Source organism: Vigna umbellata, chromosome 1, assembly GCF_029865625.1.
Source record: "Vigna umbellata cultivar VRB3 chromosome 1, Vumbellata_1.0, whole genome shotgun sequence".
NCBI classification, from domain to species: domain Eukaryota; kingdom Viridiplantae; phylum Streptophyta; class Magnoliopsida; order Fabales; family Fabaceae; genus Vigna; species Vigna umbellata.
The window spans coordinates 41,808,513-41,880,601 of record NC_142165.1 but is presented as its reverse complement, the minus strand read 5'-3'; the positions used below and the strand labels follow the sequence as shown (position 1 = coordinate 41,880,601).

General features: G+C 34.0%; 4 protein-coding genes and 1 pseudogene across 8 annotated transcripts in view; 4 read left to right on the top strand and 1 right to left on the bottom strand.

Annotated features, from left to right (window-relative positions):
* Window positions 1-11,581, bottom strand: part of ISA1 (isoamylase 1) — a 12,321-nt gene extending 740 nt beyond the window's left edge. The window contains exons 1-17 of the mRNA XM_047324302.2: window positions 10,948-11,581; window positions 10,413-10,595; window positions 10,161-10,253; window positions 9,930-10,082; window positions 9,378-9,469; window positions 8,576-8,717; window positions 8,369-8,476; window positions 7,474-7,559; window positions 6,904-6,975; window positions 6,692-6,818; window positions 3,266-3,352; window positions 2,357-2,449; window positions 1,881-2,039; window positions 1,296-1,379; window positions 854-934; window positions 692-774; window positions 496-613 (exon numbers count right to left, since the gene is read on the bottom strand). Coding sequence (XP_047180258.1) covers window positions 496-613; window positions 692-774; window positions 854-934; window positions 1,296-1,379; window positions 1,881-2,039; window positions 2,357-2,449; window positions 3,266-3,352; window positions 6,692-6,818; window positions 6,904-6,975; window positions 7,474-7,559; window positions 8,369-8,476; window positions 8,576-8,717; window positions 9,378-9,469; window positions 9,930-10,082; window positions 10,161-10,253; window positions 10,413-10,595; window positions 10,948-11,295 — 2,109 coding nt within the window. The 5' untranslated portion in view covers window positions 11,296-11,581. The remainder of the gene's footprint in view (window positions 1-495; window positions 614-691; window positions 775-853; window positions 935-1,295; window positions 1,380-1,880; window positions 2,040-2,356; window positions 2,450-3,265; window positions 3,353-6,691; window positions 6,819-6,903; window positions 6,976-7,473; window positions 7,560-8,368; window positions 8,477-8,575; window positions 8,718-9,377; window positions 9,470-9,929; window positions 10,083-10,160; window positions 10,254-10,412; window positions 10,596-10,947) is intronic.
* A 9,725-nt stretch (window positions 11,582-21,306) lies between these two features.
* On the top strand, window positions 21,307-22,238 carry LOC124845739 (indole-3-acetic acid-induced protein ARG7-like). Its single transcript, XM_047322896.2, has one exon. The coding sequence runs from the start codon at window positions 21,469-21,471 to the stop codon at window positions 21,919-21,921; it is 453 nt and encodes a 150-aa protein (XP_047178852.1). The 5' UTR covers window positions 21,307-21,468; the 3' UTR covers window positions 21,922-22,238.
* A 13,140-nt stretch (window positions 22,239-35,378) lies between these two features.
* Window positions 35,379-56,178, top strand: GALAK (galacturonic acid kinase). Of its 2 annotated transcripts, XM_047322892.2 has the most exons (14): window positions 35,379-35,520; window positions 36,153-36,266; window positions 36,454-36,525; window positions 36,744-36,787; window positions 37,339-37,474; window positions 41,618-41,683; window positions 42,231-42,310; window positions 45,130-45,229; window positions 47,226-47,401; window positions 50,224-50,264; window positions 50,355-50,383; window positions 53,999-54,068; window positions 54,175-54,264; window positions 55,729-56,178. In XM_047322892.2, the coding sequence occupies exons 1-14, from the start codon at window positions 35,488-35,490 to the stop codon at window positions 55,971-55,973; spliced, it is 1,296 nt and encodes a 431-aa protein (XP_047178848.1). In that variant the 5' UTR covers window positions 35,379-35,487; the 3' UTR covers window positions 55,974-56,178. The 2 variants fall into 2 exon arrangements, with proteins under 2 accessions (XP_047178848.1, XP_047178849.1); XM_047322893.2 differs by lacking the exons at window positions 42,231-42,310; window positions 45,130-45,229.
* A 2,257-nt stretch (window positions 56,179-58,435) lies between these two features.
* LOC124845738 (nucleotide pyrophosphatase/phosphodiesterase 1-like) lies at window positions 58,436-60,415 on the top strand. Its single transcript, XM_047322895.2, has one exon. It carries the CDS (start codon window positions 58,633-58,635, stop codon window positions 60,106-60,108), a length of 1,476 nt encoding a protein of 491 aa, XP_047178851.1. The 5' UTR covers window positions 58,436-58,632; the 3' UTR covers window positions 60,109-60,415.
* Window positions 60,416-66,463: 6,048 nt separating this feature from the next.
* LOC124845240 (pentatricopeptide repeat-containing protein At1g77360, mitochondrial pseudogene) lies at window positions 66,464-71,557 on the top strand (annotated as a pseudogene). 3 transcript variants are annotated; one of them, XR_015783258.1, is made up of 3 exons: window positions 66,464-68,303; window positions 68,397-68,789; window positions 70,097-71,497. The product of XR_015783258.1 is annotated as a pentatricopeptide repeat-containing protein At1g77360, mitochondrial pseudogene, transcript variant X3 (transcript). The 3 variants fall into 3 exon arrangements; XR_015783256.1 differs by having other exon boundaries at window positions 66,465-68,165; window positions 70,097-71,557; XR_015783257.1 differs by lacking the exon at window positions 70,097-71,497 and having other exon boundaries at window positions 66,465-68,165; window positions 68,397-68,899.
* The last annotated feature ends 532 nt before the right edge of the window (window positions 71,558-72,089 follow it).

Below are 72,089 nucleotides of genomic sequence, written 5' to 3'. Positions count from 1 at the left end.
TGAGCGGGTATTGGTTTAAGTCCTGGAGCAGTTCAGCCTATAGTTTATACCATGTGCCAATATATATGTTCGATTATTTGGCACTTCAAAATAAAATTTGGGGCTAAGAGTAAATTTTTCTTCACGTGTTCAAATAGTAACCAGAGATGTAGCAAACAATCATAACAGGAGTTCAAATTCAACTCGCTACATTTGTTCTGCCAGCCAATCTTAATGTCCAGAGGAGACTGCTAACCGTAGATTCTTTGTCCTTAAGACAGAAGCACCATATTGATCATTCCTCAACCTAGCTAGGCAGGCACATACTGCCATTGCCAGATGCTGAGTTTCTCTGGTCGATTTCAACTCAGACTTAAGGTTTAGTTACTGGAAATGCGTCCAAATTCCACATTTTCAGGCCAGGTTAAAAGAAATAGATCCCAAGATTTGATTCTTGCTGTCTTTCACCGGTAACAATTCTTATAAACAGCAATATGGCCAACAAAATTATCTTACCATGGTAAAAGCCACAAAACGGCTAGTTTCGGACCAGTCTGGCATTCCAGGAAAATGACCATGCCACTGCAGCCTCGCTGATGTTGGGAAGTCATCTAAGCCCATAGATTCACATTCCCTGCAGGATTATAACATTGGAATATGATAAAAAAGCAAAAGTCCAACGACAAAACAATTAAACTGAAGAAGTACTTACTGGCGGAACTTAGTCACAAGGCAACAAAATCTGAAGAAGTCTGACGAGGATTCTTCCTTTTTGTCCCATTGGAAGTAATTAAGCTGCAAAAAGGTTGAAATCAATAGAATTGAAAATATGGTGGGGTATGCATTGAAAATTTTAAGTAGACAAGAGGATCACATAATTATCATGACAATAGGTATTGTTGTTTCCCCCTTTTGTGTGTCCATATTCATCGCCCATATATATCATTGGAACTCCCTGATAAGATAAACTGAAAGTCAGTCAGCAGAATTCGTGCTGCTAACATCTATATAAATAAAGAATAATTTGATCAATTTAAAAAGCCAACAACATTAAACTACAGTAATTTTACATTTTAACTGTTTGTCCATCTGCATTATAAAAGTCATATTACACTTAAAATCCAACTAATGACCACATTCTGCAATTATTGTCGTAGCAAACAATACTTTATTGTACCCCTTAAATGAATCTTTATATGTGCTTCCACATTACAGAGATGCACAAAGCAAAAGTTATTATTAATTGACACGCAACACAGAAATCCTTTCAGTCCAAACACATTTGAAAAGGAACTAATATTTTAATTGGGCCTTACCTGGGAAACCATGAGAGTGAGAAAAAAATTCCGCATTTGTCGCTTCCTCAATTTCTTCACCAAGGGACTCACAAACTCCCCCTCCTACATTAGTTACAAAAATGAAATTAACATTTAATACAAAGGTCATGTCATGTAACTTTCCATAAATATTCTAATACTTTAAGGTTTTACATTATGTGTTTTGCCTCTATATTGCGGATCCAAAGAAGAACCAAGAAAAACTTTCGAGAAGGATTCTAAGCAAAGTTTCGAATGATGGGAGCACACTGGACAAGTTTGTCTCAGTGTGCATGAAATCTGTGACTTCCAATAAAAGAAAGATTATATTACTCCCATGGATCCTCTTTATTCATTTTTTGTGAACAATTTTTACCTACACATTACAACTTATCTACATAAATCTAGTATGTCCATTTCCTAACTGCTAAAGTATTGGGCTTTAAATCTTGCCATGAACATTGAAATATTAATGGTATTCAGATTGCTTAAAAAATCTTGAGATGAAGTAACAGCATTCAGTGGAAGGAAAAGTAAAAGAAAATCACTTTAAATGCAACTCTGAAACAGGTTTCTAAACATTACCTGTCCACAGTTCCAGCTATTATTATGATTTTCTCCATCATTATTGTCCTCCCCATTTGACAAATTATGCTTGTTGTTATAGGTCACCAAATCAGCCAGCGTGAACCCATCATGTGCACATACAAAGTTAATACTATTCCATGGTTTTCTTCCTCCTCCCTGGACCAAAGATACAGGTAATGTAATGTCCACTACAAGAAAGAAGAAAGTACAAGAAAAGAAGACAGCAACAGAGCTAAAGACACAAAATTTAGCTGAAATAAATACCAATGTCATGAGTGATAATAAAATATATATCAAGCAAATCTGAACAGCCAAACAGGATATTTACTGTACAAAGTAGGAAAATAAAAACAGACCCATTGAAGCAATAATCACTGTCAATAAATCAATAATAATTATCACAATAGTAAGAGTATATGTGAGAGTTTATATACAAAAGAAACTATTGATATAGTATGAGACACCAAATAAACCTGATATAAATTAGGACTCCCACAAAGACATTCAGCAAATGCTCCAGCAAAGCCATCCGTACCCTTGATAAACTGGCGCACGGTGTCTCTATACTGCAAAACAATAGATAGTTCATAACTCATACACCCAACCACAAGAACACTATATAATTTACAATTTGTGGATCATGACCATATTGGTAAAGAGACATACATGGAAAGCAAAGAACTAACATTGGGATGGGGAGGAGGGGCAGGTGGCGGCAGAAGAGCTTGTACAAGGGTGAAAGCATTCGGTTAAAGGTAAAAACAGTCCATATATTTTGGTTAAATTCTCAAAGTTTTAGCTTGTATCAAGGAAATGAAAAAAAAACTCATTAAATGCATAGATAGGCAATTCCATACAACTGATAATTATCAATTATTGCAGACTGGTCTGGAAAAGAAGAGAATTCATTGTACATTAGTCATAAAAAATAATTGACCAGTTTTGTGCCAAATTCATAATCCAACATTTTATTCAAGATTGAACATTTGAAAAGCCATGACACTTTCGTGTGATTTACAGTGATCCACTCATTGTACAGCATATCCTGTCATAAATTCAAACTCCAGAAAGAAATATTGAAGAAAGATATAAATTACATACAAAGTTTAACTGCATTTCAGTTGACAAGATCATATAATTTAAAACCAGGTTATTTTCAATAAAAATGAAACCTGATGCAATTATTCTTGCAGTTTCATTTAAATAGGCTACAGGATGCATATGACATAATGCAATAGAATTGATGCAGTTATGATCTTTGTGTCTCTTGTTATCAAGTTCTCTTTTTCCAAAAGATAGTTCTACTTCAAGATGTGCTTCTACATGCTTTTGTTACAGCAAAATAACAGGGTTATGAATCCAACAGTTACATTTGCACTAACCTTCCCGTTCCATTCTGACCAAATACCCCAGTGAGGGAAAGTGCCAACTTGGTAGAGGCCTCCAGCATCCCAAGCTTCAGCTATAAGCTATACAAGAAGAAATTAAGTAACTTGAAATGTTAGCTAACTGCTTCCAAATGAGTGAAAAACTAATCTATAAAACCGATAACGATGATTACAATGACCAACAAAATACTAAAGCATGACCAAGTCCAACGAATTGTGCTATGCACTCAATATAGACGAGGTGAGGCAACAAGACAGTAAATGGTACATAGAAGGAAACACTACTTTAAAAGGCTGTCCTTAACCTGTGAATATTCTAATTCAAAAGTGAGATAAGGTAATAAGGACCAACAATGAGCACCTATTGCAAAAAAATAACGCTCAATCACCTAAATATCTATGACCAGTTTAGCCATCTCCTTTTAAATTACCCAATCAGTAAATTTGTCTATTTAAATCAATGGACTTTCACTTGTGATACAAGTTCTAAAGGTTAAGCGTTAGAATATGTACTTGGCGTTGAGATCTTTCAAAAGGGATATATTGGGGGGATTTGATACCAATGAACCATGAGCAAACCTATATAAGATGACACCACATTCAACCAAAAACCTTAAAATAATAGGTTTGCAGGTTTTTCTCGTTATATGTTGCTCTTCTCACTCATTTTTATCTAATGTGATACTTTTAACCCACATTTTCCTTCAACAATCTCGCCCTCAATTGTGAATCTCTTCCACATTAGTACACTTCCTCTCAAGTCAGGAAGATTTTTTATACAAGAAATCCATAAATCCATAATTCTTTACCTACTCCATATTGTATTCGTTTGAGTCAGTTACGAAGATGAGCCAATGATTTTGATACACTATTAATATTTTCCAATGGAGATACATAGGGGAAATTCGATACTAATGAGTCATAAACAAACCTATATAAGAGATCACTTAGTTATATTTTGTATGTAAATATTGTAGTTAAATAGTTAAGTTGTTAGTTATTACCAACAACTATCTCTTGTATCAATGCAATAAACACAGTCGTCAGCTACTCCCAAAATGGGTTCTTGGATTTTTGTCTCCAAAATTTGAACCAATGGCTTGCATTCCATTCCATGCTTATGAAAGTCACACATAACTTTTCTCTTGTGGTGCCATTCTGAAGCTGAAAGAATTTCTCCGCTCTTGCTATCCATTATAAAGGATCACTCCCCTCAAATGTGTGTAATTCCACCCTTTTGATCCAAGGACTCTGCCAGTCTTCTTCTTCCTCATCGGATCTGCCATTGTGGGCTCGCTCTGTTCATTGAGTTTTCACCTCCTTCAAAAAAATTTTCATTTTGCTTGAATTCATGCAGCATTTCTTTGATCTCTTAGATGTCTTGCAGCTTATCATTTATAATAGCCAAATCCATCCTCGCTTCCACATTCACTTTTTCTTTATCACTGGCCCATCTCTCACCAAACTGTTACGTTCCACATTTGAAAAGGTAAAAAGACAAGAACATATACAAAGTATATTGAATGTTCCTTGTGATATTACTCCCACGGAGAGCAAGGAGTGACACAACAATATCTATTTACAAAGGCAAAAATATGTTTCCTTTCTCCCAGGGTGATTCCTTGTCAACACTCTCAAAAAATACTAAAACTACTCTACACCCTAATCCTGCGTACCATATAAAGACTTTCTTAGAAAGTCTCATTCCTCTCACACAACTGCCCACCGAACTCCTTTTATTTCTTCTATAATATACATTCCATTTCCTCTCATTCCCTCGATGCCTATCACTAGGTACTTCATCTCATGGCTACATCTTCAACTTTCATCTGTCGCATAGTCTTTGTAACTTAAAGCCTTTTGTAATGTTGATTGGGAGCTTCATGTTGATGTCAAATGCTTTACTTCAGGAGCAGCCATCTATCTTGATCCCAATTTAATATCTTGGTGGCCTTGCAAGCAAAGAATTATTGCTCCCTCCGGTACGAGGCTGAGTACAAAAGTTTGGCCCAAACTTCTACTAAACTAACATGGATTTCTGCTCTGCCCACAGAGTTGCAAGTTCCTTTCACTAACCCAGTTCTTCTTGGTGACAATCAAAGTGTTGTGCCTATTGCTCATAATTCAGTGTTTCATAGCCACACCAAACACATGGAGATTGATATTCTTTGTGCTGGAAAAGATTATAGCCAAACAGCTTTTCATCTATCACATTCCAGCCCTGGATAAGTGTGCAGATGTGTTGATCAAACCTCTTTCTTTAACTCATTTGTCAGATCTTAGAGGCAAACCCAATTAGAAGAGTTTTTCAACTAAACAAATATTCTCCTTGAGTTTGAGGGTAGGGGATAATGTAATTAGTTATATTCTCTAAGTAAATAATGCATATAAATAGTAAGAGTTGTTAGCATTTCTAACTACTATCTATTGTATCAATGTAATTAAGCACTTAGTTGCTTACACCACAACTATCTCTCATGCTATAAGCAGTTAGCTATAGCTACAGTCGTAAGCTTCCTCTTTCATAAGTTAATAAAATCAAAATTCCCTCTCATTCAGTTTCTTTTACAAAGTAAATAGGTGTACCATACCAAGATAGCTACTACGACCAAGGCGAGTCCATCTTTCTGAATTATTTAATCATCCGTATACATATATTTGTTTAGATTAGTGGAATCTTTAAGCAATTATTGAAATAAAATTGTTTAAAAATTTAACAATTTCCTTACCAAGTGTTTGAGGTACTTAATGAATTTCTTGCAGAAACATAATGATTCTGCTGTTTCCCTTCTTTTCTTCTAAGTGACCCTTAATCCTTGTGTTGCCCACTGCCCCTTAAAAACGTCATTTTTCATTGTTTCACTGAAAACAATTTGTATTAATCACACACTGTAACCATAAGAATCATAGTCATGACCAGCAAGGAACACCTATCTTTCCTTTGATTAGTTTCTTGTAGCAAGAAATGTCAGAATTCATGCCTCTTTGCAGATACGAGAATAATCAAAGCAATCTATCCACTCTAAATTTCCATGTTGTGAATCCCAAATCATACAACAAAATCAACCCCCATTCAAATATCAGCAGAAAACTTAAATTCTATTCTTTAAACCCTTTTATCTGTCATGTAAACAGACAATTAGACAGACCAACCATATCTAGAGAGAGGTTGATTTGTACAATCCCAGATAGCTTACAGAGAATCCTAATATCCAATCCAACAGGGTCCATACAATCATTTTGGTGAAATCTGTTCATTTCTTGCAAATTACGTTAAAAAGGATTCCTTCATTTCAGATGTTACTTTGATACACTTCAAAAATTAATTTAGAAAGCACGGAATTGAGGATACAGTGTATTTCCAAAAACTGATAACAAACAAAGGTACACAATTGATTGTAAAGAATTAAGTTGGAAAACCTTCACTCCACGAAGTATAGGATCGTTACTGATCAAGTCAATTAATGGTGGACTGCCTAGAGGGGTTCCAGTTGTCAGAAAGTCACCTTCTATTGGAGCACCAAACACATTAGTTGCATCCCAGAGACTGGTAACAAGTAATGAGAGGTAATAAGAACAGTATGATCTACCAGTCTACATAAATTTTTTAGAAACAATGCACTTCATATTACCTACTACTCCTGGTCATAATAGAAGCAAGATCAAAGCGAAAACCATCCACGTGCATTTCTGTAACCCAATATCTGTTGCACAAGAGAAAAATAGTAAAACTCTTCTATTAGCAACTGTAATAAGCCCAAGTAAAATAAGAATTCAAACAAATCTGACCAGACAGTAGTAAACTGAAAGAATATACCATCATGCACTTTATAAGAGTGAAAGGTATGGCATTAAGGTAAATTATATAGGAAGCGAAATGCTAGTTGTATGACAGAAGACTCGAAACTTAATCCCTAATCTAGGATCTAAATTTCATATGTTCTCTGACGCTTTAAGGAACAGTCCCACACACACACCTGTACATCTGAAATTTATGATATAAAGCATGCATGTAATTGTACACCTATGCCAAGCATGTAAATGCCCATAAGCAAAAAAGTCAACAATCTTGTATTAATTTGACTATAAATATCCGATTTAAATAAAGAATTGGGACATATAATATACAGAAAGTGTTTTAATATATATATTTATAAACAAAATCCACGAGAAATATATTTCATATTTTATTGTAATCATACCTTAAGCAATCCACTATAAATTGTCGTACAACTGGATGACTGCAATTGAATGTGTTTCCACATCCCGAATAATTATAGAACTCCCCCTGAAAATTCATAAAAGTATATCTAGTAATCTAGTTTATATTATCCGCAATATATAATTAGAATTAGAAGAAACAAAAGCTCACAAGAATAAATTACAATGATTTGAAATTATTCATAGAGCTACAAAAACCTAATCTGCAAAATTAATTACAATCCTTAAGAAGTAAAGACGCAGACCTTAAACAAAATTTGAGTTTTATTTGTTAGTAATTAAAAAATTGGAAATAGTTTTACCAAGAATCCCCTTCTTATAAATATACTACCTTTTAGTGTAATATTTGAGTTCTTCCTCTTCCAACAACAACAAAAGCCTTTTCTAACTGGATGGGAAAGTTGAGTTATTACCAAGCTTGAAAAGTTCTAACTTATGGGCCATTTACAGTAAACAGGAGAAGGAAAAGGGGGGAAGGGACAGTTAAATCAGGCCAAGAGAGTCAAGGAGTTAGGCCTGACAATCAAGGCCTGTGAGTATATGAGAGAGGACGGCAGCTGGAAGAAAAAAGCAGGTTGTGGAGAGAAAGGAAAAATAACAGAAAGAACAGGTGGCATGAGAGGAGTAAAAGAGGGATTGTGCTAATAAATAAGGAGAAGCACTAAAGGAGGAGGAATGGAATGGCATGATAGAAAGTATTTGAGGATTTCACAGTAGTCTTTTGACTGACTAAGGGAATTTTCCCTGTAATTGGCAATTATCTCATATTTTCCACACTACATTTCTGTTTTGTTATCCAAGGACAGTTCTGTTAAAGAAACTCAGTCTTAACCCCAACTTACAAGTGGAAACAGGGAGCAAAAATATTGAACTCACCTTGGGTGCTACCATGTAATAGATACTGTTGTCGACACCTCTGAAAGAAATAATGGGACCATTCTCATTCCCTTCAGCTGTATGATTGAAAACAACATCCATGATAACCTGAAGCAGTAAAATAGCAATGAAAACATAATTTCATTTAAAAATAAAAAAGAAGCAGAAACCAGTGAATGAAATGATATCATATATATTTTTGGTGACCTCTATTCCTCGTTTGTGTGCCTCTTTGATCAGGAATTTAATTTCATTAATCCCATCACGGCCACAATTTCTTATGCCAGCAGATGAGTATCTGATCATTGGAGAAAAGAAATTGACGGTTGAATAGCCCCAAAAATTGACCCTACAACAAATGGATATAATTAAGATAAACTCTAAGAGAAGTCAAAAAACGAATTGTTAGAGCCAGTGATGTAGAATACTGTCCAATGAGATCGTGAATTAATCAAAATAAGCTATGATCAGGTTGGAAAGCAAATTATGATATACCACTTTGCAATATGTGAGACATCAGGGGTTAAAAAAGCTATCTCAAAAATGAATGAGTAGAAGTTAGGACTTCTCATGGATAAGTTATTTCAATAACTTAACCATAACCGTACAAAACCCAATATGACAAGTGGTCATTATGAGTAAACTATAATCAGTTATGAAAATCTGGTTATATAACTAGCTAAATAACTAGGTATATATCCTAAACCAGCTCCATAGCCAGTTCTAGGTATCTAATGGGTTTCAAAAAATATTTTTTATATTAGTACATCTTCACACCTAAATCTATGATTAATATTTCTTCATGTTTAATTAATATTCACTTGTCATAAGTTAATTTTATCCCCATTTTTAATTAACTGGTTAAGTCAAAACCAGTTAATTATGCTGATAGTTATTCTTTTATAACCGATTATTATAATCACCCTTACTATACGCTGACTTGAAGCTTTCAATATAACCTGAAGTCAATCATAATAGAAGTATTCCATGAACAAAATAACTCACTTACCTGTAGTCCCCTTGTACAGAATTGTAACTGGAGTACTCCAGCTCATTGAATTCATGACATGGCATTAATTCAAGACAATTTACTCCAAGTTCCTGCAAAACAAATAAAACCAAAGTTTCATATGGATTAGAAAACATTTTATATATTCATATCTGCTTTGTCCAGTAGCGCAATATAAAGGCAAAACACATTGTAAAACTCCAAGTTCGTGAAAAAAAATATATTGTAGATTCAACAGCATGGAGAATAGTATGGGTGATGAACCTAGATGAAAGTATGACTCAACCCAAAGTCTACCCCTGACCCTGAGTCCAATTCAAGTTCCTTTAAAATCATGCATTTTGTTATCTCGCTGAAAAAGTACCTCTATTTCTTAAATAAAGACACAATTCTTTCCTTATACTGTTGAGGATTTCATTACCATTAGTTCAGAAATGCACAATCTATTAGATTGAACAAAAAATTTATAAAAAGAATACTGGACTAGTTTTACATAATAAAGCTTCACAAGGAACTCTTCAAATTATCTTAAACAATTATCAGAAACTTCACCTTCAAGTGGTCAAGCTTCTCCACCACACCAAGATATGTACCGGGGAACTTGGTGTTGCTCGACTCATGCTTTGTGAACCCTCGCACATGCATCTCATATACTACAAGATCCTTTTGTGGATACTTCAGTGGCAAATCTCCTTCCCAATCAAACTAAACAAGTTGCACAAGTGACACATAATTTTCAAAAAGTTACAGTAAAAACTAAAAACCATTAAAACAATAAAGCACCTCATCATGATCAGAAGGTACCATGCCAGCCATCTGGGGCCAGCAGTTACCATTAGGCCCTAAAGCCCCAAATTCCCCTCTGCTTATAACTGCCTAGACAAATGAGTAATATATGATTAGGGTCCACTCAAATAACTAAAGAAATCACAAAAAACCAGAAATAGATGGAGTTTTGTTGCGCCACTCTTCGCCAGCGTTCCAATTTGAACAAAATAATCAAAACAAGAAGATGCAAACTGCAGAGGCACTAACTTTTGCATAAGGGTCCAACAGTATACGAGAAGAGTCATAGTAATGCCCCTCCAGAGGAGAAAACTTGCCATCAAATTGGTATCCATAAAGCATGTCACTAAAATCTCCTTTGAGGAAAACATGCCAAACACCTCCAGTCTTATTTATCAACGGATCAAGAGGAACAGACTCCGTCACTCGATTCTGCAACAAATAAACTCAAACGGTCAACAACCACAACTCCCACCGAATTAAGTTTTCAGAAGTTTTACTGTGTATTTGGATGATCCTTCGGAGAATTTATTTGGTTATTTTAAAGTGGAGTGATAATGAACGGATGTTCATAATCCTAAAGCAAGTTAAGAGTACTACAACTCAGTATAAAATTTGTCACTTAAATTGCTTGAGGTTGAGACCTAGAAACGTTTTGTGGACGTGAAACAAAACATGCAAACATTTTAAAGTGATTTTAGAGTACCGAACGTGAATCCAAACACACAATTGGATTATTAAACGCATTCTCGGAGATTGGGAGACGGAGAGAGGAGTGACTCACATTCTGAAAATCGGAGAGAGTAAACAAACAGAGAGTGGCGGAGAGTGCATTGAGAGAGTAAATGGCGAAATTGACTCCACCGTCTCTAACGGTGGCACCGAAGGGGGAAGGGTAGCCACTGGAAACTTGAAAGAGACTCTCCAGTTGCGGTTTTTCGACCACCGCGATTTCCGTGTCGAAAGCGCCGCCATTCCGAGCAGCGCGAGTCTTCGCCACCGAGCGAATAACGGAATCGCTCTCATGCAATTGGGAAAACCTGTTGATGAGAGAAACTCTAACCGTGACAGCGCATTGAGGGAGGACGGCGAGAGTGGGAACAGAGAGTGAGGGCAAAGAGAAGCACTTCATTGGAGTGAATCGTTGATCAAACAGGTGCGGTGCAGGATTTTCAAAGATGTGGAGTGTGATGAGTACTGGTGAGGGAGAGGGATACTACGGACATTGTTGAATTGAAATATCAGCATGCTTCTTCATCATCATCATCATTTCTTGAATACAGCACATTCTCTTTGAATGCATATTCGACACCTTTTCAATTCAGACAAAGGACGTGTTTGTTCGCGCTTTCTGGTGGGCGCCACCACCCTCTTTTCTTTGCCACCGTTTGTTTCTTACTCCCACTGCAGTCAGTGCTTCAGAAATTATGTTTGGATTTTTGTTCGAAGTGAAGTAGTTCTTATAAAGTATTTTGTGAGTGGCTCCTTCCTAAAAAATAAAATATAATAATGAATTACAGATTCTGTTACGAAAATAAATATATTACGTGGAGGATTTAGTTTGTTCACACACCTTGAAAAAGTCGGAAGAAATGTTGCGTGTGAAAGAAAAAAACAAAAAAAGAAGCCTTTGCGAAGTAACACGAGTAATTTTTAAATGCATTTAAAAAAACGGGTAAACTTGGAGGGAGAGCGAAACTCAATCTTGGGCCTGACTAGAAGGCAATTCAAGCCCACTATTTTCGTCCTTACTGGGCTATCATAGGCCCGTTTCTAAAATTATTTGATGGACAGAGAGAGGGTTTAGTTGTTTTTTACAAAACTATTCCACTTTATACTACAAATTACAAATTACAATACAAAACTTGAAGTATCGTACCCTAATTTATCCTCTTTTATTTTTATTTCAAATTACAATAAAAGTTATCCTCAATCATTTCAACCATAATCACTTTATTATATATTTAACATGTTTATCATTCATTTCTCTCAATTTATCCTCTTTTATTTTTATTTCAAAATTGAATTTCAATTGTCTCTCTTGTGATATTATTTTATGATTACTTACTTTCTATTGAGCGAACAAAAAAAATAAAAAAATAACTTTTTCATTTCACTATTTTACCTTTTTTCTTGTTTTTTTTATTTTTTTATTATTATTTCTTCTTCCCGTCCTGGGATCGTAACTAGTGTTGTGATTATCCTGTGGACCAAACTGTAAAAACTGCCAAGATTACGTCTCGGCGTTCTAGGCTAAAGAAGCATCACGCGCACAGAGGCGTCTGTTGGAAACAGCACAGTCCTTTGACGCTCGTGCCCTGCACGTGCCGACAAAAGTGTGGGTCGACGGTTCTACATGCTGAGCCTTTGATCTCACGAATCTGTACTTGGTAAGCGTGATTCCATTTTTTACCCGACACAAGCCTCTGATTTCTGCAACCTCCCTGCTTCTTCTGCACAAAACTACCACCGTTGCTTCTGCATGGCATCATGCTTTTCTTTATATATTAAAAAAATGATAACATTTCTAAATCATCGCTTTCTTATGTGTGCAAAGCAAGTTTAATTCATAGCATGTGCTAACTAATACATCATGTTCTCAAATGTTATGGAATCTTGTAAAAAAGGAAGTGAGTTTGGCAAAAATCTGTAGAGAAAAGAAAATTCTGCACATTTTGTAATTTTTTTTTAAATTGTACTTTGTGTATTGAATATGTACTTGATTTGTGCTAAATTTTGAATATTCTTAAAAAAGTTATTGTTATCCGTAAATTTAGTTCTATTTATACTTTGTCAAACCTAGGAGATATAAATTCGTTGTTAATAAAAAGAAGGTGGTCCTTGTAATTGTGAAGCATTGTTAAGTACGTCTTTACCTACTAGTTTTTTTTTTATTAATGACTAACGAATCTAGTTAGACAATTCTCTTAAGTAATGGATGAGTTGTTGAGTTTACCTAATGAAAATATTTTCACATATGGATTGGTATGTTAGGCATGTGATTAGAGAGATTATTCATCGTAGGTGGAGAATAAATAAAGTTTACTTTTCAATTTGGAATTTCGATTCGAGTGTTTTACTCTGGTGTAAAGATTTTGATAAATTCATTATCCAGTCCGTTAAGTTAGGTTGAAGTTTCGTATATTTTATGTTAATTTTTTGTTTTGTTTATGGGTCGAATCAATTCTATTCCAATATAGAGTCTTAATTTTCAAGGTTTTTAATATTAAAGTTAGTGTTTGTTTGAAGTACTACTATATTATAGGACCACTCGGTCAGTCAAAGATTGGGTGAGTGATCATCAAGTGAAAAAATGATTTATCGGTCTAAAAATTAATCTGAGTAATAATAATTATTAATGAACAATTAATGAAAATGATAGTTATAAATAAATAATTAATGTGAATAATGTCATTTATTGATAATAAATAGGTCAGATGTAATGGTAAGCTCTATTTGTAAATATATATCTAACCAGGGAGGTCAGTTAGTTAACTTTGATTGTTACAAGATTATTATCCAAAGTTATTAACTTGAGTGTCGGAATGCCACAAGGTTTAGACAAGAAAGAGAGAAAGCGAACAATATGGGTGTTGGAGGACAATGAGAAAGTTCATCCGATCTCCAGGACAACTTTAAATACTTTGAGTAAGGAGTATAAATGCCTTGTCCGAAAGAACTAATAATAAATGTATAATAAAAACAACCAGGTTAATTTTTTATAGATTTTAAAATAAGTTTCTTATTAGTGTTAGTCTAATTGCAGTTTAAATGGTAATCCCACCTGTGTTAATTCTGTTTGTAATCTAACCTACCAGTTTACTCACGGGCTCATACAAGACATGTAGGTTTATTAACCTTCGGTTTATGACTAATTCGTAGTATACAAATTTAATTTAAGTAAACTTAATAAACAGTTTGGATTGAATGAATTTAATAAAAAATACTATTTTGAATTATAATTTTTAGGTATGAGCATAATTAAAAATAGAATAGGAGGTACAGGAAAAAAGAGGTTGAGCGGTTGAAAATGGTAAGTAAGGAATATTTTAATGGTTATGATTGGTAAGTGTTGAGAGAGTGATTTGCGGCAAGGGATCCGTAAGGCGCGATAAAAAAGAAAAGGGAAAAAAAGTAAGGTTTAAGGAAGAGAAAAGTGATTGTGGAGAGAAGAGCGGGTGAAGAAATCACGGGTGTAGTGTCCCAATCTTCATGTGAGTGGTTAGTAACTAATCTGCATCACACCCATGTGAAGTGACTCAGAAGACTTGACCGGTAAAACTCTCTTTTTTTTAACTTTTAAATTCCTTCCTATATAAACAGTAACCGTTCTTCTTGGTTTCCGCATAAATAATAAATTAATTTATAGAAATTGATGTGATAAGATAAATAAAAGAGAATATTATAATATGCTGTGAATGCATGAGATGTGATGGAAGAGGAGAGAGAGAGAGCATACGGAAAAGTACTACGGCGTTCTCCCACAAACTCCGCCCTCTGCTGCACTAACTCTTTTTGCTTTTGTACGGTCACAACTTTCTGTTTGGCTTTTAATTTTTCATTTATTATTACTGTTTTTATTATTGTTATCAAAAAGGAGATGAACTTCTAATTCGATCCGTCACGAATCTGAGTCGCATTGGATTTAACAAAAATTTTAAATTTTGGTATGGGATGGGTTAATTTTTAATCTAATTTACTAAAAATCCGAACTATTTAGATTAAATTTGTATTAAGTTAAGTTGACTCAACTACTTATCTAATTTTTTTAATAAATATCTTTTTTATTAATCATTTTATAAAATATTAAAAAAGAAGTTCGTATGAAATTAGTTTTGTATAAAATAATTAAATAATATGAAAAAGTATAAATTTATATTTAATGACAGAAACAAATTTGAATTATTATAAATTAATAAAATCTTGATTGAGAAAATTTTATAATATATTTGTAAATAAAATATCATGTTTGATTATCATAAGTTTTAAGATTTTTTTTCTTTATTTAAGTTTGAATTAGAAAATTTTTATTATTTTTTAATTAAAAAAACAAGTATCTGAATCAATTTAATCCACCGATATATAGTGGGTTAAACTAAATTTAACTTTTTCGATTTTTTAATAATTGAATTGGACTGGGTTAGTTTAGCTAACTCATAATTAACAAAACTCCATGAATGACCTGATTTAATAGTACTAATTTTTATAAATGTTTTTGTTTAACATTTATAATATTATTAGTTTTAATTTAAACACTCAAATAATTAAAAAAATTGTATGTAACTTTACATAATCTGTTCTTCTAAACATTCATCAACAATAGGTATGTTATTAGTATTTTTTTGTTAATAAATAAAACCATAATTAGTGGTGCGTATTAATGCGAAACTTAAATAGTAAGATTTTTGTATTTGAGATAATATATTCTATTATTATTCGATTATTTGATTTTATTTTGGACTATATATACGTATGATTCTAACACAATTTAGACATGGAATTATACGTTTATATAAGTTATTTTACTATTATTGTTTTCTAAGCATCTCCTCCCTTAAAAGTAACGAAGATATTCATAATAAACATTTACGTGATTTATTTAAATATCTTATACTAGTTTCAAAACTTGTCATTGGTTACTCCTTCTGTCTCACATTTTAAATTTACGAAAAAATGGAAATGAACTAATGTTATCGATATTTAATTAATAATTAATTATTTGCTTTAATTATTTTCAAAAATAATTATCATCTCCGTCTAAATTAAACTAATGTGCTTTTAAAAGATTATGCATTTATTACTCTTCTTAATTCGTATAAAAGAATAATTTAATTGTAATTTTGGTCAACTTATTTTACAAAAAACTAAAATTTTAGTTTCCACCTTTCTTTTTCATAATTTCAGTATCTTAATTTGTGACTTAAAAAAAAAGCTAAATTTCGTGTACTTTTCTTAATAACTTAAAAACTAAAATTAAAATATATCCAATCTCAAACTGACTCACCCGTAACACCTAAATTGTCGCTGCTATAATCAGGGCAATTTCCATTAAAATAAGTAAATCTCAATTTGTATACCAAGTAAACATGATTCATTAGAGGAAAAAGTGAGATTGTTTGTTTTGAGGGGTGAAAATATGAAAGTAAAGAGATTTGAAAGTAAATTTTATAAAAATTTGTGAAAGATGTAATAGATAAAAAAAATAAATTTTAATAGATAAAATTGATAGACTACAATTTTATCATTATGATTAAAATTAATATAAAATAAATTATAATTATTGTCAATATATAATAATAATAATTATTATTATTATTATTATTAATGTTTCTAGTATTATTAGTATAATAATAGTTATTATTAATTATCTGGAAAGTTTAATAATAGTATTTATCATTATTATTAATTATTTTCAATAGTTTAAATTTCACAATTAATATTATTACAATTAGAATAAGAAAAAAATGATGGACATTTATGTAAAAGGGTAAATATTGAAATGTCTTTTTCTCTTCATCGTTTATCCGTGTAAAAATGATAATATTTCATTTTTCCTCAAATTTATCCGCACAAATCACTACTAACACTTGAAAACAAACATGTTTCGGTGGTCCTCATTCTTCGTCTCAAACATTAAATTCTCAAAATAAAAAACAACATAAATAGTTTAGTATTTTTTGGTTGAAATTCTTAACTTTAATAAGAACAGAAACTAAAAATAACATATATGATAAATGTGTTGTGGTGCAAATGCTTTTTTTTTTTCAAAACAATTGTTTAACCTTAACGTGGTTTTATTCAATCAATAAGTAGAAAAATATCCATAATGAAATATCGATGATTTTATTCAACTAATAAGACACTTTAAAAAAAATTATCACGGAATTGAAGATAGAACTATATAAGGGATTGTTGTTAATTATCATATAAAACTACAAACAAGTGTTTGAATTCAACTCGTACTTATACTTAGTAGACAATAAGATTCAATAAAAACGAATGTTATATTTGTGGCACTTTTAAACCGAAATATCCAGTTATTAAATGTGATTTAGTATATTTATAATTGTATAGTATAAAATATTAACCGAGTGGTTACAAACAACCAACCGGATATTCAGGTAATCTGTTTATATCTTATTCTGTTTATATTTTATTGGGCTTATATCAGCTCAGGATCCATGAGGTAAATTATAAATACAAAGCCAGGGCCAAAAGCCAGGTACGTTCCACTTACGCATTATTTACTCTACGTTACTCTCAAATACTCAAGGGTGATAACCACTCACTAAATATTCAACCAAGAGCCGAGGCTCTTCAAATCACACGCCTAACTTGGGCGTCGGAGTACCTTTTGCAGGTACATCCTCCCTCGTCAAGAAGGAGACCGATCGGTTTGTGCCAACACCGATCGGCCAATAGCAGGAGTTTGGAAGCAAGCGAGCGGCCTAGACACGTCAGCAGGTTAGTCTCTCGGTCCCAAAAATATCCACCGAAACATTTTGGCGCCCACCGTGGGACCGAGCGTCAAACCCAATGATGACCACGAGGAGCATGGAGGAACAACAAAGCACCAGAAAGGTTATTAGAAACCACAAGAAACCAAGACGAGCGTTCGGTCTCGACATCACTATTTCGGATCAACACGAGAAACTTTCGACAAAGTAAAAACTACACGTGAGACGTCGTCAACAAGATAAGTATTTTTTGAAATATGAATATTTCATGAAATATCTAATTGATAATAGATATTATAACAACTATTTTTATGTTAAATATATAGTATAATCCATAATATATTATATGATATATGATATATAATATAGTACATAACTATAAATATAGTTATCTAATTATTATAACCGAAACATTTTCTGGCATGATTCAAATAGTCAAATAAATTATTGTGTTAGAGATAACTATCAACAACAATATTATAAAATCTCGAAACGGTTTTGATACCTTGTTTATTATCTATGTTATTTATTCGGTGCAATTCATAATATCTGGTAACCGAATCATTTATTATACGGTTATATACCATAATATATATCATCATGAGAATTTCAGCAATGAACATCTTGAACAAATATATATCGAAATCCACGCCATCAACTATGCAAGTGCAAACTAAGATCTAGTCATAAACGAACTTCATGCTTAAAGTATCATGGAATTCAATTAACGAAGGGGAAGTCTCCTATTGCAAGCACTGATTGCCAATTTTGTCAGCAAAGTTCATAATTAACGATCAAGTCCAAGACCGAGCGGTAAATCCCTCTCGGGAGAGAGGTAAAGCCCTCTCAAAGACGAACGGTAAAGCCCGTCCACTAGGAAGCACTCCTAGCTCAAAGCAGAGGTAAAACCCTCTCAAAGACGAACGGTAAATCCCGTTCACTAGGAAACAATCCTAGCTCAAAACAGAGGTAAAACCCTCTCAAAGCCGAACGGTAAAGCCCGTTCCCTAGGAAGCACTCCTAGGTCGAAGACCGAGCGGTAAATTCCCCTCGGGAGAGAGGTAAAGCCCTCTCAAAGACGAACGGTAAATCCCGTTCACTAGGAAACAATCCTAGCTCAAAACAGAGGTAAAACCCTCTCAAAGCCGAACGGTAAAGCCCGTTCCCTAGGAAGCACTCCTAGGTCGAAGACCGAGCGGTAAATCCCCCTCGGGAGAGAGGTAAAGCTCTCTCAAAGACGAACGGTAAATCCCGTTCACTAGGAAACAATCCTAGCTCAAAACAGAGGTAAAACCCTCTCAAAGCCGAACGGTAAAGCCCGTTCCCTGGGAAGCACTCCTAGGTCGAAGACCGAGCGGTAAATCCCTCTCGGTTCATGTTGAAGGACGAGCGGTAAATCCCGCTCGGTTAATGTCAAAGGCCGAGAGGTAAATCCCTCTCGGTTCATGTTGAAGGTCGAGCGGTAAATCCCGCTCGGTTAATGTCGAAGGCCGAGAGGTAAATCCCTCTCGGTTCATGTTGAAGACCGAGCGGTAAATCCCTCTCGGGAGAGAGGTAAAGCCCTCTCAAAGACGAACGGTAAATCCCGTTCACTAGGAAACACTCCTAGCTCAAAGCAGAGGTAAAACCCTCTCAAAGCCGAACGGTAAAGCCCGTTCCCTGGGAAGCACTCCTAGGTCGAAGACCGAGCGGTAAATCCCTCTCGGTTCATGTTGAAGGACGAGCGGTAAATCCCGCTCGGTTAAAGTCGAAGGCCGAGAGGTAAATCTCTCTCGGTTCATGTTGAAGGACGAGCGGTAAATCCCGCTCGGTTAATGTCGAAGGCCGAGAGGTAAATCCCTCTCGGTTCATGTTGAAGAACGAGCGATAAATTCCTCTCGGTTCCTGTTGAAGGACGAGCGGTAAATCCCGCTCGGTTAATGTCAAAGGTCGAGAGGTAAAGCGCTCTCGGTTAATGTAGAAGACCGAGCGGTAAATTCCTCTCGGTTCCTGTTGAAGGACGAGCGGTAAATCCCTCTCGGTTACTGTTGAAGGACGAGCGGTAAATCCCGCTCGGTTAATGTCAAAGGTAGAGAGGTAAAGCGCTCTCGGTTAATGTAGAAGACCGAGCGGTAAATTCCTCTCGGTTCCTGTTGAAGGACGAGCGGTAAATCCCTCTCGGTTACTGTTGAAGGTCGAGCGATAAAACGCTTTCAGTTCCGCCAACGCAGCCTCCCTCAAACTCATCAGTCCTATAGTTAACCACGGCTAAAGCCAACCGCTTAACTCGGACTTGGGGGGCATAATGTATAGTATAAAATATTAACCGAGTGGTTACAAACAACCAACCGGATATTCAGGTAATCTGTTTATATCTTATTCTGTTTATATTTTATTGGGCTTATATCAGCTCAGGATCCATGAGGTAAATTATAAATACAAAGCCAGGGCCAAAAGCCAGGTACGTTCCACTTACGCATTATTTACTCTACGTTACTCTCAAATACTCAAGGGTGATAACCACTCACTAAATATTCAACCAAGAGCCGAGGCTCTTCAAATCACACGCCTAACTTGGGCGTCGGAGTACCTTTTGCAGGTACATCCTCCCTCGTCAAGAAGGAGACCGATCGGTTTGTGCCAACACCGATCGGCCAATAGCAGGAGTTTGGAAGCAAGCGAGCGGCCTAGACACGTCAGCAGGTTAGTCTCTCGGTCCCAAAAATATCCACCGAAACAATAATTATTTTATTTTTATATTGTAATGAATTTAAATATATGTTAATTTAATCTTCAACTTATTTTTACGTACAACACGGATATTTTTTATTGAGATAATTAGTTATTTAAAAGAATTGATTATAAGTTTATTGGTACGTAGAAACTGTGCCTTTGATGTAGGCGAAGATTTTCTGTAAAGAAAGTTTTAAGTGAGAAAAATGCACGTGAAATAAAGAAAAGCAAGGGATTTGGGAGGCTATTGAATAAATTATTGATTTAATTTTATGTCAATTATCTAATTGTTTAAAATAATATTATTTATATGGTTTTTAGTTTTAAACATTTATTTATAATTAATAAATAATAATTTTAAGATTTTATTTTAACTATATTTTAAATAAAAACTGTTTATATTTTAAAAATACATTTAAAAACAAATAATTTATGAATCTTGATTAGTTCAACTTACATATATTAACAAAAATTTAGTATTTCTTTTATGAAATAAAATCACCTCATTTTCATATCCCATATTGTCTAAATTGATGGTAAACTAAATTATGTGTAAGTCGAGTTGAATATTTTAAACGTTGAAAGTTAGACTAAGTTATAAATAATTTTAAAAAACCAAAAATAAAGTTATATAAAAAGAAAAAAAAAGTCAAAAAGGACAAAGTGTAGCAAATAAATTATAATTAAACCCAATTTACACTACAGTTATTATAGAATAGGAAGGAAGGGGAACTTATATAATTATTTTGTGATAATGTGAATTAATAATTAATTAAAGTGGTTTTTGAAAGTGATACATAAAGTTATATCACAATAATACTGAATTTAAATGTGGCTGAATAACGGAAAAAGTCAGTACCGTGTGTGGTAATTAATAAGTTATTGAAATTAATGATTAATTAATTTTGTGATTGAAATTAAGAAAAAATAGTGATATGAATGTGTGAATTATTATGGGGAAGATAAATGGGTATAGGGTTGGGTTAGGAAAAACACAATCATTCTCTTAAGCAGAGGATCGGTTCTCACTCATCACTCCCACACTATTTTATCCCTCTCACTCGCTTCAAAACTCTTTCAACTCAAAAACCAAAACCTCTCAAATCTTCTTCTTCTTCTTCATTCACCCTTCTCCAATGGCGGGTGCGATGAATAAGAAGGTCGACAAGATTCGCCAAATCGTGCGTCTCAAACACCTCATGTCGCGGTGGAAGCAAATGAGCATCAGCCGCCGCTCCGAGGACCCTTCCTCCACGCGCCGCCCTCCCTCCGGGTTCACCTTCGTGTACGTCGGCCCCGAACGCACGCGCTTCGCCATACCCGCGCGTTTCCTCAACCTCCCCGTCTTCGAGGGGCTCCTCAAACAAACCGAGGAACAGTTCGGACTCCGAGGTAACGGCGGTTTGGTCCTCCCTTGCCAAGTCCCCTTTTTCTCTAACGTCGTTAAATTTCTCCACAAGGACGAACACAAGTACGGGAAACTCTCTCTCCAAGACTTCCTCAACTTGGTCTCCGATGCTGACGTTTCCGATTCCTGTAAGGAAAACGTCGTCGTTTTCACCCCTCTGCTGCAGAAAGCAGAGGTTTGACGTCCCCGTTTCCTTTTCTTTTTCCCATTGTCAGAATCTGAATTTGTAAATGAACAACTACCCAGGAATCTTTTCTCTTCTCTTTTTTTGTTTTTTTGTAATGGGTTTTTGGTTCTTCTCATCCTTGGATCCACTCCTCAAATTTTCAAGGGAGGGTTTCAACGAGATGTCTTAGAACTTTTCCTTAGGCTCTGTTTTTTTTTTTTCCTTTCTTTTTGCTAGACTGGGTTGTCTTTCACTGTTTGTTTCAACGGATGGATGCCCAATTTTATGATCAAATTTTAGTGATCAATGAAGAATTTCATGGTTAGTGGTAACTCTGGATCTGTGTTTTTTTTAGAATATCTAGCAATTTTTTTGGCTTGGTCTTATCTTCATGAATGCAACAAATGGGTATATGTATATGCTAAACATATAGTAGTTTATTCCGTATACGTCTCAGGATCCTCAATTTGAGTGGTTATAAATGCAACCGGTTTGGTCTATTTCGCGTTAACTCTTTTACGTTCAAAAGTTGATACTTCGTATTCATGTTCTTCATTTTTACTTTGATTCATACATGTAAAAATCAAACTTTGAGTGAACAAACCAGTAACAAATATTTGTTCATTCGAATGTGTTTGTATAATTATCTGATTCGAATAAGGTTTTTTTCCGATATGTTGTGAAAAAAACAGACACGTGATCTGCTAAAGAGAATTACAAAAGTCAATTTTTACTGGCACGCGAGTGTTTTGCTCTCTGAGTAAGATTTGCTGCATCAGCATATACAAGTTGTGCTGGAGAAAGTGTAGAATTTTTTGCAATTATAGCAGTAATGGAGTTAGCAAAATAAACACGCATCTTCAGGGCAAGCGTGCAATTTAGAGCCCTATTTCAGAGGGCAAAAGTAACATCAAAATCAGAATGAGGTGTATAGAAGAAAAGTCTTATCTAATCTAAATGATATTATGGGCAGCTATGGCTGCTTTCCTGTTTTTTATTATCACTCAAACAGATATGTTGTCATTCTCTATAGTCTTAACATGCGCAAAGAGATTCTGTGGTTTTTTTTCTCGTTGAATTTTAGCAAAGGAATCTAATCTTTCTGTTATGTTTTCCTAATTTTAGAATTATATTCTGTTTTCCTCCATCTGATGAGGCTTATTTAACCTTACCCCTCGAGCTTAGATTCCCCAGATATCAACAAAACACCGATACTTTTTTTGCCCTTTTCTTTTTGTTTCTTTTTGGAGAAAATATTGGGCATGTGTCAGTGGTTGGCGTGAGAGATTCCGATTATCTTTCTAGATTTTATAAAAGCGTTTTCTTCTGTTTTAGCTTAAATTGTTCAGATGCCAACCAAGTTTTTCCACATGACTTCAGGTAAAGCTGATGCATTTGAGCAGATTCTCGTTCTTTTGTTATGTGCTTGATTTATGTTGCTAGCCTTTGCAAAATAGCATGGATTTTGTCTCGGTTCTGGTTTGCTACCATAAAATTTTCTATTTCATCACTGTGGTGTAATTGTTGAGTATACTATCCTCAACAATTTGTAACCCATACTAATGATTATTGATTATACTATCCTCTCTCGTGATTAATTATTATTAGAGACAAGTTGTAACCCATACTAATTTTTAGAAATTTGTTTTCGTGAATTTTATAAATTTAATTTAATTCTAAAAATTATATTTGTAAGATGAAGTTTGTGTTTATTTGGATAGTATAAGCTCATTATAAACTTACAAGATTAAATAAAATATTATAAACTTACAAGATTAAATAAAAGATTATAAAATCAATAAAACAAAACGGATGATATTAATACACTTATTTAAAAAGTAAATAACGGTAATAATAAATATATTTAAAATAATTAAAGATAATTTAGAGTTTTTTTAAACTTCTATATAGGATTATTTTATAGTATCAACATTTTTCATCAGAGATGCATCAACATCTATTTTTCATCATCTCATACCAACAAGATGAACATTGATTAACAAACACCAAGTACACAAAAATGCAAGCTAATACAAAAAAGAGTTATCAATAAATGCATTTTGTAACTTTAATAATAATTAACTTATTCAAAAACAACTTTAAACATGAAAACTTGTACCAATTTGCTCAATTGCCTAAATTATAAATTCTCTTAGTCACATACAACTCAAGCACAAAAACTTTATAAAACAAGTCAAAACTAGCTTCCAATACAACTCATCCCTTTAAGGAGGTTCAACACACACATAGATCTCCATAATGGTAAGATACTGTCCGTTTTGGATAAAGTCCTCGCAGATTTACTTTTGGTACCATTCCAAAAATCCTCTTACCAAGGAAGGTATCTTATTTGTATATAAACTCATGTTCATCTCTTGTTTTATCCAATGTGATACTTTGTTTGTATCTTGACACTCTCAACTTGCATGATGGTTTATCTACACAGAAAAATCACAAGAACGATCAGCTTATCAGTTGAGACTCATATTGATGACTAAAATGATGCATGCAACTGAAAGAAAACTCACATGCAACAAATAACATAAAAAGATAAAGAAAAAAAGGTTGAAACCTAACTTATTGGAACAAATAACTGATTGGAACAAATAACTGATTGGTTTGAATTGAAGAATTTGTCACAAATATCAATTCTACGATCTCGATTCTTCAATCAGAAAAGTAGAGAAAAAAACTCTTAAAAAGAAGTTTGGGAACTCTATATAAGTGTTTTAAAATAATATTCATAATCAAAGTATTTATATTAAAACCTTTTAGTATTAAAATGATCGAATCTCGCTATTTTTAAACCACTATCACTTCTTAAATATAATTTTTTAGGTCTTTACATATATGATCATTAAAAAGCTTCCCTCACGTTGAGATCACACTAAGATGTATATACACTTCGTATGTGCGACTAGATATTAATGAATAATTCAATAATTGTTTAATAATAAATGACACGGTAGACTTAAAAAACAACCAATTTTGGTAGAATAAAATTCTAATAACTCCAATACCATATTAAAAAATAGACTTTAAATTTAAATAAAAGTTTCATAATTTTCCAATTGCTAAATATACAGTAAATTTTGATCATTCTCCGATTGCTGAATATACAGTAAATTTTTACTCATTTTATCATCTTTAATCGTTTTAAAAATAAAATATTATTGGAAGTTCCACATCGACTAGAGATAAGCCCAAATTATAATATATAAGTAGGATACAAACCTCACCTTACAAGCCGGTATTTTGGAGTTGAGTTAGACTTAAAACTCACTTTCTATATGGTATCAGAGTCTATCTAGCGATATTTCTTGTAAAGAAGTTGAGTTAGGCTTAAAAATCCATTTTTTAATAAATATTGAAATATTTTATCTTTAGCAATAATAAGAATAATAACAATCTTAATATAAAAACTTTAATTTTATTAATTTGGTTAAATTGTAATTATTTTATTCGTATGTATTCTAAATCAATATTTTCAACTATGTGTTATCATTATGAATGAACTTTAATTCAAATTAACGTAATTAATTTTTTTTACTAACTATTTATTCAATAAAAGAAATAAAATATGACGGATAAAAAACTTGTCAAATTATTTTAATATACGCTCACAAATTGACTTGCCTATTTTTGAAAGAATTTGATTTGATTCATTAAATTGTTTATTTTTATTGATTAATTATTCTCTTGATGTTACATACTATCTCGTGATAGATGACAAAAAATATGCATATGCTGATTTCCTCATTCTAATGAGGGGAATATTATCCCAATGTTAGCATTGTAGTCCACAAACGTCACCTTTTCTTCTAATAACAAAGTTCTTATAATTTGTGAGTTGTGATAAATCGATGCATGACATAACTTTAATGACATGGTGGTACACTCATGACGGCTACATGCATGATTAGAAGAAAAGAAACAATGAGAAAATTCACACGTCAGCTTTATGCAAGAAGAATAGAAAAAAAAGAAAAAAAAGAAAACAAACAATTAAACATAAAATATTATCAATAAAAGTTTGTAATTATTTATATTTCATTTATATTGGATTATATTAAGGTGTCTAATGATTAAAAATTATTTATTAATTTATAATATATACGGTTTAAATCGATTGAATGAAATACATAAAAAGTATTCTAATGTCAAAATTAATTCAACTTTTAATAAATAATGATTATTGGAGGAGTGTAATCTATGTTCTTATCTCAAATATTTATTTATAAGTTTTGTGGTAAATTTTTGAATAATTTTAATTTAATTATAATTTAATTGTGAAAGTTAATCAATTTTAAAGTTAATATATTCTGATATTGTTCATCAGATCAGTTTAATTCAAGATCAATATGTTTGGTAATTATCAATGATCGATGACATGTTATTTGAGTTAATGTTTGACTAATTCAGACTAATGCATAATTAATCGACTTGTTTAATAATTGATAAGATTTGTTTACTGAGATAGTATTTAACTATGTAAATGGATACATGATCGACCATCTTGTTGTTTGATGATGACTTACTTCAAACTATGAAATGGTAATCCAAACTGGTATATTGTTAACACACATATTTAATGTTTGAACTTGTTTGTTTGCTCTTTCAAATTGCATATTAACTATCCAAATTTATTCATAGGACCGACCTGTATAATAACTTATCAAACTCGTTGATTTACCACTTGAAATGTAATTGACCGTTCCAACTATTGTTGATGAGATCGTCTTACGATACAACTTACAACAAAAAAATATATTAAATGGTTGGTAGGTTCCTTCACTCATACGAGTTTCGATTTATGAGGGTTTGACCAGCAAGTTGATATTCTTATCCTGTGATGTTACTGAAAAGCTGACAGACACACTTTCGTCCCTACTTTTACTAATTAGTCATTTTAAATATATAATTTAATAAAATCATAAAAAACATATTATCTATCATACTCTTATTTTACTTAAATAAATTTATTTAACATTATTAAGAAACCACTTTGTTACCTGTGCCAATCAATGTTAATAATAATAAATTTGACCTAATCGGTTTTGTCTTAAAATTTTATTCAATTTAGTTTCTCCAAAGTCTTTAACTTGAAAAATGCAACATGTTTCAATACACTATTGTAACTCTCATTTTTTTTATGAATATAAGAATATAACTCTCACTTGAGTTATAAATTGTAATATTTTTTATAAATAAATAAATTTTTAGTGTTTAACGTCTAGTCTATTTATATATGAATTTTCCGAACGCTCCTATAGATTGTTTAATGTAACCATGCCAAAAAAAAATTATTTATAAAGATTTCAATTTTCAGCAACAATTTTCTTTTTTTGAATGCAAGAAAGAAAGAAAAAACAAATCCCAAAATTATTCAACTAATAAATATAATGTAATATATGAAATATACCGTCCATGTTACAATGAAAATCAACTTATTGATAAAGGTAAATGATCACTCGAGATAGCCGCTTTAGGTAATTTAAAACTAATTAATAGTGAAACAATTTGTTAATAAATATATTAGTCGTCATCAATGATTTGATTGGAGTATCAAATATGAATATATGACATTAATGATTTGACTGTTGTATCAAATATCAATAAACAACATTAATGGTTTGATTGTGGTATCAAACATGAATATACGACATTAATGGTTTGATTGTGGTACCAAACAAACTTATGGTGCCTCAAGGAATTTGGACTATTACGTGAAACAGAGTCAGCAACTGATCGGAGTAGGTCAAAGTCATAAAGGATTGTCGATCCTCGGTCTCTTTCAACCGAAACAATTTTAATCTTCCTTCTTTGTATCTTTTTGTTGTGTTATCTTCTATCCTTTGCTTTTTATAAGTGAGACAAAAAACAAGAAATTAAAAACTAAATAAAACACTGACTTTATGTGACATCCCAAAAATATAGCACACAACTATATACAGGTTTCAACATTTAATAATATGATAGAACAGTTACTACAATAAGAAAGTCAAACTTACAGTTATTACAAAAATAACCATAAAATTTTTCGTTTAACTTTACAAGAGCTTCCTATACTACTACCGAACGTTCAACATATAACCGAACGGTTATATTTACAGAACAAAAATGGTGAACGTTCGGTTCACCAAAACTATATATACTATACGACCGAATGGTCATCAACTATTCAGCAGGAGTCTCACCACCCAGCTCCTGCTCCAGCGTAAGCTCTTCCCCTTCTACTCACATCCAACAAGGATGATCGTTGCAATAGAAAATCGAACGGTAACATGGTTAAAACAGAAAACAAGGGTAAGCTACTATAATTCAATTAAGCATGTATTCACACATGTAATAAACTACAAGCCCTTACAGAACGAACGCTATAACATACAGGAGCATATATAGATATCACACATAACTAAAATATAATAATACTATACAACTGACACTTGACTTGACCATCCAGATTGTATAAATATGTAGCTTGAGGCCGTTCGTGCACTCGGGTGGTGTAGTAATTAGAAAACCATCAGCTGCCACTTGAGGTTAGTCCGTTATAACTCACCCAATTACCTATGGGCTAGGACCTCCTACCATTCTCACACAATGACTTACCCATCTCTACTTGAGAACTAGTAATCATCAGAATATCAGGATGAGCTCAATGAATTTCACTATCCGTATTCATACTTTACCACTATAATAACCTTTCACTGAGACATTCCTCTCCGGAATTCTTTTCCACATTACATAAAAACATAAAGATATACTTGAATACCCATAATGTTTCTCATTCATAATGAATCTTTACTATAATAAACAACCAACACCAATCCATAACATCAGCATAACAAGATCAAACAACATTTCATATAAAAAGACCGAACGCTCACATAATACTACCCTTAATTACAACTGGACAGGAAAGATCAATACAACAGACAAAATAACCGATCGTTCAAGTAATCGTGAGGACTTTGACATGAACCAAACCCATTTTTAAGAATACACACTCTAATTAAATCAAATTCTTAACTTAAGGTTGAACCATATTTAACTCTTCTCGCCACTAGAACGAACAGTATTCCACTATCCGACAAAACCGAACGCTTAAAGCTTATACTAAGCACTTATAACTACTGACACTTGGTGTAAGACCAAACGTTACTTCCTTATTTGACAAAGCCGAACGCCTAGAGCTTATACCGAACAGTATGATTACTTCTACAAACTATTCAATAAACCTAATACTTTTAAGGAAACCGAACGTTAAGATATTTTAGCTTAAATATAAATAAACTTATACACTATCATAAAGGAACATATTACTAGTACGAAGTTTACTAATAATAATATATGAACTATCACAAACCCAATTTACCTAATCCAATAATACTGATTAAAACTGTATATAACCATCAACACTTGATATATTAAGCACTTCCTATAAAACGAACGACTACAAACTGGTAAGGCCAAAATGCTAACTCTATTGATAGTTTATTGACTAACCATAACCAAATGGTTGAAACCGAACACCCAACTATTCTACGTAATTTTGCAGAATCCTTATCGACTTATGCAAAACCACCAACAACCTAGAAAACACACATTTCATACGCTCATATACAATTCATCAATCAATTCATTCCATACATACACCAAATCATCACATGCATAATTAAATTTAATAGCTTCCCTTACCTCTTAACAGATCGCTCGCTCACAAGATGGAATTTGCACCACGATCAGACACTCAACCTCCTAGATTCACTGTTTTTTAGGAAAACAAACCACCTAGAGACCAGAACCGTGATCAAAACCTTAGAATAAGAAGAAGATAAACACATGCAACAGAAACTTGGTTTGCATGTGCCCCAAACTAAACTTTATTAAAATCGGAAAGACCTATCGGTTCAAACCACTAAACGTTCGGTTGAAAGTAGAATCCTTGCCACCAGCAACCTTACATGCACTCTGATGGATGATCAGATGGAAGAAAACATGAGATTTAATGGAGGAAAAGTTGATAATTTTAGAGAGAAGTTAGAGAGAAGGAGGAGAAACGTGTTCAGAAGATTTGGAGGAGAAGATTGCATGCAGAGAGTGGAACGAGCTTTTGAAATTTTAGCTTATATACTTCCTCAGAAAAATCGATCGTCCACTTTCTGTCGCCACCTGTCTTCCACTTCCTGAGGCTCGTTCCCCTCTTGCAAACACCCGTTTTCCATTACGATGGGGAATTTAATTGTTCTGACACTTTACATCTCCATATTGATTATTGAATGTTGTGTTTTTATTTAATTTACTAATTTTAGGTTTCACTAAAATAAACTCATTTTATAGGTTTGCTTATTGCCCATACTTCTATTGTCAATTCTATGTGATTTATTGAAACCTATCTTTTATAATCTTTGAATTTAACAATTTCAAAACTACGTGAATATATATTCTTTTAGGAGAATGTTGAATAACAAAGCGAATTCAATGACTTCAAAGACTGGTTAAATATACTCAAACTCAAATACCATCATGCTATTGAAATGTTGAACTTTAGTATAAGTTATGCACATTTAGTATTCTAATATAGCATTGCATATTTATTGATCATACTTATATTATTTAAATAAAATTAAATATATTTATTATGACGAACACAAAATTTTTATTTAAGTTACCCGTGTTCCCACGGGTCAAAAACCTAGTTACATAACAACAATAATAAAATATAACATATTTGTGACTGGTATAACATACTGATTTAAGTATGTTAATTGAGAACTCTCAATATTTATTATCTAATCATAAATTTTATGCACAAAACTAACAAGTTCTAAATTACAATTTTTTCTTACAAAACCTTGCTAACTTATTTGGTGCTAGTCTTCTAGGAAAAACACGATAAACCTATTTTCATATATTTTCCATTCTCTCATATATATTAAGGATTACGGGTGTTTCTTTTCACTTCACTAAAATTTATTTCTAGATAAAAGGTAAAATCACATTACATTAAATCAACTTTAATAAGTTCAGGTTCTGAATTTTACTAACAAGAAAACATTTAAATCAGATATATTTACTTATTACATAGTTTTAAAAGGTTAATAACAATCATGGTTCCTATATTTATAGTATTTATTCAATGTTTTCTTTTAATTATTTTTAACTTGATATGATGTGTGTATATCCTTTAAAAAAGTTGGTTTTTTAGTTCAAAAATGGAGGGTGATGGTGATGCAAAAGTTCAACTCCACTTTCGAAAATGATTCCATGTAGAATGTGTGGAAATCACAAGTTGGCAGCGTGAGAAAGAACCATATTGAGTTTTTTTAAAAGATACGAGGACAACGTCGAGTTAAAAATAAATTAAAAAAATATATATTGAAAGTGTTACATTGAAAAAAGAAATTTCAGGTGTAATATTAAAATCTGGTTTGTCTTCCTGCTTAACTAAAACAAAAACAAATATCTTCCATTATGGTAGGATCCAACACTAATTAGAATAATAGAAATGTGTTAAAATAAATGGTAGGACAAATACTATTATACATTGAAATCTATTATAAAGTCATTCCAAATATGCATATAAAAAACTATTATACACGTTTCGAAAAAATTATTCAAAAAAATTATTTCTAAAGACATTTCATACGTTTTCAAAATTCTATTATAAAAATCCTGTCTCATATTTTATTCCCGACACCCTAAAAAGATTATTCTGAATTTTTTTCAAAACACGTCATCCCTAAGTTGCTTTTATAAAAAGTAATATGGTATTTTGAAAATTTGGAGGTTGCAAAAGAAGAAATTGTAGAGATAGATGAAGTAAACCAATGGAACAGTTAGGAAAAAAAGAGAGCCACCACAGCGCAATGTATTTTCTTCCTGTACTTCTATGTTTTCTTCTTACACCTCCATTGATGTGACAAAATAACCATTTTATCCTTACTGAAAAAATTTAAAACACATTCTAAATACATGATCTGAATTTTCTTTTAATTTTACAATCTAAAATACATATTGAAAAATTATATATTTCAAATCATATAATCTAAATTATATTTTCGAATTTAAAATGTACATTTCAAATTACAATATCCATATATATTGAATAAATAATATATTTAAATATATCACGGATGAGTTTGTTATTCTTATTCCCCATTCCTTTATGTATTAATGATGTTAATTTTTTGAATTGAGGAAATAAAGTAAAATGACGTATGCTGCAATAGTGTGATTAGTGATGAATTTACAAGAAATAGGGTTGTTTTTGAATTGTCGGTGATGTCTTCAATTGTGGAGGAGATACCATGAGGGAAAATGATACTTGAACAACCATTTTTGACAACATTTAGACACGCGCACACGTGTCAAAATCTGAGTGGTCCATTTTCATTTAATTTTTCCAACTGGACCACTCAGATTTTGACACGTGTGCGCGTGTCTAAATGTTGTCAAAAATAGTTGTTCAATTGTCATTTTCCTACCATGAGATATCCAAACAGTAAAGTCATCTTTCTCCCCTTTGTCTTCTATTCCACTTTCTCTCTTATTTATAATGTCACGTGTCGACACTAGTTTAATTGAAAAAGATTTAATTGAAAAAGATACGTTCAATTCTTTCAACACAAATATGAGATAAAATTGACAATATATTAAATAATTTAGACAAATATTGGAACCAAAATTAATATTATTAGATGAATATGGGGATTTTGGTGGTTGAAAAAAGTTGTGACGTTTGCAAAAAATAATTTACCAGTACAACTTCAATTTATATATTCATTTAATTGAGTTCAATTTTTATTAAGTTTTTAGAGTCAAATATCTATTAAGTCTTCTTATACATTAATGTACAATGATTTAAATATTTTAAAATATATTAAAAATTATGTTAATATATCAATCATTATATTTTAAAAGCAAAATAAAGAAAAAACATTAATAGTAAATATAAAAAATTGATATACTTATGCATCTTCCATCAAATACAGAAAATCTAGATTTCATTATATCACATACATTCCATCAAATATCATTCCTAATTACAAATAACCATGTGTAGAGTTGATATATTTATTGATCTAAAATTATTTCATAATTAATAATAATAATTATAAATATCAATAAAAACTAAATATAACGTATATGATATTAAAATATTGTGAAATATCAATACATTTACTATTTGATTTTGCGAAAGAATAGGACATTTTCCATATTACACGTTTTTATTTCCGTTTAATTTAAGATGATATGCATTGATTTATATTTTAAAAATTTGTGTTTTTATCTGCAAGATAGATATTTTAGTAATTTCAAATCATTATATTTTCCCAACAACAACTGATATGAGAAAGATGTAAAGTAACAAATTTTTGTTAGGTGAATACAATTTAAAAATATTGTTATGCTGTCAGACTTGACAAGACGGCTTAACAGTCAGCAGTTTAAAATTTACACGGCTAACACTCTTGTAAAAATGAAAAATACCTAAATAATCACTAACTTAATATATTTTATTTACTAATTAAAAATGGTTTTGACACAAAATACTTGACTAGTATATCTTACAATTCTAAATATTGTTTTACGAAGAACGAAAAAATTCATTATACTTCATGAGAATTAGTAGTCGAAGTAACAGTAACAGTAAGAATCCATTAAAAACTCCAAGTATTAGAAGTCAAGGTGTCAATGAAAGAGTTTAGATTTTCAGATAGTAGAAGACAGGTGTGCATCGTTGAGTGGTCAATCAGTTTTAGTGACGGTAGTATTTAAGGCTAAATTTCAAACTTCGTGTCATTTTTCTGCATTCACCATTCTTCTCCAAACTGCTGAACCTCATTTTCTCCTCTTTCTCTCTACAATCTCCACCTTCTCTCTAAGAATTATCATTTTTTTCTTATTTCGATCACCAATCAGGCACCGGTTGAACTCTCCCGACATCAAGGACTTTCATTTAAACCGATCAAGTTGTGGTTTAAATGGGTGAGTACTTCTCTTCTTAGACTGTTCATTTTTCTGTCACATGCAAACCCATATTCTAGTTGCATGAGTTTATCATCTCATTCTGAGTATTTCTGGTCTTTTGTTGATTAGTTTCATAAAGCGTGACTGTAAAATTCTAAGATTTCTGGTAGTGGTGAGCCAAATACTGCATCGTTGAGCGTTCGACTACATTTAGAGGTAAGGGAAGCTTGTAATTTAATTATAATTCTTGTCTGATGATGATTTATTGGATGATATGATGTTATGATTGATGAGTTGGTTGATGTTGTAATACTGCATGTTTGTTTGAGTGTATTGTTGATTTATGAAAAAGTATAACTGGATAGAAACATAGTTGATCGTGATTGTGCATTAATTTCCAGAATTCTGCATTAATAACGTAATATATTAAAAAATCAATTTTAATATAATATTTATACAAATAATAAAGTTGATTTCAATTTAGAGATAATATTATTCTATTTTTAAAAATGTAAGACTAAACTAAATAAAAAACATATATAAAAATTAAATTATAACATTTAATAATTACGTGAGACTGTATCATATATTACATCACACGAACTGATACGTGGAACATAAAAAGTTTTGAAAAAAAAAATGAAAATGAAAATAAAATTAAAGAAAAAAATATAAAAAAAAACTAAAAATAGATCCGTGATATTGATTTTAATTTACTTTAACTCTGTTTACAGTTTTATTTAGAAGGGGATCTTATTGCCTTAATTATAAAAAAACGTGACTCAACTGAAATAAAAAATTAAAATTAAGACTCAATTGAAAAAGTTTAAGTGCGGATGAATTTGAAAATTTTCAACTAAATTAATAATTAAACCTAAATTATATAAGGGTTTTCACATATTATAATATATTATAACAAACTTTTTTTCAAAATGGTTAGGCCAGAAAATGGGTTGTGAAAATATGATTATTATGAAGGAAAATAGATACTATTATTTTGAGTATTTTAATCATTATAAAAGTTAATTTTTTTAGGGTTAAACATGTTTTTAGTCCCTAAATTATTGTCTGTTTCTGGTTTTTGTCCCTCTTTCAAAGTAAGGTACAATTTGGGCCTCATTCTTTTCGAAACGTTCGTTTTAGTCCTCGGAATTTTGGTTTTAGTCCTTGTTGCTAAATGAGGACCAAATTTTTAAACAGTGTTTAATTTTCAAGGACTAAAACGAACGTTTTCGAAAAGAATGAGGACCAAATTGTACCTTACCTTGAAATAGGGACGAAATCCGGTCAATATTTTTTTTATTTATAAAGAAAAGAGAAATTGAAGAGTATGCTAATAAATATAAAAATGTATATAAAGATTTGTTGAGTGTGAAAATAACGTAATTATTATGATGTGAAAATAACGTAATTATTATGAAAATGACCTCTCGGACCCAGGCCATTAAATTCAACCAATACACGCACCACCTCACGGGAGTATATATATTATATAATCGTACATTCATACAGTGCACCACCTCACAGTGCTCATCCAAAGTGCAGTAGTTTGTGTTCGTTTTCTAAATCTCGGTGAATTTCTGAATCTACCCTGCAGTTGCAGAGATGGATGCGCAGGGTTGGCCTTCTTGTACCGAGGTACATTTTCGTTTTTATCTATATCCTGATATGCTCGTCAAATTCGTCGTCATTTTTGCATAGCTTAATTTAATTGCTTCGGCGTTTCCTGACGTTGCCGTTTCGATATTATTCGTGGTGCTGTGTTCTACTCTCTAGAGCTCTGTTTTTGGCTGAACTATTGGAAGTTAACAATTGGTTTATTTAGCTGGAAGTTGATATTTGCGTTTTCAAATCAATCAATGAAAGGATACTTGTTTTTTTGCTTAAACAATCGAGAAATGATCGGTATCTGCAAGTCATTTTTATAATTGCGTTGCTTTAGAAGGCAAAGTGTTTGAATCGGTTATGGATTGTATTCTAATAGTAAAATTGATTGATCGAGGGAGTTTCTGGTGAATCCTCTCCATGGTGGCTCAATCTAGAGGATGGTGTTCAGGATGACTATATTGTGCTAGCAACTTATTTAATTCATAACGAGACCTTCCCGATATTTGTCGTTGTTGAGATTTTTGAGTCATTTGGAAATCGACGAATGGAATGTTACAATGGAAATGGAAAATAACTGAAACATATCAAGAGGACCTTTCGATCAACTATTCCTATTTCCAATAACATTGCATATTTGCGACTGATCTACATGTAATCTGCAGCTAAATGAAATCAGAGAGAGAGTTTCCAAAATGGCGAATGTGAATACAGAGGAGGTTCGAGTTGTGGTATCTCCCTATCGAATATGTCCTTTGGGGGCACACATTGATCATCAGGTATTTAATAATCCTTCTATTATGTTACTGCAAAACACTTGAGTGAGCTATGTTATGTGATTGATCTTGAGCAGCGAGTACTAGAACAGTGGTGCTGGGCAGTTAAATCTCACCTATTCAGTTGCCAGACAATATTTTCTCAAATTGCATTTAAATTTGAGTGAGTTCTCTTTCAATATTTTTGCAGGGTGGGACCGTTTTAGCTATGACAATCAATAGGGGAATACTTCTGGGTTTTGCTCCTTCTGCTAATTACCAGGTACAAATTGATCTTGTTCTCAATCAATAATCTTAAAAATATATGGGAAAGCAACTGGATTTTTTTTGTCCAATTACCATCAGCTTAGCATGTGTATGGTTGTAAACCATAATTAACCTGTTTGACTGTTTTACTTGATATGTGCCCTATGCTCACAGACTTGTTATTCATGGTGCTTTCCTTTGTTTGATGAATGACCCCTGGGACTTTTATTTTAGGTTGTAATTCATTCTGGACAGTTTCAGGGAGAAATTAAGTTCAGGTCTGTGGTCAGTGTATAAAGCTTGCTGTTTATTAAATTTTTCATGAGTTATTTTCCATCTCTGAAAAAGTTATCTACGGTGAATGTATGCTAGATGCATTAAATTCAATATGTTCTATCTCTCACTAAATCATTAAGATTACAAGACATAACAATGGTTGGTGAAGATGAAATATAATTGCTTACTCTTAGTAATTGACAAATGATGTACAGCTTCAGTATCATCAGGTATATGGCTGACTGATGGGTCTTGTATGCCGTAATTGTTATATGATTTCAACTGCCATTCTTTATTTCTTCTTTTAGTTAGAAAGGAGGTGCGGGCAACTGGGCAGGGGAGGGGATAGCCATCCTGGTGGACATCAAACCTCCTATATCATCATCACACCCAAATCTTCAAGATTTATGGCCAGTGTTGATTGAGCTATTGCATACATTTCTACTGTCATTCTCTCTCGGGCTATTCTTGTTTGTTATTGCATGGTTTTGTTATCTAGAACATTATATAATCTGCCCAATTTTTGAGATATGAAGTGATCGATATTTGATAGAGTTGATGAGACTCAGCAGCCAAAAGATAAGCGTTTGGCCAAAGATACTTCTGAGCTACATGAACAATGTGACTGGGGGCGTTATGCTAGAGGAGCAGTGTATGCACTACAGAGTAGAGGAAACAATCTATCTAAGGTCAGATATAGGTTCTCTTTTCTGTTCATCACTTGGCTATGCTATCTTTTGGCTATATCAGATGGATAGCAGTTTCATATGATTTTGTATTTTAACCTGTCAATTTGATAATAAGAATGATGGTTCGAGACAACTTTTAAATTGAATACTTAAAGCTCTGCCGTATGGGTTACTTAGGGCTTACAAGTGGTTAACTAAAAGGCATAATTTCCCCTAAGCTCAATGTTCTGTACATTTTGGGCAAAGGGATCCATCCATTTTGATTCTGTATCAATATTTATTGTAAAATTCCCTACAGGTTCTTTTTTTTTTGGTGAAACACTAAATTAATTAGCAAATCAGATTGAAGCTATTTTTTTCCTGTGCTTATAATTTTAAGAACTCCTTGTTTTTGTACTTACAATCAATCCAATGAAAAGCGGGATTAATGTCTCCAAGAGATAAAAAGAAAATTAGCATTAAAATTTGAGTACTTTGGTGTCTTCTTAAGTGTAAACATTGTGCAAATGTTCAGCTTAACTATTGATTTGGTTAATTACCTAAAAATCAGCCAACCATCCATTCGCAGAGTCAAGGCTCCCGTGTTTGAGCTTGCAACAGTGGAGGTTAAACCCATTAAAGAAGTAAGTGGTGTGAGAGGCATTCACTGATTTCTACTGAAGTCTAGTCAAGCATTCAGTAAATGGTATGACCACGTTGCTTATAGTGGTTGCAAAGTTTCTTTGCAAGTAATATGGCCAGACTGCTTGTAGGGGAAAAATTAAACCTGTCTCATTTTGTGACTTTCATCTGTTATGGGCAGAATAGCAACAGATAATGTTTGGGACAAAAATTGCAGTCCGAATTAGTAAACTCTCCTTCTCTGAAGCAGTTCTCCAAGACAAATCCAAAGGAGTAGAGTCTGATAAAGTAAATCATGCACTACAAATTCGAGTCAAAGTTTAATAAGAAATTTGTCTTGTTTACTGACTTCATAGACTCGTTGAACATCAAGAAGCCAGTCTTGGGACACATCCGCATGAAAAATAATGGAATGTTCAAGCAACAAATTAAGGAACCCAGAACCCTAAATAAAAAGACTTCCTCTATGGTGAGTAGTTATTCCTCTGTTTAGATAAACTTCTAAACCTAATAAAGTAGAGATTAACAGGAGAAAACAATTTAAACTGCAATCACAACACAAATTGAAATCAACTTATGCTCTTTAACTTCTGGAGAAGTTAGATGAGCAAACTTGTATAAATGTGAAAGTGCGTAAGTTGATTTTAACTTAATTCATTTTCCTTATTATTGTCCTGGTTGTAGGCATGCTTTATGGCAATTCCACATATCTTTATTAGTAGAAAAGGGACATAAGGTGTTATTTGTTAATCATTTGAACTTCAATGGAAGTGTGAATCGAAGTTACAATTTAGGCATCCTTGGTCTGCCATCTCTCCAGTGTAGTTTTGTCTGCAACAGTAATTGATGTCCCATCTAGATAGCCCAACGAGCCTTCCTCTTCACAAACATCTTGAAATCAAACTCCAAAACTTCTTAATTTTGTGAGTAAAGTGGGCTCTAGGTTCTGTGTTGCCATAATGATACTACAACAATAAACAAGAAGTAGGGGCCGAAACCATAATACCACAAATAACAAGAACTAAGAATCATCCCAGTTGAGCATGAGACGAGTTGGATCATGAACCACAAACTACAACTAGGAATTGCAAACTGATTATTTTTGTAATTGATACAGCATACAATAGAAACAAGAAAACTAATGGGTTCCTTGACTAACAATGAGATTCTATAATGACTAAATAGGTACACCTAAGTACAATATCATAAATATATACAACTAAATAGGTACTGAGGATAAAATATTGAATAATCCAGCTCATAGTAAATTATCGAAAAACAATCCTAAATTTGTCAAACCAAGCCTTATTGTTTGTGATGAAGCTTAATTTAAAAAATGAAATATGAATGAAGATAGGGAATAAATAAAAAAAGAAAATGATTGAAGCAAAAGTTAATTGAAATATAAAATAATGTAGGTTGTTGATTTCATTAACCTTTCCCACAACAACTTTAATGTCCACGTGAGTCCTAATGATCATGACTTGCTCCTTGGAAGACATGTGCATATTGATAAAGTGACTCCAATTTCCGCTTGAGTAAAAGTTCTTCTTCAATTTATATATTGAATTAAAACTAAAAGAAAAAGAGTAAATTTTTAATAAAAAGAATCCCTATAAAATAAATCAAAAGCTACTAAAAGGTAACCTGAAAGAATGATAAGTGCCTTAAAAATTGCCACATTAATGATCGAAATATAAATATATCTGACACTCATAACATAAGGAACTGTTCTTTCTGGTGGCGTTGATTGACAGTCTGAGCAGTTTGTCCTTGTTGGTTGTGTATTTTTACAAACTTTCTTCTTCTACCATTGTTGGTTGCAGACTCTGCACCTAGCGTCTTGTTTGAACCAACAAAAGTTTTCAGTATGGTTTTTCCTTTTGCAGCAGGAGAAAGGTGGAAACTTCTTACAACTTTTACCCTTGCTGCTGTGTTCCTCAAGCTTCTTCTCTTTCTTATCACCAACATGTTTTTTCCATTGTTGGGCTATCCCTTTGGTCTGTGCTACTAGGGCACCTTCTATACTCCTTCATCTTGAGAGATCGTCCACGTCTAGTGGCTTGTAGATCATTCACCAACTCTATCACTGTTATTTTTGAGAAATCTTTGTTCTCTTTAGAGAGGAGATTTCTTATTCAAACCTCTCAGGAAGACGGATTACGATTAATCCACCACGCGTTGATAATTCAGTTCTTCTCCAAGTAACCTTATTGTGTGACCACTTTTAAAAGCCGATCAGTAAACTCTTTGATGGGTTCAGTGTCCTTCATTCTGACAACTTCAAACTCTCTGTTCATATTTAATGCCTGCACCATTTCTGTTCTATCACGTCCTTGAAACTCCTCCTTCAACTCATCCTAAGCTTCCTTGGCGGCTTCCAAAGTAACGATTTTAATCATGTAAAGCTGCTTATATGATGACAAGTGTTTTTCCTTTCTTTGCTATTTCATCATTGTGACTTTTGAGAGTCGTGCTGCTATCGGATTTTCAGGTAATGGAGTTTGAATACTACCATTTTCCACTATATCCTACAAACTTTGAGCTCTCAAGTAAGTTCTCGTCTTTTCAACCCGCAGATGAAAGTTCTCATAAGAGAAAATGAGAGGTGAAGGTAAGGAAACGCTGGAGGCCATTTTCGTTTGGAGGCTTTTTATGAGTTTTTTTATTGACTTTTCAGCTTCTCTCATTTTCTCTCATAAACCCTCTAAGAACATTCAAGTTCTTGGTACATTGTTAAAGTATTAACAATGGAGAAGATTATTAGAGTAAATGCGGACTAAATTTTTGGAAATACAGGTTAGACAAAAATGGAGAAGAAAATGTTTAGTATATTACCAGAAAATAATGTTTCACAATTACAAAAAAGTCCAACTTATACAAAATAAACTGCAAGAGTTGCTTTTGTAGGTAAAAGAAAAAATTGAAAACAAAGAGTTTATATATTCTCATCCGTTTTCAGAAGCAACGTATTTTAATTAAACGAACAGTAAATGATAAAGTAGATGCACCGTCTGATAAAGAATAACCCATCAGATGGTAAGCCCATTAGATTGTAGCTTCATTAGACTGGAGAAGTATTTTCAAATTCTAACAACGAAATTATTGGGAAAAAAAAATTACTGCTCTTTTGTATTTCTGATGTATTATTTATTTTTCATTTCAACAAAATCCTCCACATTTAGTTGCTTGAAATTAGCCCTCTGGGTTGTCAATAAAACCTTTATTTTCTTATGTTCTTCAATTAAGGCTATTGATGATGAGTGGTGACATTCAATTTGCTAGAAATAAAATACAACTTAGCTCTGCCAGCTGAATCCTGTTTAGGACCGGTTCTCAGGTAAATGTTAGATGGGTGCAAGTGCAATGCACCTGTAAATATGTTCTCTTCAGCGTCAGGGCTAGAAAATGAGAAACTTATCGTGTAGCATTTATGCTTTTCTTTCAATGAAGATCGCTACTTGCAATTTATTTCCTTATTTCCAAATGTATTCCCACCCATCTTTATTACAATATTTACAGGGTATCACAGGATACATATGTGGTTCTGAAGGTTTCGACAGTTCAGGCTTAAGCTCTTCAGCTGCAGTAAGTTAGTTATCTGTCCCTGTCTATTTTCTCTTCACTTGGTCCTTAAAATTACTAGGATTATGAACGACCTTGTGACGAAGAATGGAATGAAGTTCATCAGAAGAACTAACCAGTTTAGCTTCTTGAGCAAAATTCACTTTTGAGCATGGGTTGGGGACACTTGAATAGAAGAGCTAGGAGAGGAGAGGTTGCCAATGTTATTTGCTCTCCTTTGTGTATCCATCCATGTGCATTTTAATTCCCAGTAGTAAAAAGAATAAATGATCATTGTAGAAATTATCAGTATTTATTTATCTGACTGTAACATTATTGAAACTTTTTTAATCCTGGAATTACTAATAATACTTTAATTGCAAGCAAATTTCAATATATTATTTCACTCTCCAAATAATATTAATATCTGTTATTCTGATTCTGTGCTCATTTTTTGTTGTTTCTTAATAAGCTGTTCATTTTGTGAAAAGCACCATGATAGATCCCTGTTGGTAACTGCTCATGTATTCTAATATTTGTTGGGGGTATTTCAACTTTTGTTGCTTGGCAGGTTGGAGTGGCTTACCTCATGGCTTTGGAATATGCAAATAATTTAGTAATATCTCCCACAGAAAATATAGAATATGATAGGTAAGTCTATCCATGTTACGTACCTGAGTACGTAAACTAGCCAAATACAACCTTGCACACTCTCTCACACGTAATAGAACAATAAACACACGTAATAGAACAATGAACGAATAACAATGGATGAATGAATCTCTTTTATTGATGGTAATATCTGAATAAACAAGGGTAAACAATAATTGGGAGCATAACCTCCTTCAATTACTTTGAGAGCATAACCTCCCTCACAAGACAATAATGTCTGTCACAAAACTCAATAATCATAAGCATACCTTTAACCCTAGACTCTAACTTTATTTATATTAATTATTTCCAGCCCATCTCTTATTAAATATTCCTCTATCTGCATTTAATATAAATATCCTTATATTTAATATAAATATCCTTATATTTAATATAAATATCCCTATATTTAATATAAATATCTCTATATTTAATATAAATATCTCTCCGTATATTATCCTAGCATATATCCTTAATTATAAATATCTTATATTGAATATTTCCCTAAATATATATTTATTTACTCTAATTAACTTATACTATATTTATTTACTCTAATTAACTTATACTAAATATTCTCTCTGCTCATATACTTTCCAACCCTTATTATTGCCCCTACCTTAGATCATAACATTACTCCTCGCTGCAAAACAACCTTGTCCCCAAGGTTGGATTGGGGAGCTTGATCTCATGGCTCCTCATCAATTCAAGTCTGGAGGTTTGGGTGGTGGAAATTCTTCGTCGTCCTCTGCATATATCAGGACTCTCAAACTCCTGTCCGGACAACGGTGCGCAGGACCGAACCGCTCGCCGCATCTAAAGCACCTTCCTTCTTTCCTACGTTTTTCATATTCCTCATAAGGTAGATCCCTCACGTTTCTTTCCTTTCGTCCGGTCCCCACATTCTCCGTGATGTCCGCTCGGCTCTCCACGACAGTTACCGTTCGGCCTTGGTTCGGGCGACTGAGCTCCAGTCGCGTATCCAGCCCGTTCGGTTTTTCTCCAGATTGATTCTCGATCACACTTCCGCTCCCAGCCTTCACGCCCCCTTGGAACTCTTCCACATCCTTTGCCAGTCTCATAACGTCCATCAACTCCCGCGGATCAAGTAATCTGAGTTGATTACGGATCCCCTCCTGCAATCCTGCCATAAAGTACCCCATCAGCTGTGCGTCGGGCATTGTTTCCGTTTGGCCGACCAAGACTTCAAATTCTTGGATGTATTCTTCCACGGTTCCTGATTGTTTACAGGCCGCCAGTCTCTCGAAGACGGTTCCCCGGTTTCTTCCTCCAAAACGGATCACCATTGACTCCTTTAATCCTGCCCACGAACGGTTCCTGGCCTTCTCCCTCCAGAATCTGAACCAGTGTTCTGCGATTCCCTCCATGCTGATATAGGCTAGGTGCAACTTTTCTTCCTCCGACACTCCTTGTAGCTCAAAGAATTTGTCCGCTCTATTGATCCAATTCAAAGGATCGCTTCCTTCGAAGATGGGTAAGTCTACCCTTCTCCTCCAATATGGTTGCTCCTCTCGGTGTCCACCATCTAGCCTGCTGCCCTCTCTCTCGTCCTCCTCATTCCTTCTCCCATTGACAGACCCCTGACTTCCATCCGGATTTCCCTCATGTCGTCGACCTCGCTCTCCCATCACCTTCACCAGTTCCTGGACTGCTGCCTCCAGTCCTCCCATGGAGATTTCTATGACCTCCAATCTTCCTTCAATGACATTCACTCTTCCCTCCATGATGATCCGGCAGGTCGGACCAATTGTTACGTACCTGAGTACGTAAACTAGCCAAATACAACCTTGCACACTCTCTCACACGTAATAGAACAATAAACACACGTAATAGAACAATGAACGAATAACAATGGATGAATGAATCTCTTTTATTGATGGTAATATCTGAATAAACAAGGGTAAACAATAATTGGGAGCATAACCTCCTTCAATTACTTTGAGAGCATAACCTCCCTCACAAGACAATAATGTCTGTCACAAAACTCAATAATCATAAGCATACCTTTAACCCTAGACTCTAACTTTATTTATATTAATTATTTCCAGCCCATCTCTTATTAAATATTCCTCTATCTGCATTTAATATAAATATCCTTATATTTAATATAAATATCCCTATATTTAATATAAATATCTCTATATTTAATATAAATATCTCTCCGTATATTATCCTAGCATATATCCTTAATTATAAATATCTTATATTGAATATTTCCCTAAATATATATTTATTTACTCTAATTAACTTATACTATATTTATTTACTCTAATTAACTTATACTAAATATTCTCTCTGCTCATATACTTTCCAACCCTTATTATTGCCCCTACCTTAGATCGTAACAATCCATGTCCTTGGAGACAGTCAAAGTGCAATTTTCTTGAACCATGGGCAAATGTATGAATCAGTGCAGTCAAAGGCATCACATTGTCTTGTGTAATTGAAAGCATTTGATATAAGGTGTACCCTCGTTAGCAGAACCCCTTGTTAAATCCCTCAACACCTCTCAACTTAAACTAGCCTTATATGTATTGAATTTAATTTGTTAGAATAACGGCACTATGTTTCTTCAAATATCTGTTTCTTGCACTCTTGTTACATCTCTTTGTAAGCTGGTTACTCACCATGTTGGTGAGTAAAATGCTTGTAAAAAATGTTACTATTGAACTTGAAAAGTTGCCACCAAAGTTTAAAAGGAATTGAATCCTCATCCATTATAGATATGCTACCTAGTCATATCCTAACTGTATGCTTGTATTAGATCCACTCTTAAGTGTACTTTTTTCTCATTATAGGTTGATTGAGAATGAATATTTGGGTCTGAAAAATGGCATAATGGATCAATCAGCTATATTACTTTCAAGACATGGTTGTTTGATGTGCATGAATTGCAAGGTAATAACTGGATTAATGTGTTGCTGTCGTAAGTTCTGAATGCATTTTTATATTTTGAAGCATATCCAACTGTTAATCAGATTTGGTATATGGAATGTTGATCGTGGTCCATTTTGTCACTGAAGCTTCTTATTGTGATCATAAATATATGCATCTTTTTCACCTTTATGGAGAGAGTGGCAACGAATGGGCATGTGTTTGAAAAGCTAGTCCCTTGACCCTAAAACATTTATTTTTTTGGAAAGTGCAAGACTTGCTTCATAATGGGGTCATTGAATGAATCAACAAAAAACACTATACTCCAATAGTTCCTAACTTGTAGCATAAGTTGTCCTCTTTCAAATATAAGGATTTGCTTGTTCCACAACTTGGATTAATTGCTAGATCCGGTTCATGTAGGCATTTATTTTTTATAGCTGCTTAGCTCAGATACATGAAAATTAGAACATATTTTGGTTTATAGTGCATCATCCCTTGGATAAGGATGAGCTGGATATCTTTTATGTTGTAAATACCTGGTTGTTCTGTTGATTTTGTTTACAGTTGTTTAGCATAAAACTTTATAAAAAAATTTCTAAGATATTTAACTTGTCATTTTTAGCTGTTTTAGGAAAATAAGTAAAAATAAAATTTTTCTTTTAAATTTCCTATTGATAGACCATAGTCTTAGTGACCAATGGACTTCCTTCAAATGTATCTTATATTCATGTTATTAGTGTAATCAAAACAATTAATTAGAATGATAGACTAGTAACATATTGTCTACACAATGCAATCTGTTCTATCTTCCTACTTCCCTCCTTTCCTCCTTTAGTCTCAATAAGTCCAAAGTATTAGAAATATGGAATCCACCTCGAGAACAGTTTCTCCTTTCCATTGTGTTGATTTCATGGAATTTGATTTTTGTCAAACCCATACCTTGAGAATGGTGCGTAGGTTTGTATTTGTTGTACATGCTCACAAGTTCCAGCTTCTTTTGGCAGATGGATTCAATTTCATTATGTAAATTTTGCTGATAGATTTTGTTTTCAGTTTACTGCAGACTGTTTCTCTTCTAGCTTCTATTTATGCAATTTGGTTCTGTTTTTAGATGGTCTCTCATCATGTTGGTTATGTTTCAACCAATGATTTCACACATTGGATCCATTCTAACCCGCCTTTTCTCGTATTCCAGTTTGTCATTCCTTAGGTTGGCCTGATCCTAGATGCAGTCTTACTCTGTCTCATATTCCAAATGCAGTCTAGCTTCATCTCAATCCCAGATATAGGGGTCCCCTGTCACAGATCCCAAAGGTTGTTTGCCCTATCTGCCATCTGCCAAATTTAACCATGTGTACTTGAGGTAGGGGGATATGTTAGTGTAATTAATATAATTACATATTAGTATACTTATTAATGAACACCATTATTTGTAATTAATTGTCTTCCTTATTCCTTGTATTTATCTATTATCTTTTATTATTTCCTATGATTTTTTTTCTATGCTATAGTAGGACTATATATAGGCACTATAAATTGTTACCCTCGCCATCACATGTTAGAGACACTGCAAATATCATTCTGAATCTCTATTTGCTCTCTTCCTCTGTCTCTACCTGATTTCCCTTCAATTTCAACAAGTATATTTTTAGCAATTAACATGTTGGTCCGAGTGAAATTAAACTCAGATTCCTTAAATAAGGTCTCGGGTTTTAGTCTTGTAGATTGAAAAAATATGGTCGGAAAGAGATACTCCACTAAGGGTGGCCAGCTAGGTTTTCTAGCAGATATTAGTCATTGACAAAGTTGGGGCATGCTTTGCAGCATTAAAAGCCTGATGCAAGGCTTGATTCTTTTCATTCTTTCTTATTTCTTATATACGCATCTTCATTAGTTGGATCACTTGCTTTAACATCAGATACTGTAAACTTTCCTGTAAAGAAACGCATTTTACTTGCATGTAACACTGTTGTCTTTGTTATTTCTCTATTTCATGCGTTAGTTTGTCAATATGCAGACCAAAGATTATAAGCTCGTCTACCAACCAAAGGTTCTAGAATACAAGGAGAGTGAGCAACCGAAGGCAACTAGTATATTGTTGGCACTTTCTGGTCTGAAGCAAGCTTTGACGAATAGCCCTGGATATAACAAGCGAGTTGCAGAGTGTCAAGAGGCTGCAAAATTTCTTCTTGAGTAAGTTATTTTTTTTCCTCTTAAAAGTTTATTATTATTTTCAGTGGTTATTTTAACAAATAAGAACTTGTGTTTACTTTATATGCATTTCAAAATATTTAAGACAATTCTAAAATTTAGTGTCTTGAGAATTGTTGCTAAAGGTCAGCTTTACACTTATGAAAGGGTGTCAATAAGCTGAACTAGAGGATGGAAGTAGGTAATTGCCGAAGTGGATAAAATATCTTTTTCTCCTGATATCAATTAGATCTGTCATATAAATTTAGATATAGTCAATTTTGCATCAGTTTAGTTTTTTATAAGATGAGGAAGAGCCTTGGCACACTTAGTTGCTGCCCTGTGACCTGAAATTCAAGGGTTCAAATCCTTGAACAGTCTGTTTGTGTTGGCAAAGACTCATGGAGTTATTTGCTGTTACATGGAGTTATTTGCTGTTACATATGAAGGTGAGGTGTGTTGGCAAGAGAGTTGCTCCACATATTGCCACCATTGGAAAGGAACAAATATACATTTATTCAAGTTGTATTTGATCCTGGAGGATGAGAATTTGTTTCAAGTTGTTGAAAAATAAAATCCTTTACAAGGATAGAACAAACTTCTATAGTAGGAGAATAAAGCCTTAAGATTCAGGATGAATCTTCTCGAAGAAGGAGGGTATGATGTGAATCCAACCAATGATTGGGTGTGACCATGAGCAACGGCAAGGATCCACTTGAAAGACTTGGAGGACCCATGACAAGGGTCAGAGCAAGGAAAGCAAAGGAAGCTCTTCAACAATTGTTCTCCATATTAATTGAATATAAGCCCAAATTTCAAGAAGAAAAGACCAAGAGAGTGAATTGCATTATGGCCCAAATTGATGTGAACTATTTTTCCAAAAAGGCTAATTGAGGATCTTTAGCATTAGAACCTTGAAAGAAATTTCGAAATTCAGTAAGAGAATGGGAAACAAAATTTTCAAAACATCAATATCTTGAGTTACAGAACTCCGATTGGGATGTTTCCAAAACGGTGTGAAAGATCACGTTTAGAACTACAAAATAGGCTCAAGAAACACTCAATTTGGATGTGTATAACGAAAGTTATGAACAATAGATAAAACAGGACATAAATTGAGATTCTATAAATCAAAAAAAAGAAAGAAGAACAAAGAGACAAAGATAAACAGAAGGAAAGAATCACTCTTCCACAAGAGGCAACACACAAAGGATGGAAAGTCCTTTAATAAAACCAAGGATTCTTGAATCACTTAAGAACTTAGGAGAATCACTTTCACTAAGATAGAAGGGATAAAACCCTAATTTATGTGCATAAAAACCTAACTTGTGCATTTTGATGAAAATATTTAGGGTGTTGCTCCCTCCACCTCCACAGCCTTCTCCCTCCACCTCCCCAATTATCTTTAATTCCAATTATATCCTTAAAGTTAAAATTTTTTACTTTTATTATTTTATTATTTTAATATTTTAATATTTAAATATAAACTAATATAAATATATATTATTAAAATACATTAAAAAGATATTCAAAAATAATAAATCAAAATATTAAAATATCTAATAAAATAATAACAGAAACATAAAATTAAAACAAAGCTTAAACGGATGACATCCTTCAACGGATGTCAACATCCGTTTAAGGCAAAACGGATGACATCCTTCAACGGATGTCAACATCCGTTTAAGGCGAAACGGATGTCCGTTTCGCCTTAAACGGATGTTGACATCCGTTGAAGGATGTCATCCGTTTAAGCTTCGTTTTCATTTTACGTTTTAGGGTTAAAGGATTATTGGAAAGATTATTGGAAGGATTAGGGTTTAGGGTTTAGGATTATTGGAAGGATTATGACTACGTACCTGGAGAGGAACCACGACAAGCACACTACACCACAAACGCACTGCACCACGTACTGCACCGAAAGCAAGAGGAAGATTGTTTGATAATTATTTTCACGATCACTGAGCTTTGCAGAAAAATATTTTACTCATACAAGGAACTATGTAGGTTATCAGTGAAATATGTTATAAATGAGTAAAATTAAAAAACAATAATTCTAAAAATAAAATTTTATTGAGGGGCAAAATAGTAAAGGGGAGGTGGAGGGAGAAGGCTGTGGTGGTGGAGGGAGCAACACCCAAATATTTAAGCTTATAAGGGCCGATGTCTAAGTTTCCAAATTGGGCCCTTATTACATCTTGAAAATAAAGTCAAACTAAATCTTGCTAATTGATTGACCCAAAGACATAATTTGGTCAGCCAATTTTACAAAGATTGGGCTATTTTAAAAACAAACTAACTTATAAAATAAAACAACATCAAAATGGTGCTTTAGTTCTTGGTCTACCAATGAGAAGTACTCTCGGGAAGAGGTGGTGTGTGAGGGCGCGTGTGGTGACAGATAGGAGCAGTGAATGAAGCGTGATGGTCGTCGGAGGAAGACGGTCTCAATCGCAGAGGTCACTAGAGGAAAAGGATGCTCAGTGATAGAGAAAAGGAGCAAATAGTGGCCGCAGGTACTGTTCACCCGCAAAGAAAAAAAGAAACCAAGATCAAAATCCTAAACTATTGATACCATATAGAATTGTATAAATACATATAGTGTGTCTAATGTAGATCACACAATATGTATTTATACTATAATACAAAAGCAATTATAATAAAGACACTTAATAATTAGGAATGAATCATCGTAATTTCCTAGATCATGTAACGATTAATTTTCTACAAATTTGTAATAGCTGGCTACATTTTAATAGTGTGCATTATTTTGGCGAGATAATCATGGCTCGTGAAGTTTATATTTGTTTATATTCATTCCGCAGAGCATCTGGAGATTACAAAACCGAGCCCATCCTATCCAATGGCCAGTATCTTTCCTTCTCACATCTGAACCTAGTTATATCTTTTATTGAAAAGCTCACTCATTTATTTTTCTGTCTTTTCCACTGTGCAGTTGATCCAGAAATTTACGAGGCCCATAAGGTATGAAGCATTGGCATGTTAAATCGATAAGTATACACCCTTTTACATATTCTGGTTAATTTGTGATATTATGCACAATTCATATTTATGCTGATGATAAAATGTTTAACAAAAATGAAATATATAGCTAACTAAATAAACGGGTTTCTTTGTCTTAGGAATGTGATGAGAATTGTGTAACTGTAGAAAAGTAATAAATAAACTCAAATGTTTTATTTTTATGCAGTATTATATAAAAAAATCAACAATCTGTGTAAAGTTATGTGAAAGAAACTGAAATTCTGGAAAACCTACTCATGTTGGAAATTGAGATGCCCGACATATAAGCATATTGGATGGGCACTCATTACTTTCATTGCAAAAACTTATTCTGGGATTCTGAACTGTCTAACATATAAAGAGTAATTGCTAGTTACTAATTAGTAAACTTGTTAGGAGTTGGAAAGTATATGAAAGGAGGAGGAAGAAGAGTACTAAACGGTAAGGGAATAGGAGTAAGGGAGTGGGGTTTGAACGGTAGAGGAAGAGGAATGAAGGAGCCGAACAATATATACACTAATACCGAATGGTGACCCCTAGGGAGGAGGGAGTGAATGGCCGAACGGTATAAGGTTGATAATACCAAACGGTGGATGATGAATAAAAAGAGCGGAAAAGTTTGTTAGACTGTTAGGGGGAGAGAGAGTATAAATATACCTTTGATAATTTTGTTGAAGAGGTAGTCATTTTCTTTGTAGAAACAGGTCTTGGACCTTGGAGGGGGATTAGGCTCCCGGATTATCTTTGTATTACGTTATTCGTTACTGTAAATACATACAATACATACAAACCATTTGTCATCTCTTGTTTGTGTGCTGTTGTGCGTTTGGGTATTGTGAGAAAGTTAGGTTTCTAACTCAAAAACCTAACAAAACTTCTGACGTTCCATATTATTGGGGTTCGTTGAGATTGAGAATAATATACTTTTAATGAATAATACAGGTCAAGTGTGGTTTTCTGAAATAACATTGGCTTGATTGAATTTATTACTGTTTGATTCACCTGTCATTAGATTTTTAAAATTTGTGTTAATTGGATATGTGAAATTCATCGATCACTGTATTGGAGCTACTTCAGAGTACAACCCACATAGTAACAATCTTATATGGGAAGTCGTCTATGTTTAAAGAGCGTGTCTAAGTTGAGGTATCTCATGCATTCAAGCTAAAAACAGCCGTCAGAATGTTGTCCAAGATAGCAATGGCATATTTCATATGCCAAATTGTAACAGATCTTACTGAATTTACAGAAACTAAAATTCCAGTAATGATTGCAAAAAGTACGAAGAGTTGCTTGAGGCATTGATTTACAATCCTATTTAAAAGGATCAGATATAACTAACAACTCTAAAGTAACATATTGAAGTGCCCCTACAGCTGATCTGTAAAATGAGGGATCTAAAAGAAGATCTGAACCTTGTTTGAAGAGCTTTGCACTTAAGAGCAAACTTTAATATATAAAAATGATATAGGGCGTCTAATTACATAGGAGAGAAAACAGAAGTTCAACTTATTGATGATTTTCTGAATTAGCACAAAAGAGCTTCCACTGATAATAATGTTATCAATGTATACCAATGTGTAATCAATAGAGTGGTCTTGTGTATAAATTAATAATGAAGGATAACATTTGTGGTCTTTTAAGGTAAGGTTTGTTTGAGGCACTCAAATACAAGCTCAGGAGCTTGTTTGAGTCCACAAATAGCTTTATGTAGGCGACAACCCATGACTTAATAGAAGATTGAAAACCTTAAAGTTGTGTCCCAATATTCTAGAAGAACATTATTTAGACCAAGTTGCACAAACCCAAATAAGACATGAGATTTAAGAATAAGAACAATCCTAATAGGGACTGATTTATAACAGGAGAAAAAGTTTCATTAAAATCAAAACCATGTTGTTGGTTGAAACCTTTTGATACTAATTTAGCCTTGTATTTGTTGATAGAACCATCAAAATTTTCTCTAATTCTAAATTCCCATTTACATACAATGGGAGTTCTATTTGTTGGAAGAGGTACAAGAGATCATGTACATTTCTTTGTACTGCTGAAAATTCATCACTCATTGCAACAAACCATTTAGGTTCTTGTAAAGCAATTTTAACACTCTTAGGTTTCACATGGATGAGTAAAATGAGGGACTAAGACACAATTTGAAAGTATTTCTGGAAATAGTTTTAATAGGATGGGTGTTTATAGTAAAATTAATAGTCAAGAGATAAATGAAACAGAACATTACAAGGTATAAAAAAATTTAGAGCAGCATGATCCCAAATGGAAAGAGGAAGATAGGCTTGACTTAAAAGAGAGTCCAAGTTCAACTGCATGACTATGCTTCAATGTCACCATTTTGATAATGTGTACAAGGCCAAATGACTCTATGTTGTACCCTGATTCTTTTAAAACAGTGCTAAAAGACTGAATTCGCCACCCCAATCAGTTTAAGTGACTTAGTGTTGAGTATTAAATTGTAGTTCAACCATAGTTTAAATTGCTTAAAGAAAACGTAAGATTTGTTTATAAGCAAATAAACCATGCAAATCGAGAATATGTCTACATTAGAGATATAATAAGAGAAATTGTTAGTGGACGGAATAGTAGGAGCTCCCCACAAGTCACTATTTACTAATTCACTGGAAGAATGGTAAGTTGTATTTGGGGGATGAGAAGGTGGTCTTTGATCTTCACCTGCATTATAAGCTAAACTAAAAGGTAAGTGATCTTCATTTGAAAGAGAAATATAACAGCTTTGTAGCATTATGCACATTGCATGAGCATTAGGATGTGCTAATCTAAGATGTCAAACACAGGCAATGCTAGGTGCTACAGAGTTACAATGATTTGAAATGAAAGTAGTGTTTATGCAGAGAAATTTTTGCTTAAAATTAGCGGTGGGCAAAAGATCCAAATTATAAAATCCAATCTATAATAATCCAAATCCATATTACTTGAAGTCTATTTAAATGAATCTTTCCCAAATCCAAATCCACATTTTTGGATTTTAAATCCAATCCACTTAATTAAATTTGGATTTGGATTTTTGGATTTGAATGTGTCTAAGTCAAGACAAGGGGGCTGCGGACAATATCGAGCAAAATCAACCTAGGTCCAAGGTTGAGTAGAGTTGGCTCAGAGGTCAAGCCGACTCAGCTTTGACAAAAAGGTCAAGTTGAGACAGTTTAGACCGAAGGTGGAGACAAGTTGACTGGATCAAAGGTTGAGCTGAGTTGGCTTGGGTTGAAGGTCAAGGTCAAGCCGAGTCAGCCTAGATCGAAGGTCGAGTAAAGTTGGGTCGGGCTGAAGGTCGAGCCAAGTTGGGTTGGGATGAAGGCTCTACAGATCTCATGCTTCGAAGTTTTGGCATTTTTGAATGTTCAAAATGCAGATAAATTTTTGCATGTTATATCAACATTTGTTAGGAAGTATTATACATTTTCTTACTGTGCTAGTTAATTTAACCTGTTAACTTGTTCCAGCTTATTTACTGATGTTTAATGCTTCTTTCATATGTTGTATAATTCGAATCCCATATATGATTTTAGCATAATCAAGCAGTCTTACATTTTCTTTGTCCAGCACAAATTAGAACCAAATCTAGCCAAAAGAGCAGAACATTATTTCTCGGAGAATATGCGTGTTATGAAAGGTATATTTAGTTGAATTGGCTTGAAAAATTTCATCTTGAGGGGCTAATGTGCCCTTCTCAATTAACCCTTTTTGCTATAATGTATTTTATTTAATTTTTTACACAGGACTCGAGGCTTGGTCGTTGGGCAAGTTAAAAGATTTTGGAATGCTTATTACAGCTTCTGGTCGGAGTTCCATTCAAAATTATGAATGTGGTATAACCTAAATCCCCAAATTCATTTTTGGAATGTTTTGAAATTCCATCTTCTTTCTCTTCTGATATGAAAGTGATAAAATCGGGTGGAAAACATATTTCTTTTGCAATTTTTTCAACTTCCCAATGTTCTTTGAGTATATAGCCCTAAATAATTATGCAAAAATTAAAATTTGAGGCTGGAAACCACTATAATAACTTTTTACACAAAATAGAATTGTTTCCAATACTCTTGTAGTATATGGCCCCAATCTGCTCTACTGTTCGATATTTTTCCTGTGAAATATTTCCTTGCTTTCCTAAATCTTTCTTACAAGCCCTTCATACATGATGGAATAATCGTTACTCAGTCCAAATTCTCTGAAACGCACTATTTGTTTTCTGTTCTAGTTCTCCAAATTCAATTTTACCTGACCCCAAATGTTAGATTGTGGTTTTGGTGTCCTATCATTTGCAGTATATCTGGAATTTATTGACAAACAAGAGACCAAAATAAAGCTTAGCTGAATTGTAAGAGGAATATGATAGTCTCATCAAACACGTCACGAATAATTTCTTACCAGCTTTGATTTAAATCAATTGAAAATTTTAATGTAATGTTGGTGTTAGTTAGTGGATGTAAAGTGATACGTAAAATGATTGTAGTTCTAGGGCAGGTTTAGAGGACAATCATATGGTTGATATTGTGTTTTAACTTTGTATTAAACAGAAGTAATACACAAGAAGAGAGAGTTAAGTTGTATATCGAAAAAGATTTACATAAGGTGTTCGTCTGACATCAAAGATTATGTTCAATTCTTGATCAATACAATCAACTTTCACTAGCAAACTAACATAGCAAGATACAAGTATTATTTAGGCTCAACTACTCTTGGCTAAACATTGAGTATTATTTAGACCAAGCCACTTTTAAATAAACACAGAGTATTGTTTAGAATGCATTCACTCTTAAATAAGAATAAGTATTTTTTGGGTCTAGTCACTTCTGGCGGAAACAATAAATATCTTTGGTCACAACAACTTCTAGTTAAGCATGGGCATTCTTTGGACTCAGTTACTTCTAGTTGAACACTTTGCTAAACAAAGAGGTGTGGCCTAAAAGATTACAAGGTTTGCTAACTAGAAGAGAGTAGCATCTTCAGACAGATACAAGATAACAAATACCTTTTTAGGTTGCTATGAACACAAACACTGTTCTTGCTCACAAACAGAGGCTTAAGGATCGCTAAAGATTATAAGAGCTCAAACGTTCTCATTATAATATTTTTTGTAGTTGTCAAACTTTCTTCTTTATCTTGCGTTTGTCCAGGTTTGAGCAGCAAATGCATTAACTGCTCTTCACACTGCATAAGGCAGTTTCTTTCCAAACTTAATTGAGTGCTTAAAAGTAATATTCCTAATAGTTGGAGATAATTTGATGTTTGAGTAAGTAATGATGATGTTGTTAAATGATGTGTCTGCCAAGGTTGTGAACCACTGATTCAGCTGTATGAGATCCTTTTGAGAGCTCCTGGTGTATTGGGAGCGCGGTTCAGTGGTGCTGGCTTTAGAGGGTGTTGCGTTGCATTTGTGGAGGCTGACCTTGCAACTGAAGCTGCATCATTTGTCAGAAAAGAATATCTCAAGGTTCAGCCAGAGTTAGCAAGCCGAATACAAAACGACAATGCTGTTTTAATATGCGACTCTAGTGAATGTGCACGTGTAATTTAACCTGCATTTTCCCCCTTAATACTTATATTTCATCATTCTTCTATTACCAATCACACCTTGAAATCTCCTTCTTCTTCTTTTCATTTATTTCATGTTCATATAATGGATTAACTCACGTTACGTTCTATATATTCCTTTACATTGTCAAATGTAGACTTATCATTCTTAGCTTATAAAATTTATATTAATTTCTTATAGTCTAAAATATACTTTTGTTATGCATTTTTTTTTGTAGGATTTTTTTGTCTTTCATCTATTAAAACTTTTAGTTTGATATTTTATTTTTAAATATAACTCAATTTAACCTTTTCAGAATAGTAATGAATTTTGGAATACTATTGTGAACCATTTTTTTTATGGAATCAGGAAGTTAAATTTGTTTCATTAGATCCATATACGAAAAAACTATAAGATCTAACTATTAGAAGAAAAAATGTCATAAACATTGGTGAAATTCATGTGAAAATTTGAATTTCAGAAAGAATAAAAAATGAGTTTTATCTAACTTTTATTGGTTGATAAACTAATGAAGTTGAAAGATGCACATAAGCCCTAAAATAAAATAAAAAAAACTAAATATACCTTCACCATATGATATAAAATTTCTTTATACATTTTTTTATTAATTTTATTCTAATGATATATCTACCTTAATATTCTAATATATATCTTAAGTTTTTTTTTTCTTAAATTTCACAATAATTTTTTTTGTAATAAGAGAATTTAAAATTATTTTTAAGATTTTGAAAGATTTTATATAAGAATTCAATCTCTAATTTTTATAAGTTTAACTTAAGTAGTTATTTAACTGCTTTTAAGTAAGATTATTTTTATATTTGCGTTCTAAATTTTGCTGCTTTTGCATTTCTCTTCTCAAATTTTGATGCTATGGTTTTTTATTTTGATCATTATAACTTTTTCTTAAATTGAAATTGCAATTATGAGAAATTAAAAATGAAAAAAATACATTTACATTTGTAACTATATATAAAAATCATGAGTATATTGATGTACACATTTTTATATATAGTTTTTCTTTTATAATTACTTTTAATATAAGAGTGTCAAATGAGTCTATATGTCTTATGCAAGTTTATTTTTTATGGGTTGAACTAAAAAATGTCATTTCAATCCAATTTTTTTATTAGAAATTTTGTAATCCAACTTAATTCATTATTAATTAATGGGTTAATAGATTAACTTACCAATGTTTTATTTTTATAATTTATTTTATATATTTATTACGTTATATGGTTGCTGATTGACTCAATTTATTATTATTATTATTTTATAGCAGTGGAATCAAAATATTAATCAAATTCTTTAAATATTTTACTAAAATAATAGTTAGAAATTAAAATATCAATATATATAACTTAATAAATAAATAATTAAACACTCAAATTGTTCAAACATTATTAAGATTATTCTACTATTTAAAAAATCATATTATGAATTTATATAATTATAAATAATAAAAAAATTAGTAAAATATTATTGTTAGTATATTATAAATCAATTTACCTTTAGTCTGACTTAAATTCATTTAATTAGTAGGTTAAATAAATTAAGTTGAATTCAATCTACATTCATAAAAGTTAAAATATTTTCAAATCAACCTAACTTAAACCCATAATTAATGAATTGGATGAACTCATTATAACTCATTTTGACTTTTCTATCTCGAACCATTATTTCCTTTCCACTGTTTTACTTTTATGACCACTTAATCAAGCGATTTAGTTTTGTTTAACTCTTATATAGATAAAAAGAATTTCCCTGGTACTTATAAGATGCTACTAAAATTATATTGATATAGACAAAGAGTTGAAATTAAGGGAAAGTACAACCTAATATTTAACGCGAATGTTTAAAATGAAATATAATGAGACTAATTGAAGCAAGGAAAGGACCACAAGAAAACAGCATTAAGAGAATACTTGAATTAATGATGAAGTCAGAGCCCATCTCCTCTCCCAAAACTAAAATCATTTTGAAATTTCAATTGAATTTCTGGTGTTGTTAATATGTTGAAATTTTAAAATATATTAATTGACATTAATGTTTTTAAATATATTAAAAAAAATTCTAATATACCATCAATATTAATCAGATTAATTTAATTTTTTTTTTCAAAAAAAAAGAGCATAGACAATGTAAATAAAGAATTTGTGCATTATCATAAAGGGGTTGATATTTTAAACCAATAATACATAAATATTAAATTCTAATTTTTGTGGTTATACCATGATAAAATAATAAAGTTTAATTTAGAATCTCTCATGTTACGTTACCTCATCTCACCCTTTAAACGAACTCTAAATCAGAGTTAGTTGAGTATGTTAATATATATTTTTTAATAATCTATTATAACAATGTAAGATTATTTTAAAAAAAAATATGATTACCCAGAACACGTGGTATTTCCTTAATTTCTCCGCGTCTTCTAAACGAGTGCACCAACCAAGACAACGAACAACCAATCACCTTAGTCTCTGTCCTTGTCTCTTCTACCTGCAAATTCTACTAAACCTTCTTCATCTTTTCTACCCTTAATTGAATCTCACTCAACTCAACCTTCTTTCTCTTTCTCTTCCAAACTTCCATAGCCAAAAGCTCTGAAGAACAACCAAAATTACTTAGAAAAACTACATCGAACATGGGTTCCAATCCCTTGTCTGCATTGACTTCCACAAAGCCTACACCACTCCCAACCCAAGACCAAGACGACCAAGATTCACCTTCATCAAAAGCTCTTCTCTCGTTCAGCACAGATTCTTCCGACTCTTCTTCTCCGTCTTCATCTTCCTCTTCCCACAAAGCCCTCTTCATCATTCTCATCTTCATCACTTGCATTGCCTTATCAACATCCTTCGCCTTCGCTTTTCTCTACTTCTCTTCAAAGCCACCAACACCATCAATCTCTTCTCTCCTCGCCCAGCCTCTCTCCAAACTCAACCGCCCCGTTGTCCTTTTAGTTTCCTCAGATGGGTTTCGATTCGGTTACCAATTCAAAGTCCCAACACCCCACATTTCTCGTTTGATCGCTAACGGAACCGAAGCAGAAGCCGGTTTGATTCCGGTTTTTCCGTCTCTCACTTTCCCTAACCATTATTCCATCGCCACCGGCCTCTACCCTGCTTACCATGGCATAATCAATAACCACTTCAGCGATCCAGTTTCTGGGGAGGCGTTTTACATGGGAAGCCATGACCCCAAGTGGTGGCTTGGGGAACCCTTGTGGGAAACTGTGGTCAACAATGGATTAAAGGCTGCCACTTATTTCTGGCCTGGGTCTGAGGTAAAAAAGGGTCTTTGGACTTGCCCTTTCAATTATTGTCGCCAGTATAATGGTTCTGTTCCGTTTGAGGAAAGGGTTGATACGGTTTTGGGGTATTTTGATTTGCCTGATGACCAGATTCCTGATTTCATGACGCTTTATTTTGAGGACCCTGATCATCAGGGTCATAAGGTTGGTGCCGATGATCCTGAGATCACTGAGGCTGTTGCCAGGATTGATACCATGATGGGGAGGTTGATTCGGGGTTTGGAGCAAAGAGGGGTTTTTGATGATGTTAGTATTATTATGGTTGGTGATCATGGAATGGTTGGTACTTGTGATAAGAAGTTGATTTTCCTTGATGATTTGGCTCCTTGGATTGATGTTCAGAAAGATTGGGTTGTGACACATACCCCTGTGCTTGCTATTCGTCCTCCTTCTGGTCATGATGCATCGGATGTTGTTGCTAAAATGAATGAAGGGTTGAGCTCGGGGAAAGTTCAGAATGGCAAGTTTTTGAAGGTGTATTTGAAGGAGAATCTGCCCAGTCGGCTTCATTATGCAGCGAGTGATCGGATTGCTCCGATAATTGGGTTGATTGAGGAAGGTTTCAAGGTTGAGCAGCAGAGAACGAAGCGCCAAGAGTGTGGCGGTTCTCACGGTTATGACAATGCGGTTTTCTCCATGAGGACCATTTTCATCGGGCATGGTCCTCAGTTTGCTAGAGGGAAGAAGATACCATCGTTTGAGAATGTTGAGATTTATAATTTGGTTACTTCTATCCTAAAGATAAAGGGAGCGACAAATAATGGATCCTCCTCATTTGCACAGTCTGTTCTTCTATCTTCTGCATAAGACTAATGGAGTTTTTGTTGGTGAACAGCATTGCAGATGTGGAACAGAGTGAGTAAAATTCTTGATCTTTAAGCAAATGCGCTCTCAAAGAGTGATGCTACTGAAATTATTCTGTTTGTAATAAGGTAGTTCCAGCTATTTTGTTCAAAATTGTTGTGATCAGCACATAAGAGGTAAAGCTTAGCTTTAACAATGTTGTTTTTTTGGGTATGTAAGTAAATATATACTTGAGATAGGGTGAGATCCCCATTTGGATCTCTAATCACAGATTGCATATAAACAAGGATCCATGGATTTCAGCACTAAACTGTTCACATCTTTCACTTGTTTTAATTTCTGACTTCTCATATTTTCTGGTTCATCTTCTTTACTCATTACTTCATTTGCGCATTTAACTTTATTATGGAGTGAGTTCCCATAAATTTCATCTTCTTAAATTTTAGCAATAGGCAGAGCACTAGTAGCTAAATACGTTGGAAGTCTCACATTCTAATACCAATTTAGAGTATATAATGGATGAAATGTAAACCTTACCTCGATTTTGTGGGATTGAGTTAGACTTAAAATTCACTTCTTAACATAGTATCATAGCTATAGTTAGAATCTATTCTAACGATATTTGTTGTTTGTTGAATTTATTGTTCTACTCCTATCGGGTCGGACCACCTATTAATATATAGTTTTACGTTCGAGATGTATATAAATCGGCACAAGGGATGTGTTATCCAAAGATCTCATAAATTTCATCTTTTTCATTTGAAGTATTACAGAACCTACTCTGATTCCATCAGATCTCATCCATGTTGTTTTCCAACACCAAATGTGTTTTCATGCTAGTTTTTGCATCAGAAGATCACCTAGTAGAAAACGAAAGAAGAATTTAATTAGGTAGTATATGGTTTAAGTTTACTCATTATCAAAATCCTTGTTATTGTGCATATGGAGATTTATGATTATATAGTGTTGTGAAGAACACAGAGGATAGGGAAACTCGTAGATCACATTATCTTGACTATTCAAAAGGTGTTAAATGGAAAATGGATGTGCAAATAAGTGTATCAGTCAAAGACTCTAAATATCCTTTTATCTTGACCTATTTTTCTGCTGCTTTCTTTAGAGGAAAATTTACATATTATTAAAGAAAGATGCTTGCTTGCGAGATGTGCCAAATTCTGAAAGAAAATGCAATATTTTTCAAGACATGTCAAATCCTAATAGCAATATAATGTGAACCACGTGTTTATGAGAGTTCATCTATTATTAGAATCAAAATCAAGGTACAGGTGCTGTTATGTAGTAAGGATATTTATGTAATAACATAAATATCTTAGATATTTTAGACAGTTAAGATATTTATCAAAGCCACTAACCACATTTTTAGGTAAGGTGGTTATTTTTATTTTGCTTATAAATACAGTGACAGGACCAAAGTCCAGGTACGTTCTCTTTATGCTCTAGAGACTCTAGAATAATATCTCAGAGCAGTACCATAATTACTCTCTGGAGAGCTGAGGTTCCATAATTCACATCTGACTTGAGCGTCGGAGTATCTTTGCAGGTACCTCCCCCTCCTTTGGCAAGTATGAAGAGCAACAATTGTAGAAGAGCAAGCGTCCCAGACAGCGTCCCAGACAGCGTCCCAGACAGCGTCCCAGACAGCCAGGAGCAATAAAGACACACCGGACAAATGTACACCGAAACATTTTGGCGCCCACCGTGGGGCCGAGTGTCATCTCACAAAAACCACAAGAGGAGCACTCGGCCTTGATGAATCATTTCTTCGGATAAAGCTACTCCATGGAGACGTCTGCCTCATCGCCACAAGGATTCTCCCCCTGAGCCATTAGCACCACTGTAAGCACCGTTTGCGAAATTGTGCCTCTTTACGGGTCAGACCCAGCGCAGAGAACGCCCCCAGATCAAGTCCATCCATCAGCCACCGTCACGCCACCGGACACCGTTGTCACAGGGGGATTATTAATTCATCCCCACCGCCTCCCAAACACGGTCACGCTGATCCTACGACAGTGGTGGAGACCACCGAACTCCTATCCACGATGCGTCTCAAACAAGAACAACCCACACCAGCACCTTCATTAGCGCCACTCTTCAGATCCCAAAACGCGCAATCTAAACCAACCCCAATTCGAAAACTTCACAACCTCTACTCGCAAAAACAAAACGATCAAAACCACAATTCCAACCAATGAAAATCCAGTTACACCAGGAATCCCTAATTTCCCAATTTTCACAAACCCCAATTCCCAAAATCGGAGAAGAACAGGAACCCTCAAAGCTCCATGTCGCCGCCGTCTTTTCCGATCACAGCGTCGCTGCCCTCGCCATCTGCACAACATTCGAATTTGCGAGCTCTTCACACATGAATCGAAACCCCCAAGATCATAATCGAGACCGAGAACAGAAAAACCCCAAACCGGGCCCTGTCCTGACCACGCATCACCCTCGTGATTCAAAAGCCACTGTCGCGCTCTTATCCTCTTCGGTGTCGCAGCGGTGGCTCCACCTCCGTCATCTCCAAACTCCATCAGGTGCGGCTCAAGCGACAACCACACCAGGGCCATCGCCATCAAAGTTCCACCGCAAAGCCGCTAAACATATCCGCCAAGCCTGGGGACCCCATGGTCTTCGATCATCTTGGATCACAGCTTCCGTCGACGACAACCTCATGATCAGCCGTTACACAGTGTGACTGATTCTAGGGTTTTTTGGGGGTAAAGATGGATTTGACAGAGAAGCGAGAAGAAGACGGTTGTCACCCAGGGACGAACCCTTTCGGCGTCCTGTCAGACCCATTATCCACGTCTTCCGCAACACTCGCGTCATCCACGCGTCATGCGGGTCTGCCTCCACGTCATCCAACCCAATTTCTATTCCCCAAACTTTAAACGCCAGCCGTCCGTTCAACATCTGTACGAGCGTTCGACAACATATGTGTCGAACGTTCAAACAGCTCAGCCTCGCGTACGTCATTGACGTTCGACCTTCGTATACAAACGCTCGACAAACAAAGTGTACGAGCGTTCAACCAACAAGCCGTTCGTCCACCAGCCGTTCGTCCTCACCTTCGTATTCAAACGCTCGACAAACACTGTGTACGAGCGTCCAAGCAGCCCTGCGTTCGTCTTCGCCCTTCGGATTCGAACGCTCGACATCAATGTGGACGAGCGTTCAAACAAGAGATCGTTCGTCCTCGCCCTTTGGATTCGAACGCTCGAAGCTTAGTGTGGACGAGCGTTCAAACAAATGACCGTTCGTCCTCGCCATTCGGACGTGAACGCTCGACAATGCCTGTGGACGAGCGTTCAAGCAATAAGCGGTTCGTCCTGAGGCGCCCCAAGCTCAGCCTCGTGTTCGTCAAGGACGTTCGTTTTGAAATGTCTCAAGCCCGCCTCGTGTTCATCGTAACTTAATTACCTTATTTTATTCATCAACATACATTTATTTTATTATAAATTTATTTTTATTTATGATCAATATAGAACCATCAAAAATATAATTCATATTTCCATAAAGCGTTATCTAAAGACGCCGTAAAAAAAAATTATTAAGTGTCTTCTATTCATTCAGCTATCATATTTTTATTAGTTTTGTGCAGTTCTCATAAAAACCTGTTAGGATCCTTTTTTTCTGCCATAAATTCGAACAATCAATGATACGATATTTTTAAAATATTATCTTCTTACAACAATATTTATTTGAATATAATTCTTTTAAATTTGAAATGTCATACCAGAATAAAATATTAATAACATTTCTCCGCAAAGCCTCCCAGATGAGCAGGACCATCCACGTATCAAATGTTGTTTACACGCGTTTGCTTGCTGCTTTCTCTCGTCATTGCCGCCATCTGACGCTGTTTTGTTTGGTCTCAACATCTGTTTCCCCAAATAAAAATAAAAATCACTTTTTTACTTGAAGATTACCGATGGTTTCAGGTATGACCAGTCTGAATTTCGTTATTTCCTCTAAAATAATTTATCTTTATCTTAAATTTAATAATTATAATTCTTTTTATTATTTTAAATATTAATTAAATAACCTGACTTATTTGTCGTCTCTAATTAAAATAAACTTAACTTTAACGCATTAACAGTCAACGGTTTTCATTTTTCTTACATATGCATAACTAACTTAGTAACTAAGAGTGGTGTATATGCAAATATTTTTAATAAAATTTGGCTAATACTTGTGAATATTTATTATTTGAAAATAAATATTTTAATATTAGTTATAAATGAGTGAAATGTAAATATAGTATTAGTGAATTATTTGTAAGAAGTTAAAATTAAAATTTAATTTATATTTAATTAAAATTAATTATATTTTATTAGATAATATTTAATTAAAATAAATTTATAATTTATATTATATTTTTTCATATCTTTTAAAATTTTATAAAATATATGTAATATTAACATATATCTACAAGTATTTTAAATATTATTTATATATATCATATTCTTATTAATAATTAGGATTACATTGAGTTGAGTCAGGCACGTATAATGTTTAAGGATGACAAAAAAATTTGTGTCTGTAGATATCCGCGGATAAAATTCGCAACGAATAGTTAATATCCACGGATATTTACTATCCGTAAGTTGCGAATAGTGAATATTTTAATATCCGCTTATAAATGAATCGAATGTGGGTATTATATTATCTGTATCCGCAAATATCCGGTTATCGCAAAAAATAATAATAAAAGTTTATATTATATTATATTAAGTTAAATTTAATTAAAATTAACATTAATTTATATTTTATATTAAATTTAATTAAAATTAAATTTTAATTTATATCTAATTTAATTTATATTATATTTTTTTAATTTTATTTTAATATTTTATAAAAATATATTTTTTTAAATATTCGTAAGTATCCGCGGGTTTTAAAATATCCGCAGATATTTTTTAAGCGGATATCCGTGTAGGTAGTGAGTAGATTTTTTTTTATCAGGTCGGGTAGCGGGTAGACACTATCCGTATCCGATCGGATTTAAAAATCTACGGATACTTATTGGCACTCGCAAATATTTTAAAAAAGTATTTAATAAATTTTTAAAATAAAACTTGAATAAAATTACAAAACATTATATAAAATATAGGTTTAATCCTTTAGTACATCCCTATTTATGTACAAATGTCTCAATTGGGTCCTCATTTTTTAAAGTGTATCAAAATGGTCCTTAATTTTGAAAATTGATATCAATTGAGTCCTTTCCGTTAAGTTGGGTGGACGGCGTTAAAAAAATTGATGAGTGGATGCTGAGATGACGAACGGACGCTCGTCCACCAGCGGACGAACGCTCGTCCATCAGCGAACGAACGCTCGTCGAGCACCGAACGAACGGTCGTCCAGTGTGGAACGAACGGTCGTCCAGCAGTAAGAGGTTGACGAGCGTTCGTTTTCTGGTGGACGAGCGTTCGTTCTCTGGTGGACGAGCGTTCGTTCGCTGGTGGACGAGCGTTCGTTCGTCATCTCAGCATCCACTCATGAATTTTTTTAACGCCGTCCAGCCAACTTAACGGAAAGGACTCAATTGATATGAATTTTCAAAATTAAGGACCATTTTGATACACTTTAAAAAACGAGGACCCAATTGAGACATTCGTACATAAATAGGGATGTACTAAATGATTAAACCTAAAATATATTATAAATTAAATTAAATATAAATTAGAATTTAATTTTAATTAAATTTAATCTAATAAAATATAAATTAATTTTAATTTTAATTAAATTTAACTTAATAAAATATAAATTAAATTTTTATTTATATTCTTTTGCAAGTAACATATATTCAGATTACAAATATTATCATACCCACACTCAATGTATTTATAAGTGAATATAAAATCTCCAACGTCAATAATAAATATTCATATAGACTAACTATGAGAATTTTATTTATGGTATTCGCATACGCTACTTTTTTTGTGATATCCTTATTAATAATGCATATTAATATCAGTTTGTTTCCATCCTCAACCGAGTGTTTTGAGTCTCCATTACTTAAAGAACGTGGGGGCTATGTTATTAGATGATGAAAAGATTAATGGTGATATATGAGAAAATGAAGTAACGATCCACAATAGATTAAAAGAGTAAAATATGCCTTATGATAGGAGGAAGTGGACAAAGAAGGTGACTCCAAAATCGTAAAAGAGCTAAGATTTTGAAATGAGATTGTGTGGGTAGAAGAGGTGGTTGTAAAAGAAAATTTGATACCAAGTAGAACACGAGATGGTGCCAAAAAAACGGATCGCTAACTTTATTTATTCAAATTATTAATTTAAACTGAAAATGTAATGATTAAAAAATGGTTTTGCTGACTAAGTTGTGTTTGTGAACAACATCCATTCACCACTCCAATTCGAGAGATTTCCGAACACAACGGCGGCTTCACCACTATCAGCCACCATCAAACCATGGCGACCTGAAACTCGTTTCACAGAAATACCAGTAATTTTTCGGCAATCGCCACTTCAGACTTGAGCAATCGTCATATCCCGTTAGGGTTTGCAGACTCTCCATTGTGGAGCTTGCTTCAGGTGAATAATTTGCAAGTCTTGCTTTGTCCGCGCAATGATTAAGCTTTGTTCCCATAGAAAAAATATATTATCCAAATGGGTATTGTTTGCAAAAATGCACAGCACAAATGAGGCGATTCAGGAGGTTGGAGAAGCGAGCGAGAGAGTGAGCAAGGTTATGATGACGTGTCCCACACTGGCACTTGACACTGCTCTTAATCAAACTGGAGTTAAAGTTTCCCCTGATTTAGTTGAAGATGTTCTCAAACGATTTGAGAATGCGGGCATGTCAGCATTTCGGTTCTTTGAGTGGGCAGAGAAGCAGAGAGGGTACTCGCACAGCATAAGGGCATATCACTTGATGATTGAATCTCTGGCTAAGATTAGACAGTACCAGATCGTGTGGGACCTTGTTAATGCCATGAGGAAAAAGGGCATGCTAAATGTGGAGACTTTTTGCATCATGATGAGAAAGTATGCTAGGGCTAACAAGGTCGACGAGGCTGTTTACACCTTTAATGTCATGGATAAGTACGATGTGGTCCCAAATCTTGCTGCATTTAATGGTTTGTTAAGTGCTTTGTGCAAGTCCAACAATGTGAGGAAGGCTCAGGAGATTTTTGATGCTATGAAGGGTCGATTTGAACCAGACGCGAAAACTTATAGCATTTTGCTGGAGGGGTGGGGAAAAGCTCCCAATCTTCCCCGGGCAAGGGAGGTTTTTGGAGAGATGGTTCATGCTGGGTGTGATCCTGATGTTGTTACTTATGGTATAATGGTTGATGTTCTTTGCAAAGCAGGGAGGGTCGATGAAGCAGTTGAGGTTGTGAAGGAAATGGATGAGAGCAATTGCAGGCCTACATCTTTCATTTATAGTGTCCTGGTTCATACTTATGGAGTGGAGCACCGAATTGAAGATGCTATTGATTCATTCCAGGAGATGGAGAGGAAGGGAATCAAGGCTGATGTTGTGGTTTATAATGCCTTGATTGGTGCCTTTTGTAAAGTAAATAAGTTTAAAAATGTGCGCAGGGTCTTGCAGGAGATGGAGATCAATGGCGTTGCGCCGAATTCAAGGACCTGCAATGTTATCATAAGCAGTATGATTGGTCAGGGACAGACTGATAGAGCTTTTAGAGTTTTCCGCCGGATGATCAAGTTATGTGAACCGGATGCTGATACTTACACAATGATGATAAAAATGTTTTGTGAGAAAAATGATCTGGAAATGGCTCTGCAAATATGGAAGTTTATGAAGTCAAAACAATTTGTTCCAAGCATGCACACCTTTTCTGCCCTTGTCAAGGGGCTGTGTGAAAAAGGTGATGCCGCAAAAGCTTGTGTTGTGCTTGAAGAGATGATAGAGAAGGGAATTCGACCATCACGTATTACGTTTGGGAGGTTGAGACAGTTGCTTTTAAAGGAAGGGAGAGAAGATGTGCTCAAATTTCTTCATGAGAAAATGAATCTTCTTGTCAAGGAGCCTTTACATGATTAAAAAAGGTGAATGCAGTTGGCAACTAGAAACATATAGCAAGCTTTGAATACTATTTTGTTGTCAAAACAGTTTTGTAACCACAGTTTTGTATACTTGGGATCTGCCTATTATGTAATATAGAAATCAGACCGCTTAACTTACTGGTAGACTTTTTCCTTTACTTATTCACTCTGATTTCTGTTATTATAATTTTTTATGTTGCTTCTTTTCATAAGATTTTCCTTTTCCTTTGGCAGATATGCGGATACTGCCAAGTCCTTCCCAAATATAAAATGCATTGATGATCAAACATTGTATGCCATGTCATTGCTGATGAGATCACAAGACCATTATCCACTAGATTTTCGAATGTGACATAATGATGCCCTGCATGTTATAGGGAAAACTTCCTCTAAAGTTAGAATATCTCTAAATTAGCATGGGTGTATTCACCCTTTGAATTTGAGTTAAGATTTTATGCTTGATGATCGATGAAGTTTTATTGGAAGTGAGCGGGGGTTAAAAGTATTTGCTTTGGATTTGTCCCTAGTGAATTGGAAAATATCCTGATTATCATTTAGTGAAGAAAAACCTTGCGCTAGTGGCTGTTCATGATCTCTGACAAATCAGTGATGTCACTTACCCTGCTGGTAAAGCTCCCTTTAAAACTTACTTTTATTGATCGCAGACTTAGAATGATATTCTTAGATTTTCAGTATGTTGTTTCTTTTGGCCTAAATTTTCAGCTGTTAAAATGCCATTTGAGGTGGGTCTGCATTTTATGATGTCACTTTGTTACTAGCTTATGTTGTATATAATTTAATAATGTTCTACATGATACAAATGTGTTAATTTTCTGCAAAACCGGAATCAAATTAAGCATTGTTATTGGGACTAGAAAAATTATTATATTACACTTAGTTGGATTGATTTTAATCCTTGATTAAGATAAAGGTTGAAGTGTAGTTGCACCGGGTTCTCCACTTTGACTCTAAGATCATCCAAAATGATTTTCATCCAGAGTCCTTCACACATTCCTTGAGCAAGGGCTCGAAATTCAGCTTCTGCACTAGAACGTGATACTCTATCTTGCTTTTTGCTTCTCCATGTTACCATACTATCTCCAAGAAATACACAATATCCAGAAGTAGATTTTCTGTCAGTAATAGAACCTGCATAGTCAGCATCAATATATATCTTCATAGTCAATGTGTCTTCTCTTTTGAATAATAGCCCCTTTCCTAGACTTGACTTCAAGTATTGGAGAATTTTGTCAACTGCTTGCATGTGTCTCTCTCTTGGATCATGCATAAATTGACTCACTACACTAACTGCATAAGCAATGTCTGGTCTTGTGTGTGATAGATAAATCAATTCCCCACCAATCTCTGATATTGGGCCTTCTCTACAGGAGCACTTTCTTCACTTCCAATTCTGTGATTCTGTTCTATAGGAACTGTTGAGGTTCTACATCCTATCTTTCCTGTTTCTTTGAGGAGATCAAGAACATATTTCCTTTGGGAGATGAAAATTTCGTTCTTGGAGTAGGCAACCTCTATTCCAAGAAAATATTTGAGTTTTCCTAGGTCTTTCGTTTCAAATAAAGCTGCCAATTTTTCTTTTAATGCCAATTTTTCTGTTTCATCATCTCCTGCAATAATCATATCATCCACATGGACAAGCAATAGAGTGAGTTTACCTGTAGAAGAGTGCTTTATGAAGGAAACCATTGCTTTTGTAAATCTTCCAAACCATGCTCTAGGGGATTGCTTAAGACCATATGATGAGTCAATATTTTGTTCACTTCACTTAGTTTATTATACTAGAATTAATCGGGGAATTGTGCTTAAATGTATGGTATTTTCCCATTTTTCCTAATTGTGCTTAATTTGATCAGAAATTCTTATTTTAATTAATTTGAATGATTTGAGCTAATTATTTGCATTATTAATTGTAGGGAAAATTTCGGAAATACAATTTGGGACATTTAGAGGCTAAATAGTAATCTGAGGAGGTGTGGATTTAAATTATGGGAGTGCACATGGAGATGGGCTTGGTTGGAGAAGCTAAGAAGTGGTGCTGGAAGAAAAAGAGGCTCACGGCCTGCACCCAACAGAAGCACGAGCGTCCAACACTTCAGCGCACGTCCAGCAGCTTCAGCACACGCCCACGACGAGCGTCCAGCAGCTTCAGCACACGCCCACGACGAGCGTCCAGCAGATGGCACGCACGTCCTGATTTGGCTTCTCGCGGATAGCACGAGCGTCCAACACTTCAGCGCACGTCCAGCACGTCCGCACACATCCAGCACGAACGTCCAGCAGAGTGGAAGACAGCGCACGTCCAACACACTCCACAGCGCACGTCCGCACACATCCAGGCCGCACGTCCAATAGTTGCGGTCCAGCACACGCCCATTCTTTCACGCTCCCAGCTGATTCGCATCCAGCGCCTTCTTCCATTCAGCAACAGCGAAGCCACATGGGAAGCAGCGGTGCATCCAGTAGAGTCCAGGAGGCATCACGCGTGAAGGAGCTTCACGGTCCAGCAGAGAAAAGCAGTTTGGGGGTGCACATCCAGCACAGATCCAGCAAGCAGCTACACGCATCAAGGCTTTGTCCAGCAGCCACCCAAGGGGGTCTCTCGTGGTTTGCATTCCAGCAGCCACACGCAAAGAAGAAGCAAGCAAAGAGGTGCTCACGGCCCAGCAAGCAAGACTGAAGCAGCTTCATGCAGTACGGTGGCGAGGAGAATGAAGGTGCAGTGGTCCAGAAGCAAACAGGAGAGAGGAAGCCCACACACTCAGAGAAGGAAATTATTTGTTTATTTGGCAATGGGAATGTTTTTGTCTTCTTCCTTTTTAAAATGAAGCACGTAGAAAGTGGGGTGCAACCTTCCCTTAATTGGATAAAAGTGGAGAACCCCCTCATTCATTATTGGCACGGTCCAGTACGGAAGAAATACTTTAAAAAAATTAATTAAGCATGGGCTGCAACGAAAAGGGGATAAAAGGGGGAGAGAGCCGTGGACTAGAAAAAAAAGCTTCAGTAGTGTAGTGTAGAGTTCCGGAGAATAGTGTAGTGTAGGAGTAGAGAGTAGAGGGCCGTGAGGTGAGACTGCAGAGAGCTGGACAGTGGACCGTGAGGAGGTGCAAGAACAGTAGAAGCTTGTGACTGAGAATGCAGGGCTACGGTTGAAGGCTCACTTCCAGCAAGCATTGATTGAAGCGGTGCAGCACAACGATTTGGTTTCTTTTTCTTCTTTCACGCATGAAAACTTGTTTCTTATATTATATATATTAGAAAACATGTAGATTGAAGTAGTTTTATTAATCACAGTGTTTTACTGTTCGTGCAAATTTTCTTGTGTTGTTTCTGTGATAAGCTTCTTTTAAATGACTATAATATGCCTTTTATTATCTCCCTTTGAGCTCATACGTTGCAAGCTTATAACATTGGATACATTGTCTTTTTATTTATCGCCTTCAAGTTGTTCATGATGGTTTATTTTTGGAGCTGGACGATGATGTTATTGTGGATATTCATTTTGCTTTCTCTACAAACAGTGACGTTTTCAATTTTAGGACATAGTGTTACGTTTTTATTTATGAAGTGTTAATTTATTTTAGAGGTTAGTTTGAATTTTAATTGAGAAATAGGAAGAGCACACTCGGGGTATTTAAAAAAGGATTACGCGTTTATTTTATTTTGATGTCCTTTACCGTCAATTTTTACAGTTTCGAAATTTAGTTCAAACGTTTTTAATTTTGTTTTATTTAATTTCCAGTCCAGTTTAATTTTCCGCATCCAAAAAAAAAATATTCACAAACTCCCCCCACTACGTGTTTGATCTGAGACTGAACCCAAATTGGTCCTAGAGAGACGACCTAGGAGTCACTTCCTAGCACTGTACTGCATTCTTTTATGCACAACTTTTGTGGGAGGTGCGAC

What these genes read in the sequence shown, in the direction of transcription:
- LOC124845739 (XM_047322896.2), top strand. Translation starts at nt 21,469, where the DNA reads ATGGCGGGTGCGATGAATAAGAAGGTCGACAAGATTCGCCAAATCGTG.
- GALAK (XM_047322892.2), top strand. Translation starts at nt 35,488, where the DNA reads ATGGATGCGCAGGGTTGGCCTTCTTGTACCGAG. An exon ending in GAAAATATAGAATATGATAG is followed by an intron (nt 42,311 to 45,129) that starts GTAAGTCTATCC and finishes TTCTCATTATAG; the next exon opens with GTTGATTGAGAATGAATATT. An exon ending in CGAGCCCATCCTATCCAATG is followed by an intron (nt 50,265 to 50,354) that starts GCCAGTATCTTT and finishes TCCACTGTGCAG; the next exon opens with TTGATCCAGAAATTTACGAG.
- LOC124845738 (XM_047322895.2), top strand. Translation starts at nt 58,633, where the DNA reads ATGGGTTCCAATCCCTTGTCTGCATTGACTTCCACAAAGCCTACACCA.